At 32.5% G+C, this 72,089-nt stretch overlaps 1 protein-coding gene across 1 annotated transcript; it reads left to right on the top strand.

Moving 5' to 3' along the window:
• Positions 1-22,048: 22,048 nt before the first annotated feature.
• Positions 22,049-67,730, top strand: LOC124369226 (putative tyrosine-protein kinase Wsck). Its single transcript, XM_046827100.1, has 13 exons — positions 22,049-22,422; positions 25,875-26,095; positions 27,986-28,137; positions 32,645-32,944; positions 34,523-34,743; positions 38,631-38,841; positions 41,490-41,671; positions 43,166-43,382; positions 51,696-51,988; positions 53,842-53,943; positions 57,669-57,780; positions 59,193-59,389; positions 63,288-67,730. The coding sequence occupies exons 2-13, from the start codon at positions 25,875-25,877 to the stop codon at positions 63,363-63,365; spliced, it is 2,286 nt and encodes a 761-aa protein (XP_046683056.1). The 5' UTR covers positions 22,049-22,422; the 3' UTR covers positions 63,366-67,730.
• The last annotated feature ends 4,359 nt before the right edge of the window (positions 67,731-72,089 follow it).

Below are 72,089 nucleotides of genomic sequence, written 5' to 3'. Positions count from 1 at the left end.
GAACGTGGCAAAAGCGCGGACACACTTCCAAACATGGAGTTATTACAGTGACTGGCAAAATGGCAAAGTTTGGGATGTTTTGTCTCTTAGTAAGTACTGTCCAGTTTGTAAAAATGAAAAAAAGATCATGACAATTGCTTAGCAAACTACGAAGGGACAAGTGGCAGTATGGAGGCTGCCGGTGTTTTGCAAATCTTCCAGCGGTCTGACAAACGTAACATACCTGTTAGGTACACCCAATTTTTAGGGAATGGAGACAGCAAGGCCTATGATACTGTTGTGGCCATATGGTGGATACACAAACCATATGGTGATAGTGTGCCTATAATTAAGCTTGAATGTGTAGGACATGTTCAAAAGCGTTTAGTCAAATGTCTTAGACATTTGCGACAAACTTACAAAAAACAAACTCTGTTTGATGGTAAGGCTCTGGGTGGACGTGGAAGGTTGACTGATGACACAATTGACAAATTAAAACAGTATTATGGTAATGCAATAAGATCTACCTTAGGCAAAACTGTTACTGATATGAAAGAGGCGATTTGGGCAACTTTTTTTCACAAAGCCTCGACTGATGCTGAACCGCAACATGTTATGTGCCCTATTGGCGGGGATTCATGGTACAAATATAACAGGGCAGTAGCAAGAGGACTACCATGTCCTGAACACACTAACTCCTTGTCATCAGCTGTAATGGAAGTCATCAAACCTGTTTATAGAGACCTCACTGATAATAGCCTACTCAATCGCTGTTTGCACGGTATGACACAGAATTGTAATGAAGCTTTTAATCAACTGGTTTGGTGTAGGCTACTTAAAACTACATTTGTGAATGGACTGACAATAAAACTTGGAGTGTTAGATGCAGTGCTGTGTTATAATGAGGGGGCTTTGGGTAAAGTCAGTGTTTTGGAAGACTTGTGTGGAGAAGCGGGACCCAATTGTGTGTTAGGCCTAAAAAAGCAAGATGCAAGGCGAGTAAAAGGTGCGAAAAGAGCCTTTGAGGAGCTCAAAAAGAAGGCAAGAAAGGCAAAGAGAAATATCAAAAGGAGGCTGGAAGATGAAGAAATGAATTATGCAAATCCAGAATATGGTGCTGGCCTATTTTAGTTGATTGTTGTGTGAGTAACCTTTACTGTCAATAAAACCAACTTTCCCGAAAACTTAGTTTTTATTCACATTGGTACCATTATTTACCCCAATTCATATCAAATCAAGCTGAAATTTTGCATAGTTGTTCTTTTCAGTTCTCTTAACAAAAATAAGAAGGGGTTTTAAAAAATTGTAATTAGTTTGTATTAAAAAAAAATTGTACAATGTTTTTTGCAAAATATTGACTTTCTTAAACAATATTCCCATTTGTTTATTTTTTAAATGTACCAAAAATCCTTCTTATTATTACTAGTAAATGTGTACAGTACAAGCTGTAAAACTTTCAGCAACATTGGATAACTTAAAAAAAGTTATGTGTACCTAAAACGTGCTGATTTAACATGGTGAAGATAGGGAGTACTGTGTCACCTTAAAAGAACTATCCTTGAGAATCTATCAAAGTGTAAGCTAAAGTTGAGGCACGTCATCTTATTTAAATACAGTGACAAATGTGTAAATTTCTTATTATATTTGGTCTAATCGTGACAAAACATATTGCTGGAGCATGTTCAAGTTAATGGTCAATAGTCAAGTGTGCTTTATTCACGAACATTAAGAACAGAATTTCCGTCAAAATTGAATTAAAAAACAATAAATATTTACAACATAACAATTGTGTTGTCTTCTACTAAATGTGCATATCTTCTAGTAGTCTCCATTCAAAAAATTCATTTAAAGAGTAGAAGGGATGATCTAGAAGCCAGTTGTTAAGAAGATTACGAAACTGTCGTTTCTTGGACATTTTCAGGTTGGGGGAAGAGTGTTCCACATCTTGCTGCTGCATAGCTGGGTTTCTTTTTTGTCACAGTACGATGGTGTATAGGGAGGTAATAGTTAGCCGAGTGTCTTGTATTGTAGTTATGGAACTGAGCTGCGTTCTTCATGGAATCAGGTGTAGGTATATGATGACTTCCAAGATATACAGGTCAACCACGGTTAGAATTTTCAGATCTCTGAAACTTCTTCTGCAGGTTGGTCTGGGCTGGAGATCTCCAAGTATTCTTATTGCACGTTTTTGTAACAGGAGTACTCGCTCTAGATTACCTCCCGTAGTGGCTCCCCAAACTGCACTACCTTTAGTTATGGTTTTAGGTACTGAGCTCTGTGTTGTGTAAATTATTGGAAGCTCACTACACACTAAAACTGTACCCTTCAGTAGCAATATGTTATTCTCCAACACTACTTTAGTTAAGGTTTTAGATACCGAGCTTTTCATTGTGTAAATTATTGGAGTCTCACTACACTCTAAAACTGTACCCTTCAGTAGCAATATGTTATTCACCAACAATACTTTAGTTATAGTTTCAGGTACCGGGCGTTTAATTGTGTAAATTATTGGAGTCTCACCAAAATAATTTGTTTATGTACTGGAAACCTTTTTATGTGCAGTTTTTAGGTATACGTACATTTTAAGAAGTATAAAATGTTTATGTTGGCATAATGATTTATATTCGAACATTAACGGGTTTTTAACACTAATACTAATACTTACATAAAATTAATGTAAAGTATTAGTATTTAATACTAATACGTGATGAAAAATATAAAATTTACAATTTACATCCTTCAATGCATCGAATCTGATGTTTATGTCACTAAAAAAATATATAATTACAAGGGAAAAGTACGCCACATCACGTGCCTTACTAAGGTTACATACACAATATCAAATATATATGTAATAACTCATTACATTTTGTAGATGTCCTACCAATAGGTATAGACAATCAATCATACACAAATGAAATATTTTCATCCTCACGGCAAACAAAAAGTAAATGTTGCAAGCCTAGTGACGCTCAGCCAAATTCCATGGTTGGACATGCACCATCATAGGACTCATTCTTGTATACATACTTGTAGAAATGAAGTCTCATACAAAATTTAAAGTCTACAGATAAAAATCTTTCTAGAGATATTTTGTCACATCATACATTCACATTTTTGTGGTTCAATGAATATCAGTAGTGGTAGTAGTAAAAAAAATAAAAGTATTAAACTTCCAGTTTTCTGATTTTACTGTTTAAAAATATTTGATTTCTTAAAAGTGATTAAATTTTAATTGCTGTTAATGTTACACTTCTCTGGTATTTCAACCATAAAAGTGTATGATATGTAGAAAATTAGATGCTTATCAAAACGTGTTTTATAGTTGACCTACCTATAAAAATAAAATAATTAACTTTCAAACCTTTGGTGGTGAACTTCTGATATATTGGAAGTTATGGAATAGCCCATTCAATTTATTTTATAACATATTTTAACCAAATGTTCACAAAAACTGTAAGTACACAACCAAAGTAAAGAAATATTGTGGCCATTTAAATCAAATCTGACGTGAAGTTGAAAACTTTTAGATGTTTTATTTCAATCAATTGAAAGTGTTTTGTTTAAATCAACTCCAGGAATAAAAAAATAAATAAATAATAATATCAAAATATTATTGGAAAGTAGATGTTAAGTGCATATAAAAATAAACTCAAAAACTTCACGGAAACAGTAAAATGCCTTTCCGACAAGATAATTTTGAGGAGTTAAAAATTTATGAACAAGTAAATAAGTGAATTTGTATAAGTGTGTAACTACAATTTTTCTAACTTTAGTTTCTATTGCTGTAGTTATATTCTGGAATTTTAAACAAACTATTCTATTCAAATCAAAATCAATGTAATGATAAATTAATAAAGAGGAGAGTGTTAAGATACTATCTGACGGAAATATTCTCTGAAACTCTCTCGTGATGCTAGACCCCAGACAACCAGCAAGTCTACACGAAACAAAAAGTCGGAAATTAAAATTTGGAAGTAACATAATTTTAGAAAATATATCTCAGCCTAGACTGAAATATTCCACCTTAAGTCACTCTGACAGTCTCGTGGTTGACAACATCAGAAGCCTCAATTAAATTGAGAAAGAGAGTAATTATGTTCATTTGACTCAATAGCAGTCATTGATTTTCGAACAAATAAAGAAACGGCAGAAATTGTGATGGAACCTAGATTGAGTTGAACATATTATATTATCCGTTTCAAGAGAGTATTGCAGTATGTTAATGAACTTCAGTAATGTACTGTAATAAATAAATGCACAGCATCTTTTACGTTATGCACAAATGTGCCATTTTCTCAAATATTTATTAAAAAATTTGAGTAATCAATATTGGCCTCAATCAATCAAGGTAACAATCCCAATTCCTTAGGATTGTGATGGCTTTACTATCTTAAAATCAGGAAAAACACCCTGAGTGTTTGAAGAATTTAACTAAACAGTCAAGTAAGGGATAGCTCAAAAACATGTTGTTTGACTTGTGGGAAAGATAAAAATATCAGTTATAATATTCTTTTTAAGCAAGCTGAATGGATCCAGAGATTCAAATAGTTGTTTCAATTGAGTTTCAATTCACCCGTCTCATGTTTAGATGACAAAGATTAAATACTAGAATTAGTAATGATATTCCAGGTTGCCCTCAAAGGGTTGCCACCAGAAACAGTCAAACCTCTGGCATGGTTGAATTTTATTCTAGTGGTAATAAGTTTTATGTTCTAACTTCTTTAATTTATAATTACTGCTAATTCAGGTTGATCACTGATCTGTAAAATACAAGTATCTTGAAATTCTTCTCTGTTAATTTCTACTTTTGATTAAACAACTTTGGCTTCTTATAAACTGATACTGTTTAATGAATTAAAGGAAACGCTTTATTTGAATAGTTTCTTTGTTATGTGAAAGATTAACAAAAATGTTACCTTTACCGTGCCTCCCCATCAGATCTCAGATAAATGCCTGTAACAGTTTATCTAAAACTTTAACCAAAAAATATAGAATATGGGGTTAGTCTTTGTTATGACTAGTAGGATTATATTAAAATTGCCAACAAACAAAATAGATTTTTTGTCGATTCACATTCATGTACGTTCATAAATTATTATAATAATTATTTACCTATCAATATATAACGTGTTTCTATCTCACTTTTTGTGAGATTTCACGTTTCGGAACATTTCTTCTGTAGATACTAGTTTAATACATTTAAGTAATCATGTCTTTTCACCTGACCCAACTATTAATAAGTTACCAATTTAACCAATGTAAAACAGGAACTAGCTCAATCACTGAACTCCGCACTCTTCCTGGAAATCCATCTAACCAGCACTTCAAAGAGTTTAAAATAATATTTTTAAATATACAAGGTTTAAAAAATAAAATTGATGTCTTAGCAAGTTTTTTGATTAAGAATAAAACCTCTGGGAGATGATATCTCTCTGAGAGTGGTCTGCGTAAGGACATCTTGAGGTCCACTAGGGTGTTTTTTCAGAGCTCACCCGAAGCTTCTGAAGAAGACACCTGAAAAGGTACTTGAGATGTTCAATAAGCAGAACCCCAACCTGAATGTAAAACGAGTGGAAAATCCTTCCCATCCAAGCCAGACCCGAAAGGTTACGGATTCGTCTGCTTCCTGGACGAGGTCTGCTACAAGGCTGTGAAGGCTTCCAACTGTAGAGCCAACTTAGGACTCTGGCAGGTCTCAATTGTCTCCTCGGACAGTCAAGGACAATGCCACGAGTTCTACAAAATCAACCTCCAGCACAGTAGGGCTGCCTCGGCAGCCTTCTGCCAGTTCTTCCTCCAGGAGGGATTTTGATCTGGCACTGATTCAAGAACCATGGCTTCACCAAGGGAGAGTGGCGGGCCTAAATGAAAACCAAAGGTAAGTTAATTTACTGTACCTCTCTAAGGAATGTCAGAACCTGCATCCTGTTGAGGAGAGGCTTGGATTTTCTAACCCTCAACGAATTCTGCTCCAGAGATCTCACTGTGGGCACACTGACCTGGAAGAATGGAGGTATAGTGTCAGAGCACAATTGTAGGCTCCGTATACTTGCCATATGATGCCAGGGAACTCCCTCCATCAAGAGACTAGAGCTCCTGGTGGAAGAAGCACAAGCCAGACGTCAACAACTTCTTCTAGGTTGTGACGCCAACGCCCATCACTCTGCTGGATGGGGCAGCACCAACACTAAACCCTAGAGGTGAGGGCACTTTTACAATTTCTTCTAAGTAGGGACCTATTTATATGTAATAAAGGTAACCGCCCTACGTTCGCAACACGAATTAGACAAGAAGTTATTGACATAACAATCTGCACACAAGGAATACTTGGAATGGTTGATAAGTGGCACGTAAGCGAAGAGGGCCTCATTATCGGATCACAGGTTATATCCTCTTTAACTTGCAAGATGAGGCTGCAGAGGTCCTCTATCGTAATCCAGGAGGACTGACTGGTTGGGATATAAGTCTGACCTTCAGTCACAGTTGGGATCGGTAGGCGGAAGGGTGCGATGCTTCACAGACATAGATCAGATAGCTTCTGACCTGCAGAATGCTATAATCAATAGCTTCCATGACAATTGCCCATTGCGACGGGGGAAGAGTCGAACCAATAGTAAGTGGTGGACTGCAGACCTCGCTCGCAAAAAGGGCTAATGTCAGGAAGCTGTACAATCAATGCAAAAGGAGCCGTATCTGGGAGTCCTATCATAGAGCTCTAACAGAATACAGCCTAGCAATCAAAAAAGCAAAACAAAGTTCCTGGAGGCAGTTTACACAGAAGGTAAATGAGTTAAGCGCGGCAGCTAGACTGCAACGCTTGCTAGCCTCAAGTCCAACCGGTCACTTGGGATCTTTAAGGGTCCCAGGGAGGTCAACACACTTCCGGGTCTAGTGATAGCCTCAAACTTCTCCTTGAGACTCACTTCCCTGATTGTATCTTTGAGAATGACGACACTGGAACGTCTGGTAATCACGAGGCAGGCTCACGGCCAAGAGCTTGTCGTGGTAGCTGGGCCATTGCCAGAAGGATTGTCACTCTCTCTAAAGCCAAATGGGCAATTTCTAAATTTTGCCCCTTTCAAATCTGCAGGAGGGGATGGAATCTTTCCGGCCCTGCTTCAACAAGGGCCGGAGAATCTCCTTACCCTTCTATGTGAACTATTCAGGGCGAGCCTAGCCTATGGGTACATACCACAAGTCTGGCGTCTCAACAGGGTGGTCTTCATCCCTAAAAAAGGGAGAGCGGACTACTCTGTCCCTAAATCTTTTCGTCCATCAGTTTATCTTCGTTTCTACTGAAAACATTAGAAAGACTGGTGGGAGAGGCACCCTGAGAAAGGGAGTTCTCTCAGACACTCCCCTTCATCGCAACCAACATGCATACCAGCAAGGCAAATCCTGTGAATCAGCACTGCACCAATTAGTCAGTAGGATTGAGGATAGCCTGTCCGCCAAGGAATTGGCATTGTGCACCTTCATAGACATTGAAGGAGCTTTCGACAATGCCAAATTCACTGCAATGGTAAGTGGAGCACAGCGACGTGGCCTCGAGCCAGCTCTGTGACGGTGGCTTAGGGCCATGCTGTGCTCCAGACGGATCAGGGCCGATCTCAATGAAGTAATCGCTTGTGATCGCACCCACAAGGGGATGTCCTCAAGGAGGCAATCCTGTCACCTCTACTGTGGAATCTAGTAGTAGATGGTCTACTTGAGGACCTTACTAACAACGGAATCTATGTCCAAGGATATGCAGACGACATAGTCCTTATGGTACAGGGAAAATACACAAATGTTGTTGTTGATATCATGAATACCAACCTTCAACATGTACACAACTGGTGTCAGGGAGAGGGACTGAAAGTAAATCCCTCTAAGACAGTAGTTGTACCATTCACTAGAAAAAAGAACCTAGAGTCTCTTTCTAGGCTGAAACTCGCATCCACTCAGCTGGAGTGGTCAAAGACAGTCAAATATTTAGGACTGACTCTAGACCATAAGCTTACGTGGAATGATCATCTTAATAATATCCTGCACAAAGCAAAGTGGGCGCTCATGACGTCCAGGAGACTTGCAGGAATCTCATGGGGCGTAAAACCCCATATAGCACTATGGCTTTACAAAAGCAGTTGTAAGGCCTCAAATCACTTATGGTTCATTAGTCTGGTGGACAAAGGTGAATCAGGGTAACTGCCAAAGCCAAGCTTGAAAGCTTACAAAGGCTTGGCACAATCTTTGTAACCGGAGCATTCAGGAGCAGTCCCTCAGCGACCCCTCGAGGTGGCTTTAGGACTTCTACCTTCTTGATGTTCATATAAAAGCTGAAAGCGCGTAAGTCAGCTTATCGGCTGATGGTTGCTGGCTTGTGGAGGAATGGCGCGTCTAACGCGAGCCATGGCGCCACTCACTGAAGCTGTAAACCCAAGCGCTATTCTCGAAATGGTCTCCGACACAATGAGAACGGAGTTCGTATTCAATAAGCCATTCTCTGTTGACTTCTACTCAGAGATGAGTGGAAATCGCAAGATTAACATCCCAACAATAAGAAAGAGCTTTGTCTGGTACACGGATGGCTCGCTTATTAAGGGTAGAAACTGGATATGGAGTGTTTAGTCAATCCCCTAGAACTGCCCTTAGCGGCAGTTTGGGTCGGAACTGCTCCATATTTCAAGCCGAAATCAATGGTATCCTAGCCTGTGCCAACCTAGGCCTCACCAGAAGGTACCAGGAAATGAACATCTGTATAATGTCAGACAGTCAGGCAGCTCTTAAAGCTCTTGACTCCAACAGCATTTCATCCAAGCTTGTGTGGGAGTTGCTTTTAAACACTCTCTGCAAGCTTGGATCACGCAACTGTGTGCGTCTTGGTTGGGTACGGGCCACACAGGCATAGGTGGCAACGAATGCGCCGACAGGCTTGCCAAAAGCGGAGCAAGCATTGCCATACACCGGTCCAGAACGAGTTGTGGTATAAGCAAGTCAGCCGCTTATCAAAGTATAAACAAATGGTCCAGGAAGACACACCGCTTGCGGGTGACAGAGTCACCAAGGACAAGCACTCGGCAAAAGACTGCTTGCCGATTCTAGCTCCGGATTCACCAGATGGCTGATGGGGCTGGGGAGGGATCGGGTTTAAGCAAGTGATTGCCTTGATCATCACTGGACACGGCCACTTCAGGAAACACCTAAACACTCTAGGTTTACGAAATGAGGACTCGGAGTGTAGACTCTGCAATAAGTCTGAAGAGACTGCAAAACACATAATACTGGACTGTGAGAGACTGGGAGCAAGGAGAAGGGCTCTTTTCGGTGATAAACAACCAGGCGACGAACCAGATGCTAGTATCGGGGAAAAGCTTCTTAGCCTAATTAAGGGCACGAAGATAGGCTTACCCCTCTAACATCAAAGGGGCACACAATAAGCTCAGGTTGACGTGTGAGGATCTAGGAATCCACCCCAATATCCCAAAGGAAAAAAAAAAAAAAAAAAAAAGTTTTTTGATTAGTATGCCTAATGTGCATGTAATCTGCCTGTCAGAACATTGGCTTGGAAATGATGAAATTAAATTATCATTTCCGGATAATTATTACTGTGCAGCTGCATATTGCAGACAGAACCACATTAGAGGGGGGACATCCATATTTGTAAATGGTAAATTTCAATCTAGGGAGTGGGACATTAGTGGATTTTGTGATGAATTAAACTTTGAAGCCTCTGCTATTTTTTATTGATGATCTTAAAATATTGGTAGTATCTTTGTATCATTCTCCAAATGGTGACCCCAATATATTTTTATGCACTTTTGACACATTGCTGTCATATATTACGCAAAAGACTAATTGTGATATTATATTGGGAGGCGATGTTAATATTGTTACAAAAAAACACTGCAACAGTTGGTAAACTGCTTAATATCTTAAGACAGTATGATTTTTACTATTTAAATAATACACCAACTAGAGGAAAAAATTGTCTAGATAATGTCTTTATAAGAAAACGTTCTCTCAAGACAGCCTCAGTCAGTACATTCAAATTCCCATTCTCTGATCATGATGGCATCACTGTCAACATTAGGATGAAAAATAGAACATTTACTGAAAACGATTACAATAATTCTAGAACTGATTATCCCATTAAATTGTTTATCCCTCAATGTGATTTTGAAAATCTGTCTTCAAAGCTAGCTATTTATGACTGGAAAAATGTAATATATCTAACTAAATTCAAGGGTGCGGAATACATGTTTGAGTCTCTGTTTACTGTTATCATTAACAATATGAATTTTTTCAAAGTATTAAAAAAATTAAAACCTAACAATTATCCAAAAAAATTAATAAAATGTGGTATACTGACAATTTAAGGAAAATGAAAGAAAAATTATTGTTTCTTAGTGACTTGATAAAGGGCAATCATAATAAAAATGTTTCCTTAAGAGATAGGTATAATGAATTAAAATATCAGTATAAAAAGTCCATAAAAGAAGCAAAACTAGCAGCAAGTAATGTAAATTATATAGAGCAAAGTAGTAATAAATGCAAATCGGCTTGGCGTATTATAAAAAATAATAATGCTCAAGTTAATAATTTCAAAACCAACATTGATCCTGATACTTTCAAAAATTATTTTGTAAATTCTGTAAATGAAGTTAAACGAAACATAAAAGCATCTGTAAATAATGTTCAATGTCATGAGTTGCTGCCAGCTATTGTGTCCAACCAATATTTTTCTTGGAAAAATATAACACCAGAGAACGTTTTAAAAGCCATTAAAAAATGAAAAATTCAGACAGCCTTGATTTTTACGATATGTCAAATAACTTATTTTAAAAAATAGCTTTAAGTTTGGTAAATCCTCTCGCAACCTGTATCAACCAATTACTAAAAGAGGGGGTGTTTCCTAGACAACTTAAAGTTTCCAGAATTTGCCCAATATATAAAAAGGGTCCGAAGGATGAGCCTGGGAGCTATCATCCCATTTCTGTTGTTCCAGTCCTATCAAAACTGATTGAAACGCTGGTCTACGAACCAGATTGTTGATTTTTTGGAGAGCAATTATCTTTTAAATGCATCTCAATTTGGTTTTAGAAAGACTAAATCTACTGTTGATGCAATAGATGATTTGATTAGACAAATTAATCAGGTATTTGAAAATAAGGCTTTTGCTCAGGTCACCTTCTGTGACCTGAGCAAAGCCTTTGATTGTGTTAACCACTGTGATCTTATCACAAAGCTAAATTATTACGGGTTTTCAGATCCTACATTAAAATTTTTCAAGTCTTATTTACATGATCGACAACAGATAGTTACCATCAATGGGGTAAGGTCCAAGGACATTACAGTAAAATATGGTGTCCCACAGGGCTCTGTCCTTGGACCACTTCTATTTTTAATTAGTATAAATGATCTACCTTTCTCAGTGACAGCTAAAACAACTTTACGCTGACGATACAACTTTTATTAACATTACAAATAACATTGGAAAACTCTCAAAATTTTCAGATGAAACCTTAATAGGTGCTTCCCAGTGGTTTCGATCTAATGGATTTCTTTTAAATGAAGAAAAGACACAAAATATAATTTTTAGCTTGAAACCTTATTTGGCCCCTCTTGATAACAGTTTTAGCTCCAATGTAAAATTGTTAGGAATGTATATAGATAACCAACTAAACTGGAACCAACATACAGAATATATAAGCAAGAGGCTTTCTAGAGTTATTTACCTGTTAGGTAGCCTTAAGAGTGCTGTTCCTAAAAACTATGTGAGGACTGCCTATTTTGCGTATTTCCAAGCAGTTTTTCGATATGGTTTAATATTTTGGAGCAACTGCTCAGGAACTGAAGACATCTTAATTCTTCAAAAAAAAAAGCTATTAGAGTAATGAATAATTCTCAACCGCTGGAATATTGTTAACCACTTTTTATTCTGTTAGAGATTCAAACGGTTATCAATCTATATATCGTTGGCCTAATTGTAAAACCTCGTAACTGCCAAATACCAAATTTTACAGGAGAGCAAAAAAAGTTATTTATTTAGTTGATTTTGTTTTTTTGTTTTAAAACCTAGTATTTTAGATCATGTTGTGAAGTAATAGAAATTATTAAAACGATTGTACCAATAAATATTTGTGTGTATTGATGTATTGGGAGTTACGAGGTTTGTACTAAAATACTATTGGAGTTACATGTTTTCACAACAAGGAGTTACGTGTCCTCCATTTTGCTCATTATTCATTTCCCTAGATATTGTGGAGTTACATGGACAAGTTTAAAAAACATATTTACTTTGCTAGTGATATAGTGTATAACTAACTAACACTAACTATAATTACAAGGTTAAAAAATTAAAACTCATTTAAGAACAAGAAATTTATTTTTACATTATGTATCATATTAGTCATGTGGCAAATTGTCATAAAATGCATGGTAGTCACTGGGTAGGATCATCTTTAACTCCTGCAGATGGTTGAACTTGGACCTTGGAATTTTTAATCTAGCAGAGTACAACTGAGGAAAGTCAAACTTGCCAAGTAAATAAAATAATTCTTCGATACCAGAATTGAAGTTAGATTTCTCCTTCGGTTTAGATTGTTTGGTAGAGGATTTTTTTCTCGTTGGTCTCACAGGGGTAGTCATATTGCTGAGATTTCCCGTTGTTTCTTTTTTATTCTTCGGGTCGAAAATTAGAAGCAGCTTGTAGTCATCCTCGTAGTTAAGTTTATAGGATATTTTACCATCTTCAGTAAATAAAAGGCAGCATATATCTGTGACTTTTGGTTGACCTACACCAACTCCTGGCCTAATAGATTTAACTGGCATTGCTTTATTGAAATCTTTAAAAAACGTGTGTTCCAGGTATTTTACATGGTAAGGTTGGGGGTTCTTCCTAGCCTTCTTGCAAATTGCAGCATATTCAGCAGGAATGTTTATGTCTTTGTTTTTCAGACATCTCTCTATAATGGAATGCATGGAATCGCATTCCATTTGAGTATGTCCTCTCTCTAAATACTTTTGTTCAATGATAATCTGATGCCTTTTAGCTAAGTGCATTAAGGCATTTGCTAAAGTAGCACATCTATTTTGGTAATTACACCCATCGCTGTAAATAATAACTTTTTTGCTCTCATTTCTTAAAGGAAGTTGTGAAACGATAAAATCCGTTAAAATAGTCGCAAATTCATTGGCTGTAAGCTGGCCTTCACACTCGTTCCATAGGTAACAATAGCCATCTTTTGTCTTCAGGTCAAACACTGTCATATTGTGAACAGTTAATTTACTACGGTAATATAAAGCTGATGCATTAGACCTCGGACTAAGCAGCAATGACTGCAGGTCAGTTGTGTATACGTGCTCTTCATTTTCTTTATCATTTTCCTTCGACTTTCTTGCTTCTTCTTTTTTATTAATGTGTTCATCAAATGCTTCTTTGTCAATCCTGTTGTGTTTGTAGGATATACATTGATCACACTGATCTTTTTTGGGCCTATATAAACCTAAATTTAATTCTTCGAACATTTTATGAAACGAGCAACTGGATAGTGGAATCATTCCCTTTCCTTTACACCAATCCTGGCAATAGAATTCATACAATTTAGCTTTTGATGACCACATGGGTTCCAAGTAAAGTTTCTTAGATGATGCCCTACAATAATGGCTCTCTACCTGTGGTAGTGATTCAAAAAACTCTTTCATTGCGTTATGCCTTTTGGTAAGCTCTTCTCGTTTTGATTTACCATTGGTTTGAATTGCTCTACTTTTAGGTCTGGAGCTAGAGACGCCATTTTCTTCATTACCAATATCATCTTCATTGCTCTCAACACTGGTATGATCACTATTACTTTTTTCTTTAATCCAGTTAAGTAAGGTCCATTCTCCGATATTTGTCGTAGCCAAAAAGGTGCTCCTGCAAACTCGCTGTTTTTTGTTATCTACAGTGAAATAAAACTCATGAGAGAATTTTCTTCTTGATTTACCTTCCTCTTTTCTGTCTCTTGCCCTCCCAGTCAAACGTACTTCAGTTAACCCTTTGACATAACATTTTTTAGATCCCCAGGATAATTCCCAGAACTCATTAAAAATGTTCTTTCTCTGATTGTCTGTTAAGGATTTGGAGTAAAATTTTGCACTTTTACATTTGCATCTGACATCTTTTATTTCTCTTGGTGGCTTAGTTACGACAAATTTATTTTTTCCATTTACTAACCTTCTCCCTTTGTACTGTTTTCCTTTTTCCCTCAACAACTTTGCCTTTTTATACTCCCAATCATCCTCTTTCACCATGTGCCTTTTTCTCCTGCTACGTTGACTGTCGTTTAACATCGGTCTTACGTCACTTTCATTGGCATCATTAGAATTAGCTTCACCAGGTTGCTGATGTTCATTTATTTCTTGAAGTATTATGCTTTGATGCAGAACGTCTTGATTAGTTTCAACTAAATTGTCTATCATCTCATTATCATGAGTATCATCTGTCATATTATTTGTTTCCTGAGGTACTATGCTTTTCGGCACAACTTCACTATTAATTTTAAGTAGATTTTCTATCATCCCATTGTCATTATGAGCTTCACCCCTCAAACTGAATAGTTCAAATTCCTCATTTGTAGCATCATGTTGTCCAACAGTGCTATGGGGTCTTTCATTACCATTAAATAAACTTTGTGCTGTATCTAATATTTCATTCGAACTGAAGGTAAAGTCACTTAAAATGTTATGAAGATCCTCAGTTTCTGTTCTGTTATCTTCTACTTGTAAAAGAGAACCATCTGATTTCAATATAAGAAACTGGCTGGATAATGCATCGTTCAAAAGATTATTTTCCACTTGACATTCAATTTCCAATGACTCGTCAATAAAAGTTGTTTCAGCTTGGCATTCATTGACCAATGCCTCATCAAACAAGGTATTCTCTTCTTGACATTCTATGTCCAATGTTTCGTCAATCAAAGTATTTTTAACTTGGCATTCAATTTCCGGAGGAATAAGCTCATTTTTTGCATATTCATGTTTAGTGCTTGATGTTGATTCTGATGGCTTTTGACAGCCATTTGAGGGGTCTTCACTTTGTGTTGATTTTTTCTGCCTTTTTTTTAATATCTAATATAAATTTACCTCGTGAGGCCATCTGGAACAAAATGTTTCAATCAGGTTTTCTGGCATTTGAAATAACGATTGTGTTCCTTGTCCTGTAACTCCACAACAAGTATCTGTCTCTACGGATTCTTATAAACAAATCTTGTAACTCAACAGTGTGATTATTTGCAAAACACGTAACTCCAGGAATCAGATACTAACAAAACACGTAACTCCTGATTTTATTAGTAACTTTATTGGTTTTTAACAACTTAAGGGCAAGACGGGTTAAATTATCTATTTAGAGTTATGTTTAATGCCTTCTACAACCTGTAATACACTAACAATTACGAGAAAAATAATTAATAACTATAAACTGGTAACTCCGAAATTGCATTTCATAACCTCAAAATGCTGAAGTGGTAAAACATTGTAACTCCACCATAAACATTTTAATTTAAATGAAGTACTTAATAACTATGATTGTAATATAGCTTCATAATATTCATAAAGTTCTACTTACAGTACTTCCTTTAGTAGGTTCCAAAGGTCAAGACAATACTACGTTTTACACCAGAAATATAAACAAACTGACAGCACTGACACGGCACTCTGAGCATGCCTATGGTTTACACACAAGCACATGGAGTTAGCAGGTTTGCAAAAAACAAAATTCCCTATTAAAAGATACGAGGTTTGAAATTTCCCTTTTTCTATATTCACAGTATTTTTGGGAGTTAAGAGACTTACCTAGGTGTGTAGAAATCACCAATAGCAACCTAACGAAATAATAACCCGAAATCGCCATATTTGGGAGTTATGAGGTTTTACAATTAGGCCAACGATATATTTGATTTAATTAATTATATTCTAAAAAATCCAAAATTTTTAAAATTTAACAACGAAATTCATTCATACAATACAAGAACTAAAAACAATGCTGCAATTGGTTATCACCGCCTCAGTAAAACCTTAAATAGTCACATGGTGACATCGCTGAAAATCTATTTTTTAGAACCTCTGGTAAATAAGTATCCACATAAAACCTTCACTAAGCTTTTTTATAGTTGGCTTTTGAAACACCCTTTGTATAGTTTAGACGAGTTTATGGAATTAAAAAACATTACATTTTAGATATATAATAATAATTGATATTTTCAGAACCGATATCGTTACATTGGCGTATTGTTCAACTCAACACAAAAGAGTTAAGCTTTCATTTAAGTTAACAGTTTGACTTTTATAATGTTTTCATGACACACTACGATGTCCTTAAGAATATTTTACGCCACAGGGTTATAAAACAAAATTGGATTAAAATCTAACACTCTTGATACCTGTTAAATAATTATCTGATGCCGTTCTATTATAGTGGAACAAAGCATTTAGGAGCAATCACTTTATATTCAAATTTTACCCAAAGTACCTAGCATTTAACCTTTTCAAAATAAATCATCTGATAATGGAACACCGCTGACCAGTGTACCCAAAAATTCTGGAAATTATGTAAAAAATGGCAACCCTTGTTTTTTCTTCATGTCTTTGACTAGTCGTGCACAGAATAATATATAGGTTTCTCAAAGAACATTAAGAATTTATTTAAACATAGTATGTATTGACTCAGTTGTTAGTGTAAACATTTTTAAAGCAAACCCCTAATAACACTACAGTTTTATATAATTACATATTACAGTTACATATAACAATAACAACTTTTATTAATGATTCTAACAGTAGCCAACATTAAAAACACAACCTTATATATTTAATTGTCAAAAGTTTTAAAAATTTTGAACTTGAAGAAAACATGAATAATTGTTAATTTTCCTGAAAATTTAGATATGTGTTATGAAGTTCGTAGCTACAGGTATTTTATTTTTCACGTCCTCTTCAATATTATCTGCGTTACTGTCACTGGCACAGTTGTTGTACAGAGGAAAGCAAGAGTAATTTGTTGCTTGCAGATAATCATGAAACAAGTCTTTTGGTTTCCCCTCCATGTACAGTACGCGCATCGTCCAGCTGCTCCTGCAACGCGACATTGACTATCCTAACCTTCAATACTTGTCGATTTATATATTTTAAATTTTAACTGATGAGGGAGGTTTTCTTGAAGAGCCCTTCTTCCAACATGATATTTACACAAATATTTTTAAGAAATTTTCTAGAAACCGAATTTTCTAAGTAAAATATGTTTATATTCATGCCTCCAATGTTTATGATGATGAGCCAACTTGTCACAAAGTGAAATGTAATATAAATAATTATAAATTGTTACATACCGATCAGAATTATAAAATAATATGTTACAAGTCGGAGAACAACGCATCTGGCTGAATAACTTACGTTGAAAGGTCCTTGTTGCTTTCCACAGTAGCCCTCCATTTTTCTTCCATAAGAAGTCTAGGAATCTGGCAGGGAATATTGCATAATGATATATTTAGCAGGCCCCTAAAAGGTTCCAGCATTTTGTCAATGTTACAACTTCCCCCTACAGTACAGTTGTGATTGAAATATCTGACGAATTAAAGCCAGTTTTGACTGCATAATTTCATTATTCTAAAGTTCTAAGTGCCATTGAGGCATGGAAGAATTAATTGTACACTAGTAACATATGTTGCATTTAAATCATCAAGATTATCATGTACGATGATTTAAGGGTTTCTGTCATTTATAGCAGCCCCAACATCACTTTCATTTCAATACTATTTGTATTTTTGTTATACCTTGCAGGTGTTTTCGTATTAATTTATATGTTATTACTTGAAAAAAATAATTATTATTATAATTATTGTGTTGTGTTATGCACTAAATTAATAGAATCGGTAAAAACAGCCTCTAAAGTCAATAGGACTTTTAACAATAACAGCATCGCCTACATACATGTCCAGGTAATAGTACGCTTAGAACATTGTGATTATTATTTAAATCTCCTATTTCTTGCACACTAGTTAGTCTGCATAGATATCACTGTGTCGTTTTATCTTTGTCTGGAATAAACTTTGCATTCCTGCGTATGTTAAATATTAGGATAGTGCGTAGATGTTGTTCTTAAAATTAAAGGATCCATTGCTTCATCCCCGCCCAATTGCTCTGAGTTAGTTTCATGCTCACTAACCTTTAAATTATCTTCCACTTTATTCAGTATCACTAAGTAAATTTGATATCTGAGCAATATTTGAGCGATTCGAAATAGAAACAGCTATAAAAGCTTAAGGTAATACTATTAAAAAAATGTCGAATCTAAGATGTGCTAAGAACACTCTACCTATATTTGTTATCGATTTAGATCCTGCGCCTAACAATAATGACATATGCAACGCCGTTTACATACTGTATTCCATAATTGTATTTGAAACTCCCCATAAATGCAACGATGCTATGCAAAGTAAAAAAATGTCACGTGTATGAGGAAGTTTGGCACTGCTGCCACCCAAACAGTGTAAAATGTTAGTCTGATCATGATACTGCTAGTTGTAACAAATATATAAGTGCTCCCTCAAATTCGTATTGTATAGTGTTGAGCACCCAGAAAATTGCAAAGGATGCTCTGTATATAGGGATATAAAAAATAAATCTTTCCCACCTTCAAAACTAAGTACTGAGAGAGCACCAGAATATTCTAAGGTTGATAACATTTTCTAGGACCTAAATACATCTTATCACATGCTCAGGAGTCTAATGCAATTCCTGTATCATCCATGACTTATGCTGGGGTACATCGGGTCTACCTAATTTTGAAGAAAATTCTAATTCCATTTAAATGTTCAATGGGTTTTTGAACAAATTTTAAATTCTCATGTCCCAACACATCCGACAGTTAGTTTACCTTGATTAATCTATTAAAAACCGTCATCGGAAAATTAAAATTTATAATTTTTATAGATTTGGTCAATTGATTGCAAATGGCTTGTCTCATCGTAGTCCAAATACTAAGGTTTTTATTTCCATGCATAAAATTGATATGTTGCTTTCAGAAACCCATTTCACAAACATCAATTACTTTAAAATTCCTAATAATTTTGGTTTTTATAGCACTGACCACTCCTATAACACTGCTGGCGGTAGGACTAGGACTGATGTGCTTATTAAGAAGACTATAAGACATCACGAGCTTCCCATATGTTAGTAATAATATTCAAGCTACCAGTGTTGCGGTGGAAGATTAGATGAGTTCATAGACTTAGCTTTCATACATTCGTAGATTTAACAGTTCAGCACAACGGTTTAATAAGTTTTTCAGCTCTCTAGGTTCTTAATTCCTGGTGGGAGGCGATTACAGTGCCTAACATGTGATGTAGGGTTCTAGATTAGTAAATCCTAGAGGAAGAAGGTTGCTTAAATTTATAGATGATAATAATCTTAATTATTTATCAACTGGATGTCCAACTTATTGGCCAACGAATGAAACATAACACCAGATATTCTTGATTTCGTTGTGGACAGAAGAATTTCTCAAAACTATATGGATACCACCTCTTCCCTTGATCTTCCGTCGGATCACTCGCCCTTGATATTGCCTGTCATCTAAAATATTATGTTAAAGAAAATCCTCCTACACTGGCAAACAAAAGTACTTCATGGGACCAATTTCGGGATTTATTGTATGGTAGTCTTCTGCATATAAATCAACTCTTAAGCTGAAACATAAAACTACTAGTATAGTTAATTATCAATTGTACATAAAACAAAAGATTGCCAAGAAATGCAGCTTGTGAAGAATCTGACAAAAATTATAGGAATAATCTTGATAAAATACATTTTAATAGAACTCTCAAGACAATTCCAAAGAATTTTAAAAACTTGTGTTTACAAGCATTCACGGCTAACCTTTCCATTACTAAGGTGACTGACTACTCGTTGTTAAAAGTTAGCAAAAGAATCAATCAGCCTCAAACCCCAATTTCTCCTATTTCTAAGCATGTTGGTACTTGAGCGAAAGTGAGATAGAAAAAGCAGAGTTGTTTGCCAACCATTTTGACATGGTTTGAAACCTAACTCAAGAGACAACAAATATGATGAAAGCCCTGCAATAAATTAATTCCTAGAATCATCTAACAACCTTTCAATGTCGATAAGCTCTTTCAGGCATTCGGAAGCTAAGGAAACAATAACAGAGCTGAATATTACAATATTTGCCGGTTATTACCTCACTATGAGATAGTTGTTACAAGAGCTCACCAGAAAAGGAATTATTTACCTAACTATATTGGTTAATGCTATTCTAAGACTGGAGTACATTCTTTTTCAATGAAACGTAGCCGAAATAGTTGTCATCCTGAAACCTGACAAACCTCATCAGGGTTTTTAATACAAGCCAAACCTCCTATTAATTCCTTCGAAGCTTTATGAAAAATAGATTTTGAAATGATTGCAGCCATTGATTACTGAGCTAAATTTGATTCTTAATCATGAGTTTGGATTCAACAATATTAAGCAGTTGCATAGGGTAGTCAACGAAATCAGGCAAACTCTTGAAAAACGTTATTCTGTTCTGCACCATTTCTTGATGTAAGCTAGGCATTTGACACAGTCTCACATGATGGCCTTTTTTCAAGACATAATCACTTTTACCTCGTACTTTTTACGATGTTATTAAATATTATCCATCTGAAAGATACTTCATAATTTATTAAATTTTAAAACTATTATTAAAGTTCTGTAGGGGAGTGTATTAGGCACTGTTTGTACAAATTCTTCACACCTAATATACCAACAAATCAAATGGCAATAACTGGAACGTTTGCAGATGACACTGTACTCTTGTTTTCTTATCAAATCCCATTTATGGCTTCATAGATCTTGCAGGATGTATTGAATTCAATATCTCATTGGTATAAACGCTGGATTATAAAATGAAATGAAAACTAATATCTGCATGTTACATTTACTCTTAGAGTGGGAAATTGTGTACAAGTCTTTCTTAATAACACTCAACTAACTTAATACAATTATGGCAAATATTTGGGAATTCATTTTGATAGGCGATTAAGATGTGATTTTTGTCGGTTTATTGACTCTTTGGATGAAAAACGCATCTCTTACCTGAAAATAAATCTGGACAAATGGGATTTAGCTAAGGAGCACTGCGTCTTTATCGAATCTGAAAATAATTCAACATTTCGAATCCAAAGTGCTGAGAATAACAGTGCAATCTTCAGGATTTATTACCAATTTGGTGAATCATAGAGACACTGGAATATCGTATGTAGAACAGGAGATGGCAAAGTTTAGTTTAAGCTACTTAACAAAGCTTGAAGGACATCTAAATCATCTTGCTTTGAATTTACTGGACAATTTTGATCACGTGTATAGATTTAAAAGGAATCTCTTGGTTGATTAAAGTGATCGCTTTAAAGGCAAAGTGTGAGGGGATTAGTTTCAAACCAAGCCACCAAGGAGCAGCACCAAAGGAAGCAAAGCAAATGTATTTTCCTGTATTTCTCCTTAATTTTTAAATGGTTTTAATTTTGAAAACGGATTTGTAAACTCATAGACTTTGATATATAGAAGTATAAAAATTATTTTATTTATAATAATAAAGTTATTGTTCAAAACTTATATTTAGAATATGGAAATTAAAATTTGCAAGTCAGAATAGTTTTTTAATTACTTCCGATATTTATCACTTATCAAATATACGTCACCGCCTCACAGTCACGCCATGCGTCTTGGCATCTGGGTAGTCCTCGACTATCACGTAGCACAATACTTATAAAAAAAGTAAGTGATGGCTTCACTAAATCAGAGATAAAGAAGTAAAAAAGATGTTTTAGCTATACTAACATGGGGTTATGTATTTTAATTATATCCCATTTATTTATGGTATGTTCAAAAACCAGTTATAAATGAGGAAATAAGAATTAATTAGGTAGGCTTACAACGTATTTGCTTTATCGAAAACATCAGCTGAAACACAGACATATGAGCAAGTAATATATTATTTCGTTGCCTATGGTGACGTACGAGAAAAACAGAAAGCTGGAGAGGGAAAAGCCAACGAATAGGAACAAGCAAACAACTGGAAACAGGATTATTGGAAGCTTGATCATAAACAGATTGTTCATTCATAACAAAACAATTCATTAGTCATCTATCCTTAGGTGCGAGCGGTTTGTCTTGGGTAGAAATGGTGAAATAGGGCGGTGGTCATGTTAATTATACGTTCTCATGATTGTCAATAACGTAATTATTAGTTCACTGGAATGAATAGTGTTATATTATTTTACAAAATTATAAGGATGACTTGAGAAGCAATCTTGAAGGTTAAGGAAGTGGACAAACTTCAGTTCAGTAACTTATGCTTCAGTTGATACTACTGTACTGATATAAGACCTAGTTTCAAGGAAGTGTACATACAGAATTCTCTGCAAGGTAACTTCAACATTTATTCTATAACTACAATTTCATACCATAATACATCAACTTTCATTAAAAAATAATTAAAGTTAAGCCTAATATGTTATTGTATGCTATATACACAAATAAGGCTACTATGAACATTATAAAAATTTAAAAATGAAGGCAACCATATTACATCCTAATATTACTGGGTAACACTTATGATTTTTACCCAATAAATACTACCTAGCAAAATTAATTTCTCAAGAATGTGCTCATGTTTCTCTGACTGAAGTAGTAGCCTAGGAAAAACTCCCTAATTAAGGCGTTAAGTTCTCCCAAGACTCAATATCCCTGGATTCATCTGGGTACTTTTGAGCTATTACTGTATCAAGTTCAAATTTATTTGTATCCTTACATTAGCTTACTGATACATTAAGATGGCTGCAGTATAATAAGCATCCAACACTCGAATGATTGACAATATCAAATCATGATTAGAATAATTAAAATGCTGTCAGACATGTTTACCCTGTTAAGTAATTGTAAGTACTATGCTGCTCAAACTTAGTAGTATAAACAAAGTTGTATAATTTTCTATGATCTAAAATGGGTAATTTCTTTTACATATAAAAATATAGCTCTTCACTATAATAACAATCTTAAAAGTCTATTACCTAATTCAGTTTGACATTATTGTTCCAAATGAATTGAAACAAAGGTAAATTGTCTTATTTGAGCAATGGCCGTTAGAGACGAGAAATACTGTTGTTTGTCAATAATCTGATAGGTACTAAATAATAACATGTTAAGTTATTATGTTCCAGCAACCTGTGTCTCACTACAATGTAACATACACTGATAAAATTATAAACGGTTAATTCAAATTTTCAATATACAAAACCGTTATTGGTTATTACAAAATCCTGATATACTATTTGTTTTAGGCTATTCATACTTTTACATAATAAATATAAAAAGTTTAAGATACCCTTTACAAACGCTCAGGTATTCTGAGTTGGGTACTATCTTGAGGAATGTTTTTGTTATTTCATCAAAGTGTGGGGCCACCGAAGTTCGCACTGATGGCTAGGGGCATTTCCGGTTAATATTGTAGCAACCTCAGGTCACGTCCCAGATTGTCCAACTTCTCCAACATTTACGATCTGGGACGTGATTTAAGGTTGGGAAAATACTGATAAGATGCTGACAAAGTTTGCAGACATTTCTTGGGTTTTTAGGTTTTCTTTTTTGTATGCCCCCACTCCATGGACTGTAATTTTGTCTCACAATTGACATTTTTTACTCAGGTTTCTTCTCTTGTTACGATCCGATCCAATTGTGCATCACCATGACTGTGATAGGCCTCTAAAAACATCAAAGCTATCCCCATTTGTTGTTCTTTTTTGTGCTCTTCAGGGATTTTTGACACCCATCGTGCACAGAATTTGTGGTAGCCTAACTTCTGTGAAACAATTTCATACAATAAAGACTGTGAAACTTGTGAGAAACTTAGAGAAAGCTCAGTTATTGTGAAACAGCAGTTATTGTTTTCTCAAACAGACTGCACTTTACAACTGGCAGGATTTCTGATTGCAGCAAACATTTAAAATTTGAATAAAAAAAAAAACAAAACGGGCAGTTTGGAGATGTTTTGGTTGTCACGGCTGGACTGAGGTGCGAGCATGAGCACACCAATATATACACAACGGGTGTGCAGCCTTGCTGCGTCATATTGAAACATTGCATACTTTCTGAATAGCCCTTATATGAATAAAAATAAAAATTGTGGCTAAATGAATAAGGTTGTCCCAAGACAGAAAGATTGTGTTAATACAGCCGTTTGTGTTAGAAAAGAGAGCCAATGCAGACAGACTTCTTTACATTTTAATGCAAAGAAACTTTCTTTTTCGCATTAGGCCTAAACTTTTGATCACACCTAAACATTAAAGTTTCTTGATTTAAAACAACACAATAAAAATACTTTCTCACTTAAAACACATTGTTGAAATCAAAATTGATAATTTTATTCCTTGAAAAATCTTAACCTGGGCATTGCAGATTGAATTTTCTGGATGCATGCACCCCAGTTGTTGTGAATTAATTTAAGCTTTGGTGGCAGAACAGTATAGTGTACGGTATCGAACCGCCAGCTGTTTACACAAAACTTACCTCTAGGTATAGCCATATTCTGGTTTATAAATTTATTCTCGTCTATATGTAAAGGGACTTTAATACATCTTCATATGATCATAATATGATTCCCTAAGAATAAAAGATGCCCAGAATCTAAAAGGTATTTGTGATTAAATATAAAGAAAAATTTATTTTGTACATGATAAATAGGGATTACATGCTTTTTCTTCATACAGTTAAGGGTAGATTACTGATTGAGATTACAGATATACATTAAATATATCTAGTATTTATAACATAAATATTCAATTAAAAAAAAATTAGTTTACTAACCAAAATAAAAAATTCCAGTTACTACTTCTCTAGTAATCTAACTCTAATGTTTAAGGTTTTTTTAATGTTTACTCCAAAAATCCTTACTTTGATCATAAAATATACATCCAAAATTATTACTAATTTTATCAATATAATGGAAATTACCAACATTTTCCCAAATTCATATTAATAAAATAAATTTTTACTAAGGGAACCAAAATATAAATGTTATAATAAAGTGTTTTAAGTTTCCTTCATATGAAAAGCTACCTGATAGTTGTACATTAGAAACTCATTCCAAAAAATTAGACAGTTCTTATTATGCATAAAGATAGTTTATTTGTAATATTAAAAAACTTTTCAAAAACTTGTAAAAAGGGTTCATTATAGTAGAGAAGTTTTTATGCTTATCTGCACTGTCTCTGTCACATAAGTTGCTGCAACAATTAATTATTGAAAGCCATGTGTATAATGTACCAGGTAAGCCGTACAAAAGAAATATTTCCTGGCATAAAAAACTTATAACAACTAACAGTCCTCCTTAAAAACTTTTCATACTAGAAGTGATGTACAGTTACAATGTAAGCCTACTGTACATGTTACATTTTTCCCTCGTTATAAACAAATGATATACTAACAACATAATCACACTAGTGTGTATTATATTTATTTGTGTACTTTATTTATATGGTAATTCTTGTTTTAATGTAATATTTTAAAGCATTTGAGAGTGCCGTTGGGCCGAGCGGTCTAAAAAGTTGGACTTTGGGTCTGAGTTAGAGATAGCTCAGGTTCTCAAATCCTTTCCGTAACCATAGCACTCTTATCAGTACCATCAACCTTGTACTGTATCTACTCTCCCCCTTATTCTGTTTCATAATATTCCCGCAGGTTTATAAGGAATGGCAGAATAAAGCTTAAAAGGGGATCGGCCTCTCTCCTTAAAAAAAGAAAGAAAGAATCTCTTAAGGGTAGTTTAATTTACTAGTCATTTCTTCATGTTTGATGATACATGTTTATGATACTTGTTTTAGATGCATCTGATGAAAATACAGTTAGTGTATCTCCTGACTTCATTAATGTGGATTCACATTGGTTGTGTTGAAAATGCAGAAGTACCAGGTTATTATGTCGGCTGTTTCCGATACCATTATCCTGACAATGATGCTCCTGATTTTACGCATAAAATAGATGGTACAGCTGCAGCACAAACCGTAGAAAACTGTCTAGCAGAATGTCTGAAGCTGTTTTTCAGGTGAGATATACATTACTTTTTTAATTAGTTGCTATTTTTTAAACTTTGAATGTCTTAATTTTTACCAAGAACTTTTTAAAAATCCACACATTCAAAGCATAAGTTCACTGGTAAAAATGCACAAAACAAGAATAACTTTACCTTTTTCATTATTGATAACCTTGAATATTTTTTGCTGTGGATCTAAAACACACATCAAATTCTACTGTTGATTTTTTGTAGTAATTTTTGAAATTTCATCCTACTTTCTTTTACTTTGCTCTTTTATTTCCTGTAAGTTTATCTAGTTGAGAACACAATGATGTGCTATACATGGAATTATCATATAGGACAATTCTATTACAAGTTTTAAAGATATAAATGTCATTTCTATTAAGTTTTACTTTTACTTTTTTACACAGTATCTTTCTTCTCCTTTTTAGTAATTTAACAAACTATACATTTCTGTATAGTGAAATACATTTTAAAACTTTTATACATTTAGACTTATAGGATCAAAAAATGTATATTATCCCTATGCACTTGTATTTGAAATTTGTGTTTTCAAAAACCTAACTTTCTCATTTCCACTGCTATAATTTTTGTTTATTATCAAACAATGTTTTATAATTCATATACTTACCACTCAAATATGACTCTGAACAAAATAAAATGCTACAGAAATAGGTTTTATAAATAATAAACAAAACAGATTGCAAAATGGGCCGAAATAGTTGGCAAAGGGATACTGTAACACATGGATTGATTAAAAGCCAGGCATAACATTTGTAAACCTTCAAAATGATTACTCTATGACTATTCATTGTTTTATTGTCTAAATCTATCAACACGATTTCAATTCCTATTCATCTCTGTCACTATATCCTTAGGGATTTAGGATGTTTAAGCATGTACAGTACAATACCAAATACAGTTTCAATTTTCTAATCAATAAAACTTTGTCTACACTGAGCCAATAGATCCCAATATTGTAATGGCTTTCATTCTTCAATGAAAAATTCTGCTGCTATTTCCCTATACAAATATGCTGTAGGCTAAATAGGTAGTTCTGAAATAATCAGTGTGCACACAATAACTCTTCTTCTTTAACTCCTCTGATAATGCATTCCAACTTTTAGACCTGTTGTAATTTGGACTTGAAGTACGTTTATGCACTGGCAGGTAGTAGTTGCTTGCATAAGTTTTGTTATAGTGATGCATCTGTGCATAACTCCTTGTCATTTCTGATGCTTTGATGTCAACGTGCAACCTTGATGGTACCATGGTTAGGCCTAAAACCAAACTGTCTTTCAGAAAGTAAATTATTAGACTATTTATATATTATTAGACTATATATAAATGTTTAACTATTTGAACCTTTAACCAGCTCAAGTACCTTTGACGCTGTAGGCACAATGGAGATCCGACGATACTTTTGCACAGCCACTTTTTTTATTCTTTCTTATGAATAGGTATGACCAGAATTATGATGTGAAGTTAACTTAGCATGGAGACATTAATACCATAAATGTCAAGGCATCTACTGTTACTAAGCTTTATTATAGCCTTATATAATTCTTCTACTTTGAATTCTCTAAAATTAAACTTGCAATTTGATAGATTATTACTCAGCACATTATGACAACTTAAGCTATTCTTATAACAATTACAACAATTATTACTTACAGTAATACTGTTGCTAATATCATTTACAGAATTTATTATAAAGTGATAATTAATTCAGAAGCTGTCATATTGCGAGGAACAGGTATATGCTTACCTTTTCTAGATTTATTTATCAGTTGTTTAAATTGATTGCAATGTATGGCTAAAAACATTATGCACAAGTTTTTTTTATGGTCTCGTTAGAGTTATACTAACTTGGAATTTATAAGTATAATTTGTTACTAGGTTTATAGGACTTATGAATGGACAGTCATGTTGGTGTGGCAGTAGCTTTGGTTCCCAAGGCGCTGCACTCTGTCCTCAAACTTGTTATGGAAACTCCTCTCAGTTCTGTGGTGGTTTTCAAGCCCTCAGTGTGTACGCTACTGGCCGTATGGGTGAGTAGTAGTACAGAAATAAGAAATCTCTGTAGACTGAAATGTATTTATATAAAATATTATTTTTGAGAATATCATATTTATATTAAATCTGCCAAGTAAAACATCAAAATTTTTCCTATGTTATGCTGAAAAGAACAATTAATTTAACTTTTAATTTTAACGCCTTTGTCTTGGATCTCAAAAACATTAACTACTGTACTTTTCTTTAGGAAACAAAAATAATCTTGAGAACATAGCGTTATATTTCAACATCATGTTCTGAAGATGCACAACTGCGTCTATTGTTGATTTACCACTTTTGAATCCGAATTGGTTTGTTGATAGTAGACTGTGCCTTTCAAGAAAACTCACAATTTGCAAGATGAAGGCCTTTTCGAAAACTTTGCTGAAGGCCCGTAAAATTGAAATTGGGCGGTAATTTTGAGTTCAAAGAGGGTCGTCATCTTGAAAATTGAGATCACTTTTGCTGTTTGAAAGCAGAGGGGAATGTTCCCGACTGAAAAAAGAGGTTGATTAAGTGTACGAGCGGCCTCAGCAGGTGGCCTGAGTACTGGCGAAGAAGCTTCATTGAGAAATGATTTGAGTCACTCAACTTGTTAGGTTGAAACCCCCTGATCACTCTGGAAACCTCATCCTCTGTTACTGGTACCAGTACCATGGAAGCAACTGGGCTTTTCAGAGAAAAGGGGGTGACTGAGTATGAGATGGACAAAGTCCTTGGTCAGCTCTAACTGAGAAGAAATCTGTTGAACTCACTAGCAACCTTTAAGGGATCACTAACTCGCTCATCTTCAATTTTTAACTCAATTCGTTTGTCAGTTTGTGTACTTGTATTGTTTATTGTGGCCAGTTTTTGAGGAATGTTTTGAACTGAGCATTGATTTAGTAACATCATAAGCTTTCACAGCTTTGACGAATTTTCTGTAAATTCTTTTATAATTTAGAAAATAGATCTTAAACTTTAGGTCTGAAGTGTATTTGTAAGTTTCTGAGAAAAATTACAATTTTTCTATCGAAACAAGAATACCTTCGGTAATCCATTTGCATTTTTCAATTTTCATTTTTAGTTGAATTTCCTTTAATGGACAGTTCATATTCAGGTGGAAGTTGAAAGTTCAAATTGTGAAATTACAACTCCATGGGATCTTCAAAATTTAAAAAAACTTTCATTTGAAAGTAAAAAGGTGAGTAGTGCGATTTTAGCGGGCCTTGTGTCTCTTATTGTATTTTTGATTGGTGGATACTGTGTCGGCTCGAAACTACTTATGGTAGCCTGTTGGCCATAGTAGTCAGAAAAGACTGTGTAGATTACAGACACCTTTAAGTTAGTTAAGTTTAGCTGTGGCTGAGTGATCGAGACAAAGTGATCAGTGACTCGCTGTGTCATGGGACTATTAAGTCCTAAAACGTTGATGTTAAATTCCCCCTGTGATCATGAGTTTTTGATTTTTTTTTTCCATCACTTCAGTCAACAGCTTTTCAAATTTTGACAAAAACAATTTTCATTCCTGCTGGAAGACCTGTATGCTCCAATAAGTCAGTTGTGATTTTTTTATTTTTAAATTTAACCCTTTGACTTCCATGGGTTTGTCAGAAGAGTTAGTAAGTGTGTAAAGGGTATAAGAAAAATTGTTTTTTCACAAAAATTGTCACCCCACCACCTTTTGTGGAGGTGAGACAATAGGAATTTGTCAATAATTGGTAATTTGGAATGTTGCTGTTAAAACTGTGCTCGGCCACAACTAGCAGGTCGGGATTGAGTTCCTCGCACATCACGGTTATCTCATCTCCATTATTTGTAGCAATTTTTTCATTTTGGTCCACAAATCTTATTAATTTTTCGGGTTGATTTTTTGAATTTTTTTTATTGATTTTCCTGTTAAAACTTAACAAGAAAACACTGTCGGTTTGTGAGTATGGCTAAAGTTAGATTTCCTAAAAAAGCACTTTTGGTTGTTTTATTGTCAGTCTGTTTGTCAAATGTTAACAACAAATTTGTATTTAAACAATGTATTCTGGGCGTAAGGCTTATATGGTAGCATGAATGGAGCTGTTAGCACTGGTGGCGGTGAGGGGTCTCAACTGAGTGCGAGGCGGAGGTTTCATGCAGGCCAGTCTCTCCACTATAAGATTTGCTAGGACCTGACAGTGTTGTGAACGGGACTGCCAGGGTCAAGGTCATATTGGATTGTCAGTGGTAATATCAGACTCTGGAGGTCTTTGTTAGTGACAGAAGGATTTCCTCCAGATGAGTGAAGATGGTATTCTAGTACCCTGCGTCAACATCATTGTTCCCCACCATCAGCACATAGCAGTGGTTCAGTGGAGGTGCAGAGATTGGCTTAATATCGAGGAGGCTTACTATTGTGCTTGCTCTCACTCTCTTTCCAATAAGCGAAGCAAGTTTGCAAATATCCCACTATTGTGACAGTCTAGAATGGGGGAACAAGTAGAATTCTGGGACCGGACAAGTTTTGCCGTGGTGGCTGTTGGTCATGGCTTTTTTTTCTTCCTTTTTTTTACGGTAATATATTATTCTTCCTCCATTTGGGAGTGGTCTTCATCTAATACCTGGAAGCTGCTGAAGATCGTTATCGGAGATGGTTTAACAGTTTAAAATTGTAGTTTTTTCACTATTGGATTTTACAGAGACCCTACAAGTCCTTCCCAAATAGCGCCACACTACATCTCCATTTCTAAGTGAATAAGATCACGATATTTGTTATTTTCATAGTATTATATCCTTGCCGTTTTTAGTAACTTATAGAATGAATGACATTGAGTATCACAATAAATAGTTATTAAGTAATATCACAAATCATAGGGTTATTGTATACATCAAGATTGAAATATGTAAATAAATACATTCAATATTTATTCAATTAAATTCAATAACAGTGTCTAAAGGGAGAAGAAAATGTTTTAAGCTTCAGGTTTATGAATGGAGTCGTTATCAATCAATGGGTGATTGCCTTATTTTAGTTTTCAGAAGCGATAGTCTTCCTTGTTGGTCAATAGCTTTCCTTGTCAGTCTGGTCTGGCTAGGATATCATCAGTTCTTTGGTTGGCATATGTGCCGGACTTGAAGTGTGCTGGATGATTTTAATAACGTCTGTTACAGTTTACACTGACTTCATGAATTGCTTTAATAAAAAAGCAACTTAGTTTTATACTTTAGACAAAGTAAGAGGTCTTAAAATGTTCCAATAAATCACCACTACTTCGAAACACTGTGTTTTCAGGTATTTAACACCACTGAAGTTTTTTACTGACCTCTCACAACATACCGTAATACCAACCAATCTGGATACATTAATATCTTGTTATCATGTACACCTGAGCAATCCAAAGGGTGTCCAGGACAAACTATCATTAACAGCAAATATCAAGATACTGGGGTAAAGGAATAAATTGGTTTATTGGCGATTCACCACACATACATTCATCAATCTTTATATACACATTGTTTGTCTGTAAGGTAGTGTCGGTGATATTATATCATAGTGCACTTGGATCAGTTGGGAACAGCAGAGTCAGCCAACAAATGCTAAGTCGCCCGGTCTTCTCCCATCAACAAGAAAATACATGCATTTATATGAATTGTTTGTTTTTATATTATTAAAATATAAAGTATCTCTTTTTAAATTTATTTTTTGTAGTGTAACTGTTCTCTAAATTTTTTTATTTTTTACTAATTTGTGTATTTAAATTCTATAAGTTTATACAAATACATACCTACATACATTACTTTTTGCCAAATACATCTACTGGCCCAACAAAATGGGAGTAATATAAAATTTATGTATTGAACTAATGACATAATTTTCTTGTGAGGAAGAAAAAATGGCAAACTACGCTGTCTATCCAAAAATAAGCCCTTAAAGTTATAGTAAATTGTCAGAATCCATTGTGTTGACCATTTAAGTAATATATGTACTGATGTAGCGTTTCTAAACTTATTTAGAATATGGTGGCTGTCTAAACATAAGGTATATTCAAGCTGTAAAATAAAGTACAAGGAAATGATTTTTATGTTACAAAATTATACTATTTATACATTAATGTATTTATTCTTTATTGTTCTTAAAGGTGAATCATATGTTACTTTCACTGCACACATACAGTTTGTTCGATTGTGTTTGATATTTATGTTTAAACATTTCTTTCTATTATTATTACTATATTTCTCTCTGTTATTCTTTGGTATGATTAGTTTCAGTTGTTTTCAATAAACACTTTTCTTTATTTAAGTTTACCTAACAGATGCTATTTTTATACAGCAGCATCATCTATTTAAATGCTTGAAAAATATTGTTAACAATAAAAACTTAACTTTGGTCGTAAATACAAGACTTTGAAAAGATATAACTAACCATATTACTTACATCTTATTAAAATTAGTATACGTTATTACTTTTCTATTATTATCTATGACTTAATGTTTTATATATCTTATTTACTAAAGGTCTTTAAATTAAGGGAATTAAATTTTGATTAAATCTAGTGCCTGGGCCACCAAAGAGACTGATAATAAATCAGACAGATGAGACTTTGATATCACTGACCTGGGAGGCCCCATCAGCTCCCAATGGTGCCTTGAGGGATTGGACTATCACAGCTACTATGGTGGAGACGTTCTCTCAGACCCCTGTGAGTCCGCGGTCCTGGACCTATCCTGTAGGGATCACCCGAGCCAGGTTGCTGGGTTTGACTCCTGCCACTCGATACAACATCACAATCTGTGTGGGCAACTCATTTGGCACGGGACCACTCATTTATGAACTGGTTTGGACTCACATTGCAGGTAATTTTATTTATTAAGGATGCTTTATGGTTGTACAGTGTTATGTACAGCCTTAATTGCAGCATCTACATTGTGAGATAAAATTCATAGTAATTTATGAAATGTTAAACCAACAGGATGTTTAACTTAAGGGGAACCAGATAGTGGCAAGCTCGCCCATGTTAAATTTACTTTTTTTAGGTACACTTTTCTGAAAAACTAAAAGAGATACTACAATAAAACTTTAACACTATTTTGTTTGTTGCTCTGTTAACAATAATAAGGATTTTTAACATATATTTCTCACAAACTTTTTTATTGATTTTTTAATATGTTTTTTAGATACATTTTTTGTATAATTTTTTATTTTCATGAAATAATACTTCTTATTATTGTTTATATTGATAATACAAAGAATGTGTACAAGTTTGGTCAAATTCAGTTTAATAGTTTGCAAAATAATGGTACCAAATGACAAAAAAAAAAAAAAACTTTCGGAAAACCAGCATTTAATTTTACTCTGCCCTAAAACTAAACAATGCAAATGTGTATACCAAATTGAACATAATTAGTATGCACCATAACCATAGTCTGGGTCATCTGGGTCTTCCTCATTCTCAAGTGTTATACGTTTCGTGTTGTTTTTCTGAATTCTTTTGCTTTTTTGCTATATCTTCCATGAAAAAGCCATGGAAGATATTTCTTCTATGGGTGCCATAATAATTTCGAAATCATAAAAAAAGAAGATTATATTGGTTTTACAATTTTGTGATTCTTCTTCTCTTCCAGTTTGGGGGAGAAGAGTTTGAGGATGATATAAAATATTTTAATTAATCAAAATTTATCCTATGGAAAAAGCTAATGCACAGTCAAGTTGCACACATTAAATCACTTGTGAATGGGACTCTCACAACCAGAAAAACCCACCGACCCTAATATTGCTTCCTATTGCTACAAGAGAGTACTTACTATATCCTCAAAGATCTCTCACTTAAATTTGTTTCAATCAGTATGGCCAACACCAATATCGCTTTTCTTTCTACATGAAAGAAAAGCTTTCTTAGTTTCCATTCCCTTGTTTATATGCAGAAACACTAATAAAATTTGCAAACCAATTTTAATTTTCCTGAAACAATAGAATCTTGAGACAGAAGCTGACGGCTCCCTTGACGTTTCTTCTTTCCATCTTGTATAGGATTTACAGGTTTCATCATATTGTGAGAACGTTTTTACACATCGTTTTATAGGCTTTAACGGTTGTGATATTTTATTAAAAACCTCATGGTTTGTAATTAATTTTTTGATTTTATGAAATAAATTAAAGGATATGGTTTTTTGAAACATTATTTCATCGAATGTATACATATTTCATATGCTAATGTTGAATAAATTGTTGTATTCTCAAAACATAATAATAATTATTTTTTTAATATTCAACACTGTATACCTATAAACAAATTACAACATATTAGTATTTATGCAAGGTGTATACATATTTAAAAACGGTCTGCAAATGAGCTACAGTAGAGAATTATATGACTCCATGCCAGTAGTACTAATGTTCACTCCATATTTTATTTTAAACGTTTTTATTTTCAGAACCAACTCAACCTGACACCCCAGAAGTTTTAAAAAAAGGTCAAAGTACTATAACCGTCAAGTTGAAGCCAGTGATTAATGAATTTGGACCAGTCACTAGATACAAAATAATTGTATCAACAGATGAAAGAAACTTCTTTGAAGATAACTGCCTCAAGTCATGGATTGAATCACAAAATGACAATTTAACTTACTATATTACTGCAGAGCTGTGTCCCAAGGTAAATAACACATTTTACTCTCATAACTTTCCTGTATTAACCATTTGAGTGACACTAGGCCATTATCCTAAGTCATATGCATAACATGCTTGTTTGTTTTTTTGTTGCATATTTGAAGGTTTGAGGGAAAAAACCTGTTGTGAAATAACTATCTAGCATATTTTTGTAAATTTGTTGATTTTTTTCTAATTAATTGAAGAATATTAGACCTATCATATAAAACAAAAATGTTTGTATAAAAATATAAACACTTCAGTTTTTACAATTTTTTTTACTTTTTTATAAACGTTTGAACCTAATTTGAGTATATACAGTATTTTTAAGACTTTTTTCCTTATTCTGTGTAAAAGGCCATGAAAATCTGAACAAATTTCAAATATTGGAATCATAGCGTGGGGAGGGGCGTCAAAACCATCATCAATCCATTAAATGTTATTCAGAAATCAATACTCTAGGTAACTCTAAATAAACCTAACAGTTTTTCATCAAATCAGTTGTTCATAGAATCAGATATTCTCACGATCTATTAGTTATATATCAGGAATGTGATGGTCTACACCTATAGGCACGGTATAGGTCTACACCTATAGGGAGGCGGTACTCGGTCAAACCACTCATTGCTACTCTACCAGGGCTGCTGCGGGGAGGGGGGGTGGTGTGTGGGCCCCTTGTCATTGAGAAGACTGTGAACCTGACATACGCATACTATGAGGTGAATTCATTATACAGGCGTTTGCCTCCAGTGATAAGGGACCAACCGGTCTGTTCAAATGACTAATTACTACCTGGCTGCCGATTGTCGGCTCTGATAATGCTGTCTCTCTTTACTCCTACTTACCGTTATTAATTACATTTTGACATAACTACTTTCAATTGCATTGCCATCGTGTCAGCATATACAACATGTTCAACCGCTTGCTTAGATATTTATTTATTTATTTTTTTTTTTTGTCGTAACTGTTTTATTCTGTGAGACTGGATGTGTGAGCTGAATTGTGCTTATTGTATGGATATATAAAACAAAAGTCCCTTCTGTTAAAATTGTTTTAAATAAGGGCAGCGCCCTCACCCATGTGGCAGTATTTTCAGTACAGTATGCTTGGAATTGTATTTATTGTATATTTGAAAATAAGGACTGATTTGATTTGTTTTTTTTTTTTTTTTTTTTTTTGCCTCAAATATTAACAACATCCACTAGATTTTCCAGTTGAGGATTTGATTTCCTATCTAGTGGCTAGACAAAGATCATTAATTTGACATATGTTACTTTGACATATTTGTTATTTGACATTTGTTACTTAAATTATTTTCCTTCCATTTCTATAAATAATGAATTTGTTTCTATGTATTCTGATGATAAATCTGGTTTGTGTTTGGATAAAAGTCTTCAACAGACTGAGGAAATTTTTATAAAATTTTTAGAATCATCACAGAATTAGACCTTTTAATAAAAAACCATTTTTATTTAGATATGGACAAAACAGATTTTGTTTTTTGTTGCTATACAAACTACTGTTACTATTCCTATTTATGGTACTACATTAGTTTCTTAAAATTCATGTAATATTTAAGGGTTATATATAGATGATAAACTTAATTGAGTAAAACATATAGATTGTGTGCGTTCTAAATTATAATCAACATTATTTTTTATTAAGAAGGTTATCTTGTTCTTTAGATTCTAGTGCATTTAGAGAAGTCTATTTTTCTCTTTTCTTTCCTTCTGTTTGTTATTATGAGGTAACACATACAATAAGCACTTACAATGAGTTTTCAAAATTTCGAAAGAGGATTATTGTTAAAGTACACACTACAGTAATACATCATGTTAAAATTTGTTCTTGACACATAATATGCTGACAGTATTCAGATGGTATATGTTTCAAGTTGTATATTTTTTAGAAGTAAATCCATAAAAAAAAAATGCTGATACTCATAATTATGACAAGAAATAAAGATAATTTTATTAGTGTTAGAAGAAGATTAAAAATCTGAGAAGAAATTAACGTAAAAATAAATTTAAGATGTAATTGATTCAAAAATTTTTTATGATATATATATATATATATATATATATATATATATATATAATGTATTAGTTTAAATTGAGCGTATTGTTAGTGAGTTATGTCTAAACTTTGAAAACATTATTATTTGAATTTTAATTTTATTGAACTTCTTTAAAGTATTTTTAGGATTAAGCCATTAAGACTGACCTTATATACATTAATATTTTGGATGTAAGTAAATAAGATACTTTGTTAATATTTTTTTTAGATAATTGTTTTTTCTCTGTACAATTGTTGAAATACATTTTGTATTGATGATGTTATGCATGTTAAAATGTAAAAGGTGATAAACAGTTTTGATTTTCATTTGAATTAATCATAAATACTTACTGAAAGTAAAGTACTGAAAGTATTTTATAATTTATAAAACAGTAATTTGTTTATTAGGTTATCTATTTATGGGGCTTCACAAACTACGATAAAACCGTTTTTGCGATCAGTAATTTGCTTAATGATGAACAACTATATTCCGTGAATAAACACAGCCGTTTCACATCATTGGGCAAACATAAATATAGAAAATATAACAAACAAAATATTATTACAAAAGTATGATAATTTGTTGATTAAGTTACCTATCCACAGGTTTTCATATGTAGTATACAGCACTTACGGTGCTGCTCAACACGAATATAGAAAATACTCTCTGCAAGTAAAATATTATTTATAAGAGTATGATAATTATTTAACCCTCTCCCGGTCACAAGCCATGAATCGCCACGCACTGTTCCGAGCCACTGAAGGTCAAACGCCACGAATCGCCACGATCTACATTACCAACTGTGTCCGTCTGGTGCTGCCTCCCATCGGCATTAATTTGAACTATTACAGTTTCTAGCCTATACGGAGTCCTACTTCTTAGTATTGAAACCATTACAATGAATTATTATCTATTATTTTGGCAGTAGTTGAGTGGTAAATATGGCTGATTTTAGGTGTTCGCTTCGCAACAGTGAGATTGATCGGGAGGTGTGTAGTAATAGTGATATTAGTGATGTTAGTGATGCATCAAGTGTTGGTGATTTGAATGATGTTGACGATAATATATTACTGACTGAACAAAGTGATTCGGAGAGTGCTGGTGAGTCAAACGATGTTGCCGACCTTGAGCCTGGCGAGCCGACGACTAGTTGTCACCGACAAACATGCGGCCGTGTGCCCCCTCCCTGGTCTCGCACAATAACTTACACAGAACCAAATTTATTTTACAGTGATTTTGGGCCATCTCACACTTTGCCTGTTGGTTCTGATGTCGTAGAATATTTTATAGGCCGCTGAGCGCTCACCGTAACGCGCCGCCGCGAATTAATAGGTCTCGTTCTGCCGTGAGCGCCTGAAATTAATGTGACCGGGAGAGGGTTAATTAGGTTATTTATTTACGATTTTATTAGTTCAAAGTAGAGCATAAACACGTTCAAGTGATTGTAATTTGTGTACTGTCAATCAGCCAATAATTAATGATACAGCAGATTCTAATGTCGAATCCCGTTGATCGATTCTCAAATCCTCTCGAGAGGTGGATTTGAGATTCGACGTTCGGCTTCATCCCATCACTATCCTGTACTACATTTTTGGATCTTATCATATAGATCAAATCAGTAAAATCAAGGTTCAAAATCATAGTCATCTTACATGGGATTAAAAAAAAGAATATGAAACAAATGTGTGGTGTAAATCTTATTTCTTAATATATTAAATTCAGTTCTGAAAGCACTAAAAAGAAAAAATATCTTAATTAAGGTGAACTAAAAATTCAATATTTAATAACATTTTGCCATGATAACAATATAAAAGTTCAGTTGGATCATATGATTGCAGGACGTATTGAACGAGACAGAGTTTGTGGTGGGAGACGGCAAGCGCTATAGTTGTGACAGTGACAAGAGCTGGTACAACGTACCTTTGGCATCTAAGGATCAGTATCATGTCAGTTTGGGTATTGTCAGCAGTTTTCAAGGGCTTACCAAGACCAGTTATTCATCTGCTTCTCCTTCCCATAATGGCGTAATTTTGCTTTATGCACCACCAGGTTAGACCATCTGCATGTTTCTAGTAATTTTTGTAGTAAAGATTGTTTTATTATAATATTGATTCACATAATGCGATTAGAATAATTCAGTATTATTATATGTACTATAAATGTTTCATTGTAACATATAATAATATTGATTACACCTACAAAACAATAGAATAATTTGCATTATCGTAATCCAGAGCTAAACAAGAGACTTTTTTACTCCACATTGATTATTGTTACTACTTTTAATCTCCTGATAAAGTCTCCATAGTTTAGGGTTATGTCATTTGTCTCACAAAAACTAAATTCAAAAGTTGGTCAGTCTTGTATCTATGACTAAAAAGTGTACTCAGAACAAAATGTCTGAAAAAATCACACCAGGATATAATTACAGGGGCAGTACTCATTTGTATGTTGATGTGTAGGATGAGAAAGTGGCATATGGAAATGTGCCTTCATACAGCTTGCTCTCTGATTGTATCATAAACATTGTGGGTATTACACAGCTGATTGCTAGATGAGTGCCAAACCATCCCAGATACGGAACCGTTGCAATGAGTTTGCGATAGCCGTGGAGCAGTTCTAGCTAATAGTTCTGTTGCCATGAAATGTCATATTTATTTCGTTACATCTCATGGTGTCTCTTATATCAGATTTGGTTTAATATGGATGTTGAATTTAGCTCCAGTTCACCTTCCTGTTAAAGAAATCTGAACGATATTTTGACGCTGTCAGAGACTTGACTCCTAGAATCTGATGTCATTTAATTTGAAGAGATCCAAAAATTGTTGGCAAAGAAGAAGCTCAAAAAACTCTTTGAAGAAAGTGAACTGCAGCTGAACTTATATTCACATTGAATGAACCCTTCACACCATAGCTACGTTATCTGTAGATTTGTTTAGTTACAACGTGGCTAAGTTAAAAGACTTACAAATTTACAGTTATTTACAATTGTTGATTTATAATAATTGTTATAAAGACATGAAAATAAATATCTGTATTAAAACATTTATTTAGCTTTGTTTGGGTTCAATATTATAACAAACTACATCAAATATGGTGTACTAAAAATATAATGTACAATGTGATTTAGACTAATCTTAAATGTTGATTATAACATTAAACAGGTAAATATTAAAAGTTTTTTGTAACAAGGGACTAAAATTGATGATAGATAAAAGCTGTAAAACATTGTAGAAAATTTAAAAAAGTTCTGACTACAAATAAAAATCTACAATAAATTGATAACAAATAGTATTGGAGGGAGCGGAGAAAAGAGTTGAATAAAGGAATGTATCCTCTCTGGACTCGTTGCAACGTATAGTGTTGTGTCCTGTAACTCCAAAATTCATGCAGAAGCCCTTATAGGATTTAAATGTAATTAGAAGTTTGCTCAGTTTCTAGTTGTAATTGATAAATAATATACAGATTAATATTCATTGTCATACTAATTAATAGTAGTACAATATACCATTAAACATTGCAAAGTTATATACTACTACTTCATTACCATAAATAAGTGTATTTCTTAACCCACCACGTACCTGGATTTGCGGCGACACTCGAGTGTCAGTCTTAGTTAGATACTAAGACCTCCCAGTGCCGAATATTTTTCCCACTTTTAGGAGTTTTTGACATAACATGTTAAACACTTTATTTAAAGTTTAATAAATAGAGTATAAAAAATATCTATCTACAAATAAACATTGGAAACATCTTGTAAAATATCAACGTAACCATTCCCTCGTCTATGATGCATAGCATGTGGCGTCCAAGTAGTTTGAGTAATGTCCACAAGATTGCACCACTAACTGGTGCAGCTATCTTATGGACATTTTTAACATAATAAAACACCAAGTAACACAAAATAACAGCTGATACAACAAAAATAAAACAGCTGATTATATGAAAACAAGTATACTTGGTGCGGCGTTTGTTCACAAAACTACAGTTGCACGACATATCTCGGGCGAGGCAGTTATTCATAAAACTGAAGTCGAACAATATATCTCAGGCATGGTGGTTAGAGGGTTAATCCTTTGGACTCCAGGCCTGATGGTCACTAAAGAATTACGTGAATATTGCCAGGGAGATGCTATGTTGTTGCTGGTGTCAATATGAAAATCCCTAGGCACCAGCAGCTAAGATATTGTTGTCTTTTCTTAACGCTTTAGTAACAAGACAGTGGTGTATTGTTGATGATTGTACTGCCCAAGAAACAATCCAACAGTTATGGATAGTAACTATACCATTTAAACTCAACCACTAATATATCGGTGATGTAATGATTTCATGTAATGCATAGTTTTTAATGTGTACTGTGAGTTTTACATCTTTTTTACATCTTAGACCACGTTGCTGATCAATAGTATTAATACTTATAATTTTGTTTGGTACGTGAATTTTAAATAAGAAATATTCCTACTTAGAATTTATTTTAGGAGTAAGTCACTCAGTGGCAGTGAAGTGGGCAAGTGTCAACAAGCTTAGAATAAATTGTGATTGTAATTAAAAGAAATATTTACAGAAACATTATTTCACTTTCGTGGACTATATACAGATTTGAAATAAATTGTTTGTCAGTCTGTGTATATTCATTGTAATTGAATGATTGACGGATTGTAATTGAATTTTCTTTTAATGCCTGTCCTGTTTTGTAGATGAAGAAGATGGTGTAAGTGAAGGATTATTGACATTCTTGAAAATTGCTATAGTCATCGGTGGGTTATTACTGGTGATGTCTATTGTAGTATTTCTGTTGATCCGGAGAAAGTATGGAGGCCACCATTACAGAAGACGGGACCAGCAAGAACTCAATATACGAGGAGCAGTAACTGAAGTGGTCAGTAAACATTAGGATAATTTTTCTTTCACTTCAATAAACTTTAAATTTTATCAAAACTGAAAAGTAAGATATCTCCTTATATACACCTTTCATTATACGTATCCTTGTTTTTTGAGGTCAACACAAGTGGCTCCCAATCAGTTCCAATGTTACCACCTTCAGCAATGCAAGATAGAGATTTGAGAAAATACTTGTCACTCCCCCTTCTGTCCTCTATTGTTTCCCCACACATGTATGTTCTCTCACTATTTATCACCTATCTATGTGTGACTTATACGATATACAACCATATAATCTATCTCTCTACTCATATGTACTGTGTGCTTGGTTTCTAACTGTAACTAGCTTAAAATGAAGTATATCACATTTGGAGAAGCCAATGTGAGCTGGGCACTCACAAAAGAAAAAAAAAATATCACCTGATATGTCCTGTAATCATGTTTACAAACATATTTTTTATATTTAAATAGGTATAGTTTTATGTTAATTTATCAGTTTTGCACTATCAGAAATTTTCATCTGTATTTGTAATTTCTTAAAAAAATACAATGGTGTCACAATAAGTAATAAAAGAGGAATTCTTAGTGTGTAACATTTTCAGTTTTTCTTCATGTAGGTTGATCCAGGAATTCCTTAATTGAGTAGACTGGCCGTTCTTTCAGAAATTCCCAGAGTATTTTCTTTATTTTTTTAATTGGAGCAGTTTTTATATGATCTGGTATGGAGTTGATAATTTTGCGGCCAATATATGAGGGTTTCTTGCTGTATTGTGTTGTGTGATGGGCAGGGAAGACTAGTCGTTTGCTCTACTTAAAACAAAAACATAATACCGTTTAGATGGTGTTTTTGTTTTTGGATTTATTATATAGTTTGAATGAGTTCATTAGCTAGTTTTAAGCAATAAAATGTTTCAATATGGCAGTAATTCAAATTTGAGCAAAATTTTTATTTAGAGTATTTCACAAAATAAATCAAAATTGACACTTTCCATTAATTGTCAAGTAATTTCAAGCAACAATTATGCCTACTTATTTTCTGATAACTCTTCAGATTACAAAATGTTGGCCATTTAAAGTTATAGAAGTATACAATTAAACCGTTATCAGTAAATATGTTTACAAACATAATTTCGGATTAATTGTAATTAAATCAAGTCTGTGTTTTTATTAAGAAACTTAAATTGTTGTAAACATTTTTTCCATTAAGGTTAAAAGATTATGGACTTTCTAAATGTTTGAGAGTGTTACAATTATATTAACATGCAAATATTGAGGGATATTGTCCCATCAGTGTTGTGTGAATCAAACATCTAAACTAATAATATATATTCAAGACAATAGCCTCATGTGAAATCAATCCTTCTTCCAACTGAGTCGGAAGGGATATTTTCTTGTACACACCATAACTAATTTAATATTTATTCTTCTCTCAAACATGAGTATTTAGCCACTTCACTGATTAATATAGTGATATTCAGAAATTATTTTATAGGAGAACAGTGCGTTTGTATATGATGAATACTTGCCTGAGGAGGAAGAGCGGAAAGTGGACTATTATGATATGCTGCACCAGCGAATATGGAACATTCCACGCAATTTTCTTGATATCTGGCCTGAAGTGCTGAGTGAGGGTAGTTTTGGCACCATTTATCGAGGCACAGTTCAACGCAAGAGCCAGTCAACAGATGTTGCCATTTACGCCATTTTAGGTAATGTACTTAACTCTCAATGGAACTGGTATCCTTGATCGTACTCTTAGCATCACAGTTTGGGTCATATGCATATTTATATTTTAAAATTATTAGAGCTCCACCACGTCATAGGTATTCAACAAGAAAGGGCTGACTCTATTAGGAGTTTCTCCTCACCGACCATACATAATTCTGTACCAACTACTGAAGTATTGAAATCTTAAGATCTGTTCAACTAAATACCATGCAATTTCATATGAATTTGAGTTATTTCTTTGATATTAATACTACTTGTAATACTCTCTAATTTCAGGGCTTTAACACTGCTGTTTTAAGCTTAATTCTAATTATCTGAAAGTGGATATAAAGTATTGTCCAATAACCATATCCTTATCTCAGAAGTACTTTGTATGCCATTTACAAAGAATATGACCCAAGCTGTCTATTTTTACTTTTATGCAAAGTTACGCCCTTATGAAAAATTGTGTTTAAGTACTATGCTGTGAAGTAAATAATTTCACTAAGTTGTCAATTTTAAAGCAAAAAGCACACATCCAGCATTAGTTTTAGAAAAAGAGTAAAACTTCTTTTTGTATGGTGTTTTGTTATTTTAATATTGAATAGGTAGTAAGTTTAATTGGCTGAACTTAAGCGAAGCCTATCACTCATGGGGCTGGAAACAATTCATCCTCTGTCTGTCTGTCTGTATGATACCTTGAGAACTAACTAACCTATAGGTTTGAAATTGTGCATGAAGCTTCATTTCTATACGAGGAACACTGAGTTTGATTATAGTGCGTGTCACGCCATTGGATTTGGCTCAGTATTAGCAAAAATGTTTACATTGGTCTCATGGGTAACCATGACAGCAATGAGAAAATATCAAGATAAATAAATTTGTAAACAAACTCAGCATATTCATAAAGAAATTAAAATATGTGACATATTAACGTATGTAGCCTAACTATCACAACATTCAACACAATAAAATTTATGGTGACTTAACCGTATTTTTACTTTGTTTAAACTAAAACATATGTAAATTTAAGGATAAAGATCCAAGGTATCATATTATACTGTAAAACATTCTATAGCTCTATTAAATTTTCCATTAAAAAATCTTTAACTTGAACACGTTCACATTTCGATTTGTACACATAATTGCTGAACACGTAAAAATTACCATTTGTTTGTCAATATTCCCTACCAAGAGTTTATGTTCTACATGATCATGGGTCTCGTTATTGAAAAGGTTTATCGTATTCTTGGCTTTCATAAACATTGTTTCAATAGCCTGTAAGCAAATAAATGTTTATTGTTGTTTGAAATGGTTATGTTTTGTAAAATCCTAAAATGCCTAATGCGTTAAAAAGAGCTTCATTAAAATTTATACTCCATCGTTGTCTGGAAGTAGTGAAAATTATATGAAAACAAAGAAGAACTTCAAGCAACAATATTGTCACTTAAGATGACTTAAAAAAAACTATTGTTTTATTTTTGATCTGTTGCACAATCACCGACTCACCTATTAGATAAGAATTACGCATGATGTGGTTGCCATAGTGATTTCTCGGTTTTTATTACACCATTTGCCAATACTAGTGTATTGTTTGCTATTTATTTGTATCTTTTACATTTTTAATTGTTTAGTGTGTATAAATAAACAGATGTGTAGTGTTTTATAAATTATTGAAGTGAAAAATGTAGAAGTTTGTGTCATATTTTACCTGCAGGTTTGCCTATGTTCATACAGAATAAATATTTTTATTGCAATGAGTGTTAATTTGAATAGTAGTAGGAATGTACCGGTTAGTAAATCAGAAGATAATTTTAGTTTGGTAGATATGGATGAAGTTTTATCTGACTTGGATAAACCATTGCCTAATGAATGAATTGTGCCTGATCCTACAAACTTTGAAAATAATAAAAATACATTGTTGTAAACTTATATAAATTTACTTTCTATAAGCCTGTAAATAATCTTTTGATGAAAACAAAATTGTTACCTAAAACATCTAGGCCTTTATTTCACAGCTTTTACATTTTGCAAAAAATAGTCAATAGTCAATAGTCAAACTACTTTATTCTGTAATATGTACAAGGTACAAAGAATAGCGTCACTACAATGAAACTAAATACTAATATTAATTTTAAAAATATAAGTAAAAAAATACAATCGTAACATCTTCACAATTTATCTTCCAATTCTTCTTTAAATGAATTAATTGGTTTTTTGTATTGAAATATTCCTCAAAAGAATATAGAGACAAATTAGTTAAGTAATCTTTGACTTCTTTTTTAAATTTTAACAGATTTGTTTCCATTATAAATTTTGTTGGTAAATTATGTAGATATCTAACACCTCTGTAATATGTTTTCTTTTTGTAAAATTCAAGATTGTGTTGATCGACATGTCTCTTAAAACGGGTATTATATGTATGTTTATTGGTTTGTAGTATCGGATCAAAAAAATTGTTTTATTACATAAATTATTGATTCAAATATGTATAAACCATATACTGTCAGAATTCCAAGTTCAGAAAAAATATGTTTAAAACAAAATCTGTATATCTTAAATTTTTCATGATTCTCAAAGATTTTTTTTTGTAGGACCAAAAGCCTATCTAAATTACTTATTGTTGTTGCTCCATAAATGCTTATTCCGTAAGCTAAATGTGAATGAATCAAAGAGAAATATATTAATTTAAGTGTATGTAAATTACTAATTTTTGCCATTTGTCGCAGTGCATATAGACCAGTAGACATCTTCTTAGTAACATGATTCTTACATGTTTTATCCCAAGCTAAATTTTTATCTATTATAAGTCCTAAAAACTTTGTGTGGTCTACTTGTTTAAGTCTGTCATTGTCTAGAAAAATGTCACAGTTTAAATTTGATCTGGATTGCTTTGTAGAAAAAGAAATATAATTAGATTTATCTGAATTTAATAAAAGATTATTTTTGTCAAAAAAAATCCTTAATCCTACTTAGACCAATATATGACGAGATTCAATATTCTCAAGCTTCTGACCAGAAAACAAAACATTTTGAATCATCAGCATACAGACACACGCCACCATCCAACCCCTCCATCACCCCTGGCAAACCTCCTATATAACATAAAAACAATAGAGGACCCAGGATAGACCCCTGGGGCACACCATGCCGTAGTGTCTGCAGCTGTGATCTATGTGCCCTCACACATAATGATTTTTATTGTGTGAAAAAATGGTTTCTTCTATTTCTACATATTGTTTTTCTATTTGTTAAATAGGAAATCAAACCACATTTTGCTCCTTTCCATATATACCGAAGCTGTTTTAATTTCCTTATTAACTTTACATGACTGACACTATCAAATGCTCTGGTAAGATCTAAAAATATCCCAATTACTTTTTCTCTTTTATCAATTGAGTCAATAATGGACTGGATAAATTCTATACCGGCCGTTATTGTTGATTTTCCCACGACGAAAAGCCATGTTGTTGTTTGTCCAACAGTTCATTAGACTCTAGGTGTTTTAAAAGCTGATCATAAACCACTTTTTCGAATATTTTAGAAAAAATTGGGAGCAATGACACTGGCCTATAGCATGCTGGATCAGTCACATTACCTTTTTTAAAGAGAGGAATCACTTTGGCAACTTTTAAAATATCAGGAAATATTCCTGAAATTTAAAGAAGAATTGATTACAAGGACAAGAGGTTTTAAAATAAAGTTAACAGATTTTTTTCACAATATCAATTGGTATAATCATCGTGCCCCACAGAAAACTTAGTTTTTAAATGACAAAACAATTGTTTTTTAACTGATACTCAGACACCGGTTGAAATCTGAAACATGGCCGACACAGGTCATGTGCTCACTATTGGTATAATAAATAGAGTTGAGCTGAGGTATGTTAGGTAATACTAGCAAGTCAACGGCTGTCACAAAAAAATCATTAAAAGTGTTTCCTACGGTAACAGGAATTAGTTATTAATTTTCCATTTGCAATAATACTTTTATTATGATTTACATTGGATTGTTTATTTACCTCATATTTAATTATTTTCCAAGTTGTTTTTGGTTTGTTGTCAGAGTATAAAATTTTAAATCATCGAAGTATTTTTGTTTATTTCTATTCATGCACTCTTTTCAGTACATTTTTCTTTTCTTTTTATGACTAACTTCAAATTTGTGTTTTTGGAAATTCTAAATTGTTTCTCAAGTTCAACTAATTCATTCTTTTTGATTTGTACATCATCTGTAATCCATTTTTGTCCTAAGAAATGTTTTACAGTTTGACTAATTTTAGGAAAATGTATTTCGAAAATATAACTAAAAAAATACTATGAAATTGTTGATATTTCATATCTACCGGTGATTGATAAACTTCTATCCATGTCTCCTTTGCTATATCTCGCAAAAATGTTTCAGTGTTATTTAAAGTAAATCTTCTGCATAGTTTTTTTATATTCATTTTACTTGAATCAACACAATTTAATTCTAAAAATTCTAGAAGTTGACCATCATGATCGGATATTTGAGTTATGATACCTGATATATTTAATTTTGTACAATCTATATTCGTAATAAAGTTATCTATGGCTGTCTGAGAATCAGCTGTAACTCTAGTTGGGAAGTCCACCAAATATGTCATATTATACACTTTTAATATATTACTAAATTTAGTGTAAATTATATCTTTTTTAATACGTTTATGTTTATATCTCCAGCCAAAATCACATTTTTGAATTTATGACATAGTATATTACACAATATATCTAAGTTATTTAAAAATTTGTCTACTAGACAGTGTTTGGGGTGATCTATATAAAACTGCCAATACAAAAGAAAAATTGATCTATGTTATTTCAGACAGGCAGCACTCAAATTCTTTTTCTCCTAAGAGAGCTTCAAATGCTGGTAATTTAATACATCTGAAATGTATATGCTCTTTAGCCAATATTAGCACTCCACCTCCAGATGAATGAGATCTCACAAAAGACGAGCAAAATGTTGTACTGAGGAATGTGTAACCCAACCAATTCTGCTGCTGTCAATTTATGTTCAGTTAGTGCTAAGATATCTGGTTGTATTTCCTCTAAATTTATATTTAACATATTTAAGTGGGATGACAAATGTTGAACATTTGATGAAAAATAGAAAACTTGGATGATGATTGACAGCTCCTTGCCTTAGTATGCCTACTATCTTGAGAAAAATCATGTAAACTTTCAGTTGATGAGGGCAGGTGCTGTATGTTGTCATGAAAATTGCTAATGTTATTTGTATTTGTTGTATTGTTATTTTTGTAAAACTGAAACTTTGATATTATTTTTCTCTGCTCTATTTTACTGGGCTCTTCTGCAATTGATTTGCTAAAAAAGGTGACAGTGGTGACATTAATGAAGGTTGTGTTGACAAGCGACTACATGTGTTTTTTATTGCTCATGGAGTTGTTGATCTGGATATTAGAGATTCTATGAGTGGTTGAATTGTCTTGTGTGTTTTGTGTTACTCTGAGCACAGCAATGGTATTTGTTCACATTTTGTTTTATCAACTTAGCTAGTAAAGCTTTAACCTCTTCTATTAAAATGAAAGCCATGATTTGTATAGTAGTTAGGCTGAATGGTTGACAAATCTATAAAACCTCTGATATTAGATGTTGACATACATTTATGTAGTTTTGCATTTACACAGTGAATATCAAAGTTTTTTCTTTAGGCCTATCAAAACGGAATGGAATGCTTAGAATATGTACATTTGTTTTAGATGCTACATTTACAATTTTATCTAACTTAAAACTATTTACAAGTAATTCATGATCCTTGACTCGATCACAGTCATTGCTTCCACAGAGAAATATTGCATGGTCTTCAGCTGTAAAATTAGACGTCATCTCCACCAAATTTTGAGCAACATAGTTAAAATTTGCAGTTAAAATGTTTAAACAATTGTTGCCATAGATAAAATCGTATATACCATAAACTTCTATAAATATATTTTTTTCCTTCTTCTACACCTATCCAATCTGAGTTCATCCAAACTGTCATAATTATATATAAAATAGTGCAATAAGAGATCTTTGCAGTTTTTATAGATATTTTATTAAAAAGAACCAAAAGACTTTTTTACTGAAATATTTGTATACAATTTGTGAGTTAGATATATAACAAAACATGTATATTTTGGATTTATTTGAATAAACTTCACATTGGGGGTGAGAGTGCTATACTTTGAAGATAATTTTATTGTTTACTCCTTTTTTATTTTTTTTTAGTAAAATTAAAATTATTCAATATTTAATTCTTTTTTTGTAAATTAGATTTATTTCTGAAAACATTGATTTTTTAAAGTCCTGTATCTTGAAAAGTAGATGAGCAGTGATTAAAATAAAAAAACCCTTACACAGTCGCAAAAAGTGCCTGCCATTTTTGGACAAATTATGGCCAGTTCCAGGGTTAAAAGTCGGTGATATGATTTTATTTCAGCATATTCTTGTATTTTGTACTCTCCCTACTTCACCGCAACTTTTTATTATGACACACTGATATGAAACTGAATTTAGTGAACAAAAATGTAAATTGATCATGTGGCAATTTAACTTGACAAAGATTTCATCTATAGATTGGAAATTTTTTATGAAGCTTGATTTCTTCATAGACAAATATGAGTTCTATGATGTTCCATGTCCAATCATGCAATTTTGATGAGCATCATTGAAGCATCTAACCCAGTGGGCTGACACAATTTCTCCTCTCTTTGCCGGGGATATAAAAACTTCTTTGCCATATGATTGTCTCTCGTTCTATCTGTCAATAATTAAATGAACTATAGGCTTAAAATTTTGCATTGAACCTCAGAGAAGCCTGTTACATTATACATGGTGGAGCATACTTCTAGCATATATATATATATATATATATATATATATATATATATATATATATATATATATATATATATATATTAACCTTTTAACCCGAAAGAAAAATTATAATCTCTTAAAACTGCTACACCCAAGTCTCATAAAACCGCCGCATGCACACTACTTTATTTTTTTTATGTTTTTGTATAGCAAATTAGTTTTCCAATTTCTACTCAGGGTATTGTAATGTTTCTGATACCAAAATGTTAAGAATTATATTTAATAGATGACTTTAAAGTTTATCAAAGCAATTTAATAATTTTAATAATAATGTGTTTCTTGTGGTTATAAATTTTGTTTTATTGTTAAAAAATAACTTTAAAACCTTAAAACTATAAGACATAATAAAAACTTTATCGTGGCAACAAAAATATTTCAATTCTGTATTTAATTAGCTATAAAATCAAAATTTCAAACCCTAATAATTTTATATTATCAAATTAAATAAAATTTTAATGTGCCAATTAAAAAAAAAGTAAAAACAACTAAGTTATAAATTACTTACTAATGGAACAAAATGAGTTCCAATCATTGAGCCAATGAAGTTTGTTTCACAAAATGTCACTAAAACTAAGTTACAAAATCTATTTACAATAATGTTAGGCTTATAAAAAAAATTCGGTAAGCTTAATTGCAAATATGTTTGGGCAAACACACTCAATGACAGTTCTCTTGGCAAAGAGAACAGACAGTTCTTTATCTTTTTCTATTACTCCTGTCACATTTGGCCCCTTATTTGAACAAACCCTGCAAGAAGGTTTCATCTTATTGCAAGGTAATTTGATCAACAAAGAAAAATGTCATGCCCTAAGCCTACCTAGTAGACCATCAAATCAGTCAAAGACTTAAAAATTATTTATATTAATTATGAAATCATCAAAGTTCTCAGTAAATAATGTGTCTATTTAACGTAAACATATAAAACTCCAATAAATGTTCTGTCGTTTAAGGAACTTACAACTATAATTCCAAAAATTGAAGGCTAATATAATAATAAGTTCACTTCTGTCCTTAGATGTATAAATACAAATAGGAAGACATTGTTATTGTTTCACACTGCCAAACAGAGTATGTTATGTATATCTTATAAACGATTTATAGTTTACTTTCTTTTTATTTTCAAAACTTATTACTGCGGAATTGCTCTGAAGTTAATCTAGCTTTTTAAAATGATCTAATGTTTGGTTTAACATTGAAAATTCCGAATTCCAAATTAATTGCATGTCCTTATTTTCTAAGACACTCAATTTTATTTCCTGGGTTCAAATAATTAAAAGAATATGATTGATAATTTCAATATCATGTTTCAGAAGTGACTATCTTAACTTTCTATAATTGCACTTAAATGAGTTCAGACAATTTAATTATTTTAGATCTAAAAATAACATTTCTAAAGAAGAATAATATTATGTTTAGACAGTGAGCTAGCCACTGAAGACAAAAGGAGCATGCTGGAAGGCCTGGATATATTGGTGCGAGGAGGAGACCACTACAATACTCTTTCACTTACGGGCACTTGTGAGAGCCAGGATACTCTTTACATTGTGATGGAGTATCATCCTGCTACTCTGAAAGATGTGCTTCTGCAGAGCAGGTGTTTACAACATGGAGAAAATCCCAAGTCTAAATTCTGTTCTCTGTCTGAGTCAGCCGTGTTTGAATTCATTGTCGGCATTGCTCAAGGAATGGATTTTCTTGCATCAAAAAAGGTGAACAATGTTTCATACTCTTCAGTAGTATCATTATTTTTAGTTTGAAATACTGTAACTATTGAGTCATGGATGTGCCAGAACTTAAAACCAATAGTGTTTGATTAGAATATATCTGTCCGTGGTTGACAAATCTTAATGGAGGTTTGCCTCTTATTTTTAGTCTTTGAATTCTTAGCATCACTAAGTGTTTTTCATTTATAGTTATATGTTTTAAAATGTTTAAATTTGTACTGAAATATAGAGGTTGTACATCAGTAAATAAATCCTAGCTTTCAGAGCTGGCAATAATTTATTGGAACGCTCTGTGATATTATGAACTGATACTTTTTGAGACAAATTGATGACTGACTTACTTAAACCTATAAACATAGTCCTCTTGAAAACTGCCTTATTATCAACGCAAAGTTCCCAAATAAATTTCCCATTAAGAATACTCCCCTATAACTGGACTCCACTGCATGCTGATATCCATGCAAGGTAACCTGGAGTATTAACCACGAAATGAATGATGCCATGAAGTTCTTAAACACGAACGTTAATCACGAAATCCTTGACCACGAACTCGCCTAGCTATCTGAAATTGATTGACACATGCTTATTAAAATATACATTACTGTGCTTCCAAATTCATTCAAATATAAATCAAAATTCAATTTTACTTATAAATCAAATAACGTTCTGCTATATATATATATATATATATATATATATATATATATATATATATATATATATATATATATATATATAAATGGTTATTGCTTTTAGATTTAGTTAATGTTTAGTGATAATATTTTATTTATGAATGTTTGTATTCCTTAAAATTTATTTTCCTTTCTTTTATTCTGGTATTTTGTACTTGTTTAAAATTGTATCATAATAACTGTTAAATGGTATTGCTTAATCTAGGTGGGTGTTGTTGAGATGTTACTATTCCTGTACAAGATTTGTACAGGAATCTAAATTTTTTTCATTTGCTTACAAATGCTATAAAATCAAAACTAGCACCTTGCTAATAAATATAACACTCATTAACTGCACAAAATTATCTATATGAATCCTTAAGACCCTAATCAAAACCAATCCCAAACTTAACAATATTTTCAAAACCTTTTTTATATTCCCAATGCTAAATTTTAATTTGGACTCTTTGGGATTACTTTTATAAGAAAAAAATATTAAAATGTGAAATTCAAGACAAATTGAATCATATAGTAGCCTACAGAGGAAATCTAAAAGATTAGACTTAGTGAACCTTATTTATGTAAGAGAATAGAACTAGATTTGAATTTATAAACATAAACATAATGTTCCTTAGTTTCTGTTTTAGTCATCCCCGATTCTAGCTTTTTTGGTATAAGAATAATTTACCATTTTAGTTGTTTTTCATTTTTAGTTTGTACTAGTGATTGAACCCATACAATATAATTATACAGTATAACACCAAACCAATGTTGTATAGCTGAGACAGGTGGCTTTTTTCTGGGTATTTAGAGTGATTTTAAATAAATAGCATATTTTAGTTCGTTTCACATTTCATAACATCATATGATACAACAAACAGCAATTATTTAATACTAATTCCAAATTCCCCATAGGTTTTTTTAGACATTCACACTTGAGATTGTTTGTAATCTTTTTTTACAATAGAAACCTGTATATATATATATATATATATATATATATATATATATATATATATATATTATACAATGTTTGTTTGCATTTTTAGTTGAGGAACTAATAAATAAACAGAAACAGATGACAACACAAAACTTTACAGCAGAACAGAATATAACAGAATTACTTATATTTATATTTCTCTAATTGCTTAGTTTTTTTTGTTTTAGATTGTCCACAAGCAACTGTCATGTAGTAATGTGTTAATGGCTGATGGAGTAATACCAAAGATTACAGGGTTTGGTGTAGCCCAGTTCAACAGAACATCCAAAGTAAGTGCACTGTACTATAGTACCATATTCAATGTACTTTACATAATACCAAAGTAGGTTTAATTGATTAAAATTTACAGGTACACTAGCTTTTGTACTTATATTGGTCATGACTAAGATCTAAGTTTTCCTGTTTGCACTGAGTTAAAACTTTATTAACACATTTAAATACTTGAATTATTTTGGGTTCACTGTGGAGAGCTACGTTCAGTCAACTGTTGGTTAAACAGAAAATAGTTGGCTGCTGGATTAACCACTCAGTTGGGCTCGATCACAGTTTCTTCTCCAGAGTACTTTTTTCCTTTAGCAAGAAGTTGTAAGACTTCATTCCTTCATCATTCTCATCTCCCTAGCATTGCCAGTGAAAATGGATGTTGTTGACTGTCAGAATTTACTTGTTTTTACTGTTGTTTCTGCTGCAAATATAATTAACAGCCATAAGTGGTGCCAGAGGCATTATACAAGTATAGTGGTGAAGACTTCAGAGCAGAATTGGCAGATGATTGCCTGTTCCAAAACTGGACTTGAATGTTGAACTCAGATGTTGAATTGCTAATAACATTATTATTATTATTATTAACCTTATTCCTGAAGTTTGAGAACAGAATATGAATTTTTAAGAATCAATAAGTGCGAAAGATTGACTAACAGTTATATTGAGTATTTTAGCAAAAGGTGACTGATATCATTCCTTAATGGTTTGTTTAAATATCCTAACATAGTATATTAAGCATGGTTCCGTAATTCAGTATAGCATTAGTGAATGTGTTATCTGCGTATTTATGTCATTGGCTTGTGTCTAGAAGAAACTACAAAGAACACTTCAGTATAGTGTTAATGGCATTTATGGTTGCGAACTATTTGTTTTTACATGTGGACGTGGAATGTCAAGGTAGGATATCTGATGGAGGGGTTTAAAAAAATTGTTAACTGTGGTAGAAGCCCCCACTCCTCCCTCGCTCGCTCCAAGAATGTCAATCAAGGTTTGGACACTTACCGAACACCAAACATTTGCTGGCGAACAATAAAATGTTCACTAACAGTGTTCCCCAACAAACAATGTTCGTCCAGTGTAGACGGATCTTAATGCTCTTCAAATCATATAGTGAAGTATTAAATTTTATGACAAGTTTTATTCAATTTATTGGTTCCAAGACATATGTCAATGATGACTTCCAGAAGTGATGAAATTTCTTTTGTTTCATCTTTGTTGCTAAACTAAGTCTATTTTTGGTGAAGATCATTTGGTCTTTTTTTATTTGCATTAACTATCAATTCATTTATATCATAGTACTAGTATGTCAAATTGAGTGCAATGAATGAGTTTATAATCTCAGAGCATCATCAGATCTTTCGTCCATGAGCATTGTTGTATTATCTGCATATATTATAACCAGACAGTGTTCTCTCATATGCTGTGGCAATTCATGTGTGAAAAGGATGAACAACAAAGGTCCATGCACTGATCGTTGAGGAACAGCTCTGTTTTTTGGGAGAGAGAGATTTCATCTTCTGTGTTATTCCCTTTAGTGTGTCTTAGCTCAACAATCTGATGAAGTCCTTCAAGGTAACTTTTGAACCACCTCAAAACATGGCCTTTGTTCAAGTTTTGTTTGTTATCAAATCATGCTCAAGATAATCAGAAATCTCGATAAAGTGGACAGTTGTCATCAGATTCTTTTCTTTTTTTCTTCTAAGTTATCAATGATAAATTCAGCAAGCTGAATTAAGGCTAAGGTCAATCTTTGCAGAGCATTAATAAAACCATGATGCACATGACAAAAAAGATTATCAAGTTTGTTTGTAGCTGTCTATTAGCCTTGTAAGTACGACTTTTTCAACAAGTTATGATAAAATTAATAATAGAGCTATTGGCATATAATTGATGGTTTCTAGTGAGAAACCTTCTTAAAACTTGTGGTTAATTTCACTTCTCTTAATTTTACTGCTGAGCGAATATATTCTGTAATCAGTGATTTAATTATTGTGGTTGAGAGTGGTGGGGCAGTGATAACATTGCAGTGTTTTCTTAATTGTTTTGTTAATATGTCAACAACTCCAGAGTAAGTCTTTGTATTAAACATTTTAATTTCAACTTCATGTGTGAATCATAGCTGGAGATTATATTATGTTTTGAAAATTTCATTTGACTCTTTGGTATTTACTCTGTCTCATTTTTATTTCCATTTGTAAAACCTCTGTTTCAGGTCATAACACTTTAGACTTCCAAATTATGCTTGTTTTAAGCCGCTAGTTTCTTTTTTTGTAGTTGTTGATTCTTATTTCAGTTAATCAATGATTACTGTTATTTGTGGCAGGAAGTTGTTATTTATAAGCTTCTTGACTAGTCTTTTAGTAGGTCAACTGCTATGTTAAGATGTCTAACATTGGTGTAATGTATGTTTTGGTTTTTCCCTGAAGAGGGTACAAAGGAGAGATTCTGGATCTGTTATTAATGACTGAGCTCTTTATAGCCAGGAAGGACTCTTCCTCTGATGCAGTTCTTTCAGCATTAACAGTTTAGCACAAACCTTTCAAACTCATATGCTTTTGCTATCATTAAATGTGCACTTATCTTTATGGCTCTAACTACTACTGAGAGATGGTGTCTTGAGCCCAGGGCTCAGCGTATCTTGTATCTGACCCAAAGATTCCGAACGAATTTCCATTCTAGAGCCACCTATGTACAAAAAACTACAGACTTATGGCCTGGGGAATCTTTCTGACTTTCCATCCACTTTGTTTTTCTTCTAGTTGGGATCCCATAATCAAGAACTTCATGATTTTAAATATGAGACTTTGTAGATTTAACCGCTATAATAAGCTATAATAAGTACCAGAATATTGTAGGAAAGTAATAATAATTTAGCATAAGCTTTTTGTGTAAAAATGTAATTATCTTAAGAATGTTTTTGGAGTGTATCTATTAACTGTCCGTCAATTACAACTCATAATTTGTGTACAATGATGAGTGTAAATGTTTTGTTTGTCTTATTTTTATTTGTTTTATTGGAGTTTTTTTGTGTTTATACATCTTTTTCTTATTACTTTTAAAAAATGTATTGTTATTTTAAAATTAAAAAAGTGTAATCATGTAAACAGATTATTGTGCAAGAGTTACTTGCTTTATTTTACCTGAATTAATAAAAAAAATATGAACCTAACTCATCACACTATTGCAGTACTGCTGATTATATGTTATATACATAACTTTATTATAGAAATTCTATTGGAATTGTCTTGATCCCTTCAGTAAATTATCTGTTTTTCTTTTTTTTTTCATTCTTTATTTGCAATTTCATAGAGAAACCAATGTCTTCACATATTTTCTTAATACTAACGGTCCCGATTATCACCAAATAAATTAAGTTTCAGTAATGAAGTTAGATCAGTACAAATGAAGAAGGAACGTTGTGTCAATTTTTGTTGAAAAATTCATTGTGTGTAGAGAGGTTGGTTAATCAGCCACTAGCTCAACTCTTTCCCCTTCAGTATTCTTAATTCCTCCAGAAGGTGATTCTGTAGACTGCAGCCAATGTTGCTTCATTTTTTCATATAGAGCGAGCCAGTGTTGAGAAGTCACAAAACAACACTACTTTCTAAATATGATAAAGTAATAGTCCCTTTAAATGATTCAAACAATAGTTCAATAAATAACAGTTGAATATTTTGTAAAAGTATTGGACATATTAATTTAAAAATTTGTCTTTTTGGTGTTATTGCAGAAACAGGACTATACCAGGTGGTCCGCACAGGAGGTGTTAGCTAGGAGAATATATGTAACCAAGAGTGATGTCTGGTCATTTGGAATTCTTGTTTGGGAAGTTTGTGCCTTAGGTCAGTTTATTTTAGTTATTAAGTTTGTAATTATTAATTGATAAAAAAGACATGAGATTCTGGACAAAGTATCATCATTGTTAGTCATGGAAATTACAATGCAAATTGCTCATAGAAACTAATCAAACAATGATATAAACATGTTATTTAGACTGATTTACTAACTGCCTAATGCAATACCAAATATTCAATAATATTTTTAATAAAAGTGAAAACATTAATTTTGTATTATGTCAGGTTAGAGAGGAATTACTTTAAGGACACAATCTCATACATTTTTAAGACATTAAACCTGACAATGGAACTGCTTTGTTAGATCCACTCTGTGTAGGTAGCTATTTAAATCTTTCTCGTGTTTATACAAAGCTTTGGTGTGGTATCCTTATTCATGGAAATTCATGTTTGAATAGTGGCTGTGTATCAGACAATCTGGATTTTAGAGACCCTGACATCACAACTTCAATTTGTATTCTAATAATTAATCTAAAGGTTTAAATATAATTCAAGATTTAAGTAGACTTAAATCAATCCAAACTTTAAACTTAACTTTGAATTGAATAAAAATCAAATCCATGTCATTTGAGATGTAGTAGTGCAATAAATAATGCAACATTTAGTCAGACACCAGCATCATATTTTGTCAACTCATAAAACTTATATTTTAATCACATTGGTTTAGTCATACAAAAAATATTAAATTAACATAAAATTAACTGAAAAATAATAAAATTAACAATAGCATAATAATTTTCATAGTTTTCTTATGATGAAGAAAATGGGATACCAATATTATTTTTTTTAATGTAAGCCACGAGTTTCATCTTGTTATCTGGTACTCAAATATAAGTTTTCAATCACAATTATATGTTTTTACACAGTAGGGAGGAAATATATTTCTTGGCTCCAACTGATTGGTTGGATTTTTATGAGCAAAAACCGATCACTCTATTGCAAAGTCATGGTTATGCTTGAGGCTAAAACAAGCCCCCAACTCATCTATGTCTCACTCACACTGTCCATCAAATTATTCTCATAGCCACAAGTATGTGTTAGTATCTAGTAACAGTTATCAACAACTCTGTTGAAGTTTAGTTTATGTCGTGCTAGCATATCTCATAGTCAAAGTGATCTTATCAAATCTGATCGCGTAGGACACCACAACTGTTACAGATGAAACCCAATCTCGGGTTAAATCAAAGTTCTAAATAAAAATAGCTACAACTTCCTAAGTTCTCAAAATCAAATTCTATTATTAAATCTAATTTTACACCTCTCAGTATGAGATTCTCACATCTCTCCCAACAACAAGTATTACAGATTTGTTTACCCTACTTTTTGAGTTATTTATTTAAATGATTTTATTTATTGCATACTAAAATATGACCTTGTGTTTAAAGCTTAAAAATTTGCAGGTGGAACACCATACAGACAGACGGCCAATGAACAGGTAGCTGGCGCTATATTGCGTGGACTTAGGTTGCACCAGCTTCATTATGTGGGTGATTCCCTCTACCAGTTTATGCTGCAATGTTGGCAGATAGATGTGGATGAACGGCCATCATTTCCTCAGATACTCACTGATCTGAATGTTTTATGCACTGATTCTGAGGTAGGGCTCTTTACATTGGTTGTATTGTTTTATTTTGATAACAGGTTGTAGTCTCATGTCAAATTAACATATTAAAGCATATTTTTAGGCAATGCTTTTACAGGAAAGGTTTTAAAGAAATAATTTTTTTCATATCTGAACTGTTGTGGAATCAGAATTATAAGACAAGGTAAATAGTTATGGCTGAAAATCATATCTGAACTGTTGTGGAATCAGAATTATAAGACAAGGTAAATAATTATGGCTGAAAATGTAGTACCAGTTCATAACCTTTAAACAGCTAGGAGTTTACTCATACCAAGTAACCAAACACAAATAATATTAGGCAGTTACAATGTTATTATTCAAGTTTAAGTGTAAAATAAGTTAATATTTTTCAATTCAGTTAACAAAATTAATAAATCATAACTTGTTCTTTGTTAGAAACTTGTTTAACCCAATATAATGTTATTAAACCCTATAATAAAATTAATTTACTGTCACTAAAATTCATGGTTTACTGAATGTTTAATTTAAACAGAGTTGAAGTCTACTAATGAGAATGATTCAGATTCTATGAGAGCCATCCATCATACTTCTCTCCCAGACTACATAGCTAGTAAGGGTTTATAACTAGCTAAAATATCAAAAACTGAACAACAAATGGAAATACTTTGGTTACTGTATGATTACGGTGGCTGTGGTATCAGTTGTATAAAATAAAAAAAATATTTAATATTATTAAGGCTTTACTTTAATGTCTAGATAATAATAACTGTAACTAAGGCTGATACTTGGGTTTAGTCAAACTAAACTGTTTGCAATGAATTAATCATTAATCATAATACTACTATGCTGACTCATGTAATCACTATATCTAAAACTTTGGCGTGTAATAATATCTATTAGGTTATTGTTAGCTTGGTTCCTTAAACACATGTCTGCTTGATTGTGATAGAACAAGTAAGTTCTGAAACGCCAGTAAATGCCACTGAATTTGTGCATCCCTCGGCATGTAGCAGCTCAACACAACACTACTAATGTATGCGCGAATACAGGCATAGGCATATCTAGGATAACCTAATGGAGGATTACCACTATAAATTTTCCTTACCTCCTAGTCAAGCTGGGGTATGGGAGCACACTCTCCCTCACCCAGAATATGTTAAATACCAATGATATTAAAACTTTTAAGTTTGACATCCGTCTGAGAGCATTATTAGTATTATTATTTTATGCTCTGCAAGAACGGTTGTAACATAAGCAAAAATTTAACCTTTTGGTAACAGAGGCTTGGGAAAATGGTATATCTTAATAACTAAAAGACATCCTACACTTTCTTACCTATACCTTATACATTCTAAAATGGGCTTCCATGATACATATATATTACTTCAATATGGGCATGTATTTCGATTACTTAAATAATATGCATTACACTTAATTTCATTTTACTTAAATGTTTTTTTAATTTCAAACCTTGTTATCCCTGATAGGGATGCCAATTATAGAAATTTTGAGACATGAGATTAGTAATCGTGTATTTTTACTGCCCCTGAGCGGTTGACGTCCACTGTGTGCATTGTGCATAGACACGACAAATGCTCGGCAATGAAATGTAGACATACAAAATATGAACTTCAAGTTAATTATTATTCACAAAGCACGATATTTTGTTACTTTGGTTGTTTAATTTGAGTTTTTATACACAAAGTATGACAGAAACACGTTACAGCGATAGTAAATAACTATTGTAATAATAAAATTATAAGAATATAAATCAGCGAAAAATAAATCTATCTTGTTTTTTAGCAATTTTTATGTCATCCTAATAGTCATGACAAAGCTCTAATACCATGTTAGATATTCTTTGTGTTTACTGTTTTAGGCATACTATTACAGGCATCAATTCTGACAGGGAGTCATGGTGTAGACAACATTGTTGTTAATCTGTCACATAACACATCATACCTGTCTCATAACGTACCCTTTTATTTAGCAGTTTCTTAGAAGCAGATACACTAAACCTAAAAAAATAAAAGTAATAATTTTAATTAAGAAATTTATCAAAAAACTGCAACATGAAAATTGGAATAGAGTGTTTAATAAAGGACGTATTGAAAGACAAATCATTAATTTGTTATATACACTATTATATACTTGACAAACAGGGTGTATCCTGTATTTCACTAAACAATATCAGTTTTTATGAAGTCAATGTTATTTAATTGAAAAATTCCAAATTAACAGACGAGAACTTCAAGATGCTAATGTTTTACAGATCAATGGCCCATCAGAATTATAATTATTATAAATTAAACATGTTTTGAACATAAAACTCATTGCTAGAGTAAAATTTTACCATGCGAGGTGCTTGATTGAATTCTAATTTATAATCTTCATTATCTAAACATGAAATGAGTTAATTGAAACTCAACGGGATTATTACACATGATTTAAAAAAAAACTTATAGTTATAAATACTAACTTTATTGACAACTCTACTACATTCAGATCTTAATTCTTTTATTTCAGTAAACAGGCCAGTCTTATCACTGTTCAATCTAAATCTTTAAACTTCCCTTTATTTATATGTTTATTTTTTTTACGCAGAATACAGCTATTTGAATCTCTGGGCGCATCAGCTCTCTTAAAACGAGTCTTACAACTGATTTATTTTTGTCTTCTTCACTAGTCAAACAATATATTTTTCAGCTATCCCCTTACTGAACTATAATATATTCACTGAGTATAATTTCAGTTTAACGCTAGTGAAAATATACGTTTTTAATATTTGTACCAATGGGGAGGGGTTAAAACCCCAAACCCCCCCTCCCCCCTGGAATTTCCCATGAATACAGCTGTGACTAAAAAAAACTTCACTGACATTCCTTCTCAACAGGGGTGCGACAAGGGAAGGTTGTTGGTAGTTTACATGATTACTGATAGATCGAGTATAACAGCAACAGTACAGTTAAATGTAGATAAGTCAAAGAAATCAAATCATTAGTTAAGAAACTCAAATATATATATATATATATATATATAATATATATATAAATTTCCTGTGATGCAAAATGGAGTGAAATCTCTAATCATTTTATAAAATCTATTTAAAACTGAACTCCAGATAATGTCCCAAGACATTATTTTTGGACATTGTATGTTATGATAAAAAACAGGAATAGTTATGGTTTCCTAAGATGTTTAAATGTTTTTTTTATGTAAGTATAGTAATGAAGATTTAAAATATTATGATGATGAATAGAGTCATACTTGACAGAATATATTGATTGAAACATGCGTTGGAGATGACAATCATCAGTTCCTGTTAATCAGTGCAATGCACACTTACACTTCAAGATTTTACGTGTAAAACCAATTACTTTATAAAACGATATACCGCAAAAAAAGATAAGATTCTAAGCTTTTACTTCCATGCAATATTTGTTCCTTGTCATTATTATTGTAGTTATAAATTACAAAAACATAAAGGGCAATAATCTGTAATCCCTCTAACTGCTGCCTCTCGTGTTTTAACACTGAAGAAATTAAGTAATTTTAAAAATCACACTGATTCTATTTGAATCTCATAATAAATTTTAAATGACAAGTATTGCAAACTACTGTCTTTGTAAATCAAAGGATCAGTTTAGCATATTTTCTTTGTAAGAACTGTGGTTTCAAGCTCTGAATTTTATAAAATGGATTTGGAACATTTTTATTGTCATAGCAGAGGGAACACAGTGAGTTGTAATTGATCCACGAGTCACACTAGTTTGGTCAGGAATCGAAATGAGAGGTTAAAATAAATATAAAAAATTAACTGTATTGGAGGAATAAAATAATATCTTAGTTAATTATAGCATAATATCTAGTGTGAATTGTAATAACAATTATTTTATTATTTTTGTTTCAGCTAAACATGGAGCTAAATTTCAACGTATACAAAGATTTCCAATATGAAGGTTATTCTGAAAACTTGGAACGCTACTGATATTTTAGTATTAAACCAACAAACAAGGTGGAAAACGTTTTCATCCAGCATATAATTTATTTTGAGTTAAAAAGTCTCAAGTTTGTTTTAAATATTATATGTATGTATAGTGACTTTATTGTTGTTATTTGAATATTTTATGTGACAGCTATCATACTATATAACTTACATGGTAGCTGATTTTATACTTTTTGAAACTACATGTGAAACTCTGCCTATTTGGAATGAATTCAAAAATTATTCTGCAATTGTTAACTTCTAGTTCCATTATAAGAAAACATCTAGTGCAATATCAGTTTTGAATTCAAATTACACACTTCTTATGTACCGTCCTCTGTAGGTAGTTAATAATATGTTTGAAATGTACTTATGTATGTAATGACTGTATATTACACTCTGCACTCTCTTCCACAAGTGTGTAAAAGGTATTTTTAAAGACTTTAGAGCTCATTTGATCCATCATACTCGCAAATTGTACACCTCTTGTTTTACAAAAACAAGATATCTTTTTTTGCAAAAACCACTAAGCATTATTATAAAAGCAAATAATGTGCATCAGAAGCTGGTGCTTTTCAATGGTCTTGCTCCGCAATAGTTTAAAAGTAGATGCTAATGGCAAATCTCTAAAATTGTAAAAAGCTTTTACACTTGTGTTTCAATTATCTCTTAAGAATTTTGATTTGCTTGTGTTACTTTCAAGTTATTGGTATAAATATTGAAATTAGATAAATCTGTTTTTAAAAAAGCCTTTTGACTGGAGGAGGAGGAGTTTATAAATGCATTGACAAATGAATCTCATAGCAAACTGCCTTTTTTACTTAGTTTTATATTTTTAGTAAGATTGTATGTATTAGTAGTGATAGAGCACAAGTTGTAGACAATAAGTAATTGAACATTCCATTTAAAAAAATTGAGTCTGAGGATGGTGATTGGATGATAAGTTTTATAATTGTGTTCAATCAAACTGGTAATCAAACATGTATTCTTACTGTCCTTTATTTTATTAATTTTTCATTATTAATTTATTAAAGTGCTGAACTAGTGCCTTTGTAGATAATTACAGAGAATGTATAAAATAATAAGTAAATTGAGGCTACAAATAATTTTAGTAATTCATTTAAGGGTATGTTAAATTAATTTAGCAATTCATGTCTGTAAAACCTAAACACTATTATAGTACTAAGCATTGATTATAACAAAATTGTTTCAACCAGCATAAACTTCTATCAATCAAATAGTCAAACAAAAGAAAAGGAGAGGGTATCAGACTCTCCTTTGTTAAAACTATATTTATCGTAAATTGTGCATTGTAATTACAATGCAGGTTGTTATTAAAATTCACTGATAAAATATGCTGAATGGTGGAGTTGTAACTAATGTTGGAGGAAATGTCATAAATGAGAGACTCCCAAGGCAGGTGGATTTAGAGATAAGAAACCTCGAACAGACCTTTACATTCCTCTTGAACCAACAGATGATGATGAGATATTGTATTGTAATAGAATATCTTTAAACATACATTTCTGGCAAAAAAATATGATACAAGAAACGTCAAAATGACGGAACATAATGTTTCTGAAGTCATAAGAGAGGTCTTAGGTCAGTTGTGTTTAACATAAGGAAGTCATACAATTGTTAAAGTGAGAAATAAACAGTTTTAACTCAAATTAGTTGATTGCAAAAGAGAATTTTATGAACACAAAATCAGGAATTCAGCCTTTGTTGGGAAAACTACTTACCAAATTGTTAACATGGAAACGGGAAATTCAAATGACAGTTTTTGAGATAATATTATTTTAACAGAAAATGAGGAAACAATATCTGTTCCAGTGTTAGTAATTTTATAAATTTACAATTTGTCAATACAGTTCATAATCTTAGAAATAGTACTCGACCAAGTCTTGGAGTAAACTAAATGGATCCAAAAACTAATGAAGGGCATTTTTCAAAGAGGGGCCTTCAGGTATACACCAGTAAATTAAAAAGCAATTTCGTGAATTGTAAAAACTGATAATAATAAATCATCAAGTAGTTATAATTAAATTCCAATTAAATTAGTGACAAATGCTATAAAACCTCTTCTAAAACCATTAGTACATTTAATACATTTGTCTTTTATAACTGGTATTTTTCCTTCTGAACAGAAAATTACAAAGAGTAGTCCCAGTTCATAAAAAAGAAACAAGTCAGAACCCAATAATTGCGACCAGTATCAGTGCTCCTTACACTATCAAAAGTGTTTGAGAAAGCAATGTTAAATTGACTAGTAAACTTTCTACAGCACAATGAACTGTTCAATAGGGAGCAACATTGTTTTAGGAAAGGTAAATCAGTGGTTACAGCTCTGGTTGATTTTACGGAACTAATAGTCGATTTAATAGATCAAGGTGGAAAACCTATCGGTTGGATCTCTCTAAGGCTTTTGATACCATCTCTCACAGTCTTTTACTAAAAAAATTAGAATCAGTTGGTATCATAGGGGTTAGTTTAAATTATTTTGAATTCTACCTTTCAAATAGATCTCAATATGTAGAAATACCATTTCTTGAAAACAATAAAATTAGTAAAGTCTATTCAAGAAAACTTGAGGTGGTGCAAGGAGTGCCCCAAGGTTCCATTCTTGGACCTGTGTTATTACCCTGATATATTCAGGAATTTCCTAGTATCTTGGATGATATTAAAGGGACTAAGAGTCAACTCATACTTTTTGCCGATGATTCCAATTATTGATCGTTTGAACTAAAAATCATAATGAAATTGAACAGATTCATCTCTCAAGCATTCAAGAATATTTCTTTAGCAATAATTATTTTTTAATGTAAGCAAAACTAATGTTATTAGTTTTGGAACAAAACAGAATATAATACAACTGAACCAAACATTTTTATTGAACTGGATCATCTCAGCCAAATTTTCAATACAAAACTTTTTGGAACATATAAGTACATAACATTTTTTTTAATCATTCTTGAATATATATATTTATATATTTATCATGCTCATATACACTTCTATATTGCTCTTGGTTTATGTGTATATGGTGGAGCCTGTAACAATAATTTGGTTAAGATTTTAATCCTTCAAAAACAAGCAATTAGAACAATGTTGAACTTAAAGCATTATGATCATGTTAAAGAATATTTTTAAAATTTACAAATATTTACGGTATATAATCAATATATATTTGACTGTATCTTTTTTTTAATCCAAACAAATTTAATGTGCGCTCTGAAATACATTCCTGTAATACAAGATATAAAAGTGATTTACATAACCTTCTCCGTACTAACGTCTGCTTCAGCGGACATTGAAAAACATATCGAGACATACTGATGTCCGGATGCGCGATGTACTGCTGAGATTTACCAACGTCCGCTCACCCGGACGTCTCGGGTTATATTTATCTAATTGTTATCTGCAAACCGAAATGTTTGTATTATAACTTAAATTGTTGAACAATACTTCTATATCATTATATTTATGCGTTATTTGATTTTAGCGATTTATTTGCCATTTTAGCCATTTTATTAGCCATTTGATTCCACCATCCCACTAGAACAGTGGGAGGCAGAGATACCACAGTAAGTCAAACCAGTATTTAGAAAAAATACCTTTGGATAGAGAAGTGAACTGTTCAGATTGTAGTGCTGTTAGGACAAGTGCTGGAGGCAAAAGGAAAAATATTACCTTACTGATGCATTACTTGCATTACCGATTGCATTACACTATGAGCCCCATATCGACCTCGTAACAGTTACCTTCTCTGCATTTCTTAACAGGACTACTACCTTCTCCAGTATGCTTGAAAGGTTTACTTTTGGCATTCTGTCCCATCAGAGTAAAAGTGCCATTCTCTCAGTCCGAATAAGGGCAGATTTAATCGTCTGCCACCACAACCTTCTTTTTCTCAATAAAGTGAGTGGAGTGGAATATTAATATTATAACAAATTATTAAGTTGTATTCCTAATACAGTCTTTCATATTTGAATATTTTCATACAGTAGAGTACTTAGATTGTTTTTTTACTGAATTATTTTTAATACCTTTTGTTTTATTGTCATTTGTAACATTTTATATTTATATATATATTTATTTATTTTTTATATTGTTCAAAATATAACAAAAATGTCTGATACAGAGTTAATTATATAAATATATTGTTTTGATAGAGTAAGGCAATTTTATATTGGTCTTAATATTCAACAACAGTTATGTTACAGTATTATTACTTATAGTTATTGAACTTGCATTGTAGTATCATATTTTATATGATTTTGTACAGGACAACTATGTAAATATGACTAATTTAGTGTTTTCAAAAGCCTTATTAATGTAAAAATTACAATTATAACACATCATTTCTAATTTCCTGGAGTTATTATTTTTATTCCATTATTTTCTGACTAATATGGTAGTTTTATAAACAGATTAAGTATTTGTAACAGAAGAGGGTTTCTTTTGTTTGTGCTCTTTTCTCAGTATGGCAAGAACTGGAAACTCTTAGCACTCAAAAGTACCAGTAAGTGGACTGTTGCTGTTTCTTCCTCAGCTTGTATTTAATTGTATCTGCACCAGGACATCAGTTCATATGAAAAATTTGATGGTCCCCCCCCACTATCTTTTTGACATTCTTGTCTACTGACAGGTTACTTTTTCACGACCGGTTGGACTTAATTTACATCAATTTGGTTTTTATTTAAAATCATGTAACTTGTAGCTACTTTTTTAATAAATGATACCTATTTTATTATGTTATCTATATGATTACAAATTAATTATTTTTTTAGTTCTAATAGTAAAGTTGAATAATTGAATAATTTTACTTGAATTATTTAGTATTATCACTATCATGACAAATGTTAACTTCATTCTCAATAAAGGAATATTTTCCTGATTATAGTTGATGATAAATCTTGTTTATTTGTCATAAGTAGGTATAAACAGGATGTATTTTATAGTGGTGTACAGAGATTTTAGTGCTTAAAACTAAAAATTCAGAACATTTTATTTCTTGCCAAAGTTATGAGTTATGAGAATTATACTCTTATCAGAGGATTGTATTGTTAACCTTGGAGTTACTTGAGAGCATTGGAATAAGAAGTATAGCAAACAAAGGTTATTTTAATCAAACAAAAGTTGGCTAGTCATTGAAATGTATTTCAAATAACTAGGCACTTTTTTTAAGCAATACCATTACGTGATGTGTAAGTATGGACTAGTGGTACGTACTTAGGCATCTATTGTTCAATAATCTCAAGAATTGAACCCAGTTACGTTATTTGTGGACAACACGTCAATTGTATTAGATAAAACATTGTGATCCCAGATGGATGATAATTTTTCTAGAATCAAAAAAGTAGTTCAGTGTTTTGGGGAAATGATTTAGTCATTGATACCCATAAGAATATAAATTAAGTAAGAAAATATCTTGAATGATTTCACTACAGAACTAAAGAAGAATTTCAGTACATGGTTTGATGATATGCTGAAATTTGTTCTGATCTATTACTGAAGTTTTAGAAATATACTTAGACATATGATTGAATTTCTCATACCACATTGATAAAGCAGCACAAAATATGTGCTCTGGACACGTAGGTTGTAAACGTTTACACTATGCAACTACAAAGATATTTATAACCTATTATGCTATGATATTTTCTCTGGCTTATGTAGTCACAATTTTGAGATCTGAAAGAATCGCACGAAACAAATTTTCAACATGCCCAAGAAGACAGTGTACATTTTTGCTGGCATTATACAGAGACAGTCACACATTTGAGGAATGAATTCTGCTGACCATCCTCTGCTTTTATATTTATCAAAACTTAATTTTTCTCAGCATAATCATTTTTGAGGCATTTGTCCCCAATTAAAATAGAATTTTATGCCAGACTTCTTATTTTATAAACCACACTTGTTATAACATTACATCATCACTTTATGAGCATCTTGATGATCTGATATCTGAAAAATGTTGTATAAGTTTTGAGAATCAGGTCCTATCTTGACAAGAGATATTTTTAAACTGTTAAGGCATTCGGTATGAAGTAAGTTTTCACAGTTCACTGAGAAACATGACTTTTGTAATGGGTGGAGCTCACTTAGTGTTGACCCTAGTCCTCAGGGGATCTCTACAGGAGGCGGCCCCTACCGCCAACCTAATCTATCTTGAATATCCTGCCACTCGGAAAACGGCGCAAACATTTTAACACTAAGTGGAATGGCGGGTTTCCTCACATTCTTTTATTTCTTATATTCACAAAAACTCTTGTTAAATTTATATAAGACTACAATCTTATATTATGTGTGTGTGTGTGTGTGTTGAGCAAAAAAGCCTGGTGTTAATATTGCTATAAGTGTTATATGCAATAAAGTAAGTATATTTTATTGATTGATGCTCATTTTTTTATTTCCAGCACATTGTATTATTTCTCCTTTCACTGCAAATGTTTGCCTAAAATAAAGGTAAGAAAGTGTGTCATGTATTTAACTACATATGTTATAACTAGACAGTTACTGTACAGTAGTTTAACATGCTGATTGCAGCAGATGCCATAGGGCGCATGTTACCTACATGCCAGTGAGTCTAGTTGTGTGCCGTCCATCTGCATTTATCTGATCTGCCTGTAACCGCCTGCCATTCCTGTATTAAACTCTTTATATTTTTTTCCGCAATTTCACATTTTTTCAAATGTCATCCTGTATTAAGTGTGCCAGCGTGATCTCTAACATCAAGGATGTGTTGGTATGTGCAAAGTGTAAAGAATCTTTTCAACCAACTTGCACTTGAGTTGACACAATAGACAAAGTTTTAAAATTGAGTGCCCAAAGCAAAGCAACTTGGAAGTGACATATGTAAGGCGGAGATGGGTTCGACTGTGAGTGGCAGCAATGTCAAGTCTTATTTATTGGATACTATTAATAACTTGGGTAAAACTCTCAGTGCGCAAATTCATGATGTTACCGTGAACGTGGAGACTAAAAAACCAACTTGTTAATATTAATACAACAATTGAAACCATGCAGGTTACACTGAGTGTATTGGTTTCTGAAAATGGGACCAGAAAGTTGGAATTTGTTAGAATCAATGAGTCAAACTCTGCTTTGAGGGACGAGGTTATGGTACTCAAAACGAAGATGCAATGCATTCAATATTCTTGAAGAAACAACCTGGAAATTGTTGGAGTTCCATACTCTAAGGGATAAGAATCTACCCAGTGATCGAGTGTCTGAATATTCGTTCTACATCGGCTACCACAATCACAGCAACAGCGCAACCCCACAATCATCATGCAGCTCTTGTCTTGACTATAAAATGGAATGGTTGCACGCTGCCTTGGAACATTGCCGAGACTTAATTGCCACGAATCTCTATAATAGCTGGCCGACAACAAGTGTCTACATAAACGACCACCTCACCCCCTATAACAAGATGATCCTCAGAAAAGCTAGAAGTCTTGTGAAGGAGAAGAAGATTGCATTCGCCTGGATGCGAGATTGTCGCATTTTAATCAGAAAGACAGCAGGTGTCGACTCATCGGCAACTGTTGTAAAATGTGTTGAGGATTTGGAGTGTCTAGTGAAATAAAATTAAAGATCTGTGTCCGATAAGTTTCTTTTGTCCAGTAAGTAAAGTTGTTTGCTGTTGAATTTGGTTTAGTTTTTATAATTTTCTACATTCTTGACAGTTGTACATTTTTATTTATTAAAAGGATCATTACCAAAATGTTTTAGGTTATTTAGTATAATTTTAGCAACTAATCCTTTTTTCATTTAGTTATTTCCTTTTTAGGTTCCGATAATTAAAGAAGTTTTTTTTAATTCTAAATAGCAAGTAAAGTAACAGACAATTTTTTTTTCAAATAATTTATTCCTATAGGCTTGTACTAATTCTTGGGTTATTGGTTTTATTTGATTTTAGTTTAACATGTTCCTATTTTCTTTATTTGGTTACATAAGTCTGTAACCAAAGTGTCTGGCAATATAATTGTCTGTTGTGTGATACAGAATGTTATATATTAATAGTTCTTTTTTTAAATATACTCTCAGATTATCTTGTTCTAAACATCACCAATATAGAACTAAGCAATACCTGTCACACTTTTCATTATATACTTGTACATGTAAGTAATCATATAACATGTATAGTTCTGTATGTCTGTGTGTGTTACTGTATGTGTGCTTGGCTTGCTTTCTCTAGAGAGGTAACTGACACTAGCTCCTGGCAAGGTAGCCGGCTAGTTGGGCATATCGATCTATAATATACTCCTTGGATTGATTGCTGAGTTGTCTAAAATGATCCGTTTCAACCACAAGAATGGCGGTCTACTGAGGTGGGCAGGTAGAATAAGTTGCACTGTTCTATACAAACATATATGGATAATCAACCTTCGCTGATGCATGTTTTTCTTAAAATAAAAATGTATAATTTATTATATTCAAAAGTCTATTTATTATTTTTTCAGTCTTTTACTGAAATAATTGGTGCTACTATGTTATTTTTTTTGAACATTTACATATTTATTCTAATTTATTTTGGCGAATTAAAACTTATAATAAATTTTTAACAACATTAAACCAATTATAATGTGGTGAGTGAACATTTTTTTTTTTTTTTTTTTTTGTCAGGAGAAAACTTCTTGTGGCAAATTTTAAAATTAAATTGTTATGAATGCGGAAAAACTGGCGCGACACTGACAATGGACACTCGGCCGGTGGAAG

This window comes from Homalodisca vitripennis, chromosome X, assembly GCF_021130785.1.
Source record: "Homalodisca vitripennis isolate AUS2020 chromosome X, UT_GWSS_2.1, whole genome shotgun sequence".
Lineage (NCBI taxonomy): Eukaryota > Metazoa > Arthropoda > Insecta > Hemiptera > Cicadellidae > Homalodisca > Homalodisca vitripennis.
This window is presented reverse-complemented; position numbering and strand designations above follow the sequence as displayed.

Coding starts and splice junctions, on each gene's coding strand:
- LOC124369226 (XM_046827100.1), top strand. CDS start 25,875: ATGCATCTGATGAAAATACAGTTAGTGTATCTCCTGACTTCATTAATG. Junction 26,096..27,985: donor TGTCTGAAGCTGTTTTTCAG/GTGAGATATACA, acceptor ATTTGTTACTAG/GTTTATAGGACTTATGAATG. Junction 57,781..59,192: donor TTGGGAAGTTTGTGCCTTAG/GTCAGTTTATTT, acceptor AAAAATTTGCAG/GTGGAACACCATACAGACAG.